At 38.9% G+C, this 60,948-nt stretch overlaps 1 non-coding gene and 3 pseudogenes across 1 annotated transcript; 1 reads left to right on the forward strand and 3 right to left on the reverse strand.

Annotated features, from left to right (window-relative positions):
- Window positions 1-11,533: 11,533 nt before the first annotated feature.
- Window positions 11,534-11,640, reverse strand: LOC120363710 (U6 spliceosomal RNA). Its single transcript, XR_005579164.1, has one exon. It is a non-coding gene; the product is annotated as a U6 spliceosomal RNA (small nuclear RNA).
- An 8,061-nt stretch (window positions 11,641-19,701) lies between these two features.
- LOC101053439 (X-ray repair cross-complementing protein 5 pseudogene) lies at window positions 19,702-23,314 on the reverse strand (annotated as a pseudogene).
- Window positions 23,281-47,482, reverse strand: LOC101049487 (WD repeat-containing protein 1 pseudogene; annotated as a pseudogene).
- LOC101053752 (small ribosomal subunit protein eS24 pseudogene) lies at window positions 42,428-42,852 on the forward strand (annotated as a pseudogene).
- Window positions 47,483-60,948: the final 13,466 nt, after the last annotated feature.

Below are 60,948 nucleotides of genomic sequence, written 5' to 3' on the forward strand. Positions count from 1 at the left end.
AGAACAATAAATCAGAGAGGGAAAGTGAGTTGCTAGAATCGGCAACTCCAGAAAAGAGAGAGTGGCTTCCTTCGTTGCTGGCATGTTTCAAAGTCTTGGTTCTAGTCCCACGTGAGATCCCACTGTACTATCTGCCTGTTTGGCCAGAGATAGCCATGCACCTATTCCATAATTTTCCTCCTTTGGCTTAAGCCAGGGTGGATGATTTGCAATAAATAAACCCTGACTGTAATACACCCTTTCAGCAAGATTGATCTGCTCACTGACCCCAGAGGTCCCAATACCCTAGCCCACCTTACCCCCAACTCAAGTCCTTTGCACTTAATAACATTTTCTCCAATCCCTGTAGCCAACATGCTTCAGTAACAGTTAGATGAACTCCTGGGAAGAGACTGAGGCTGGTTTTAAGTCTTTAAGTTAGAGTCACCACTGCATCTCCCAAATGCACTACAGCATGAAAAGTCTGAAATCCAGTATGTATTTTATACTTACAGCACATTGTAATTTAGACTAACCGCATTTTATACTAGCCACATGCTCAATCTTGACATCTAGCTAGAAATTACCAAACTGGCCAATGTAGCTCTAGGGTTTGAATCCAAGTACTGTTATGAACATCCTCATTTTCTGACGCTGAATAGACTATTTAACTTCTTATCCTCATAAAGTAGTTTTGAGGATTGCATTATATATTACCCGCAAATCCTTTAGCATAGTGCCTGGCACATAGAAATCCCTCAGTAAATATTAACCACTAATTTCATCACAGAATACTGGAGTAAGCAGAAGGGAGAGTCAGGGAAAGCTCATGCTTCAGTGGCACTCAATAAAATAAGAATAAAGGAACAAATGAATAAAAATCCCATTATGACTGCTAGAATTTCTAAGTTTTTTGTGCTGGTTGAGAGCTGGTTTGAGATTTAAATCTTGATTCTGCCACTACTTAGCTATAAGAAATTGGAAAATTTATTTACCCACTTCACAGTTAAGTGCCTTCATCTACCTATAAAATAAAAATAGTAATGGTATCTGCTTTGTATGATTGTGGTGAGGAGCAAGTGTGTTTGTAAGTGCAAAGCACTTAGAACAGGGGTTAACAATAAAGATAAGCAATCGCTATCATTATCACACCATTATTATTATTATCATGGTCATTGCTACTGTTATTGTTATTCTGCTGTCCCATATAGTTAATGGCATTGTAATCACTGGGTCTTGGGTTCTCAGCTTTCACTAAATACATGCTGACTTCTAGTTGACTCAAAATCAAACAATCTGATGGATGCAGCAAACCACCATGGCATGTGTGTACCTACGTCACCACCCTGCACATGCTGCACACGTATATCAGAACTTAAAGTATAATAGTAACTTTTTAAAAACTCAATCTATTTTAAATATCATCATGAATTTCTCTATTCAATATGTACAGCCACACAGTGCAAAATGATAATAACACACTAGTTAGAAACACTCACCTGAGAAACATCACAATTCAATTTACAATTTTCAGTACTGAGAAATAAAACTAAGGTTCTGGGGACTAGGCACATAAAATGAATAACCAGATAGATAATAATCTATTGGCCCTCTACACTCTTCCATTCCCGTCTCTGTTCTCCCTCAGGGCTGGAATCTTGGGAACTTAAGGTCACATACTCAAATGCCAGCCAGGCACTGAATGTGGTTCAGTTTGCAACAATGAAATATGCATGCTCAGACAAGACTTAGAAGGCAGAAAAGGGGTAGAATTACCCTTCTTCCTCTGATAGCTTTAACAGATATGTGGACTTCAGATACTTGGAGGGGAAGGGAGTCACATACAGCTTCCATGTTCCCCTGAAATTCACTCTGCTAGGACCACAGAGAAGCTATGAGGCCAGCAACGGTCTCCTATCAGTCCCTAACCTCCCAGTGGTATTAGTAGTGGCATCAGTATCTGGCTCCTTAGATGAATCCTACCTGTGGTTGTTCTCCTGACTTTTGCTCCTTCACCCTCTCAGTGATATCTGTAGGCACCTTGTGCCCCTATTAAATCTTGTTCTGTTTGAAATGCCTAGAATGATTTCTGTTTTTCTGATTGCACCCTGATTAATAATCTTGCTTGTCTCTGAAAATTGGCCTTAATCCCTTAATCTGATGCCTCTGAGAGATGCAGGGAGTAAAACATAAGGAATTGGCTTTAGAAATTTTAATTCATTGGCAAAGTTTAATTTCAACAACAATAACAACAATGAAAAAGCAGAAGTCACTGCTGTTTATAAGTGGCAAAGTAAATAACTCTTTATAGTAAGAGACCCTTTTTCCATGGCTCTCCCCTTGTCTGCAGAGTCAACCTAAAAACTATCTAACACAAAAATCCATTCCCTTAACTATCAGATTGTATCTACCACACTATAGTGCCATTGAGAAACTCTGATCCACTGGGGAGCTAGCCTTGGGCCATATCAATACCTGGGCTCAGACTCCAGCCTCGGTGCCATTACTGTGGAGGAATACCTCAGCCCATAAACACCCTATCTAAAATCTTGCATCCTTGACCAAAGAAGACATTAGTCATGAGGTAATATGATCATTCGCCATTTCTGGGAACAGAGAGGCTAGTGCTGAAGAATCTATGGGCTGAAAACAAGGCAGAAAGGCTGATTCTAAGGTGAATCGACTTGGTCCTAGAGTCAAATGAACATGCAGTAAGTGTAATTCCCAGAAGTCATTTTGAAAAATGATGCAGCTTGGGAAGATTTTGTTTCTATCCAATTTAGCAAAACTCACCTTAAAATAGTCAAAGATTCCCACTCACCCAGGAAAAAGTCCAGGGGTAGGGCCCTTCTCTAGAGACCTGGGATGAGCAGAGATCCATCTCCTATCTCACTAGGCTCTTCTGCTAATGAGACACAACACAGATGGATAGCTGGGACTAGAACAGAGTGTTCTTTGAGGATTCGGGCTCTGTGTTTCCACAGCAACATCATACCTGAAGAAAAACAGTCTTGTGATGAAGCCCAGCATGTCTGTCTCCATAACGACAAGATCATGGCAACTTGGCTGTGAATTCTCCCTCTACCTCCTCAGCAGTGACCACAGCAACAATGCCTCACGCCTTTACTCCAGGCCGATATGGTTTCACTGGATAATTCTAAAAAATGTTTAAAGAAAAATTAACACTGGTTGTACATAATTTCTTAGAGTATAGAGAAGAGGAATATAACTTCTCAATTCATTTTAGGAAGCATATACTATCCTCATACCAAAACCAGACAAAGACAGCACACACACCAAAAAAAACTAGACACCAATATTCCTCATAAATATAGACATAATAATATAGACATAATAACAAAATATTAGCAAATTAGGCAATATATAAAAATAATTATAAACTATGCTAAGTGGATTTTCTTTCAGATATGCAAGAATTATCCAATATTCAAAACTCAACCGATGTAATTCAGTATATTAATAAGCTAAAGAAGAAAATCATATGATCATATCAATTCATGCATAAAAATTTGATAAAATTAAATGCCTATTCATGATTTTTTTAAACTCTCCCAAAAAATAGAAATAGAGGGGAAATTCCCCTAACTTGGTGAAGACCATCTACCTACAAAGGACCTACACTAACATTATCCTTAACGGTGACAGAATAAATGCTTTTACTGAAGATCTCAGAAGCAAAAATGTCACTCATGTAGAAAATTAGAAAAATGGCAGATAGGTGGTTGCACTAACTTGAAGCTCTCACTCAAATGGACAGAGCAGTGTGTGGAGACTCACATTGTGAAGCTTTGTTCCAATAACTACTGCAAAAACATATAAGGAAAGCTAACAGAATCCATAGACCCTTTGAAGGAAGCAGCTTGCTGCTGCAGGCTCTGTGAGACAGCCAAAAAACTGTGAGTGCCCAAAGTGTGAAAGGAAGAAAGTTCACCCTCGAAGACACATCCTCACTGGGGAACCTGGAGGTTCAGATCACAGATGAAGGATTTGACCTTACCTGGAGCTGAGATGAATTTAGAGAGCCAAACAAAATGTAGGGGTATAGGAAGTCATGGAAAGAGCCCTGTGGGCACTCTTGGTCCCCAAGAAAGCCATTTCTGACTTTGTCTCACCGAGAGGATTAAGGAGGGCTGCCAGTGGAATTACAGAAAGATCATAGAAAGAAGGAAACTTTCAGATGAATTTTGTAACTATTTTAACTGAACGTGAAGTTTCCTGGACTGAACTTGGGGAAAGGGGCAAACAGGGAGTGCAGATACAAGCACAGAAGCTGCAGCAAGCAGGGAGGCATGAAACCTGAAAGCCCCGATTGCTTTCTCATCAGGAAGGCTTGTAGCCTAGGGCAAGTTCTCAGCCCTGCTCACCAGCTGCCTGAAAATAAGTTCTGTGCTGTTGGAGGAGCACAGTAGGAGTAAGACGTGCCTTTCTGGTGGCAAGAAAGCTGGTCGAGGCCTGTAACTGCCCACTTCCCTGATGACCCATATGACACAGCAGAGGCAACCATAATCCCCCTGGGAGCATAATACTATTGCCAGGATAATCACACCCCAATCCCCACCAGCAACCACAGCAAGCCCTACCCAAGGAGAGTCTGAACTCAGACACACCAAACCTTGCCCTCATCTGATGGTCTTTCTCTACCCACACTGGTAGAAAAAGGCAAAAGACATAAACTCTTGGGAGCTCTAGGGCCCACCCACCACCTAAGAAACCCAAATACTTATCCAGCTGACCTTAGGGTAAGCTTGTATCCTCCCTATGCTACTATAGCTGATGCTCTCTTGAAAGCACCACCTCCTGGTTGGAGGCCAACCAATATAAAACGAGCACACTAAAGAAAACTACAACCAAGAACCCTCACAGAGTCCTCTTCACTCCCCTGGTACCTCCAACCAGAACAGGTGCTGGTATCCATGGCTGAGAGACCTACAGATGGATCACATCACCAGACTCTGTGCAGACACTTTCCAGTACTAGCCTGGAGCCCAATAGCTCAACTGGGTAGATAAACCCAGAAGAAAAATAACAATCACTGCAATTCAGATCTCAGGAAGCCTCATCCCTAGAGGAAAGGGGAGGATACCACATCCCTAGAGGGAAGGGGAGAGCACCACATAAAGGGAGCACATAAAGGATTAAAAAAATATGAACAGCAGCCAAGTCCCAGATCTTCCCTCTGATGTAGTCCACCCAAATGAGAAATAACCAGAAAAACTGTTCTGGTAATATGACCAAACAAGGTATTTTTTTATTGCATTTTAGGTTTTGGGGTACATGTGAAGAACATACAAGATTGTTGCATAGGTACACACATGGCAGCACGATTTCCTGCCTTCCTCCCCTTCACCTATATCTGGCATCTCTCCCCATGCTATCTCTCCTCAACTCCCTACCCCCAACTGCCCCTCCCCTATTTCCCCCTAACAGACCCCAGTGTGTGATGCCCCCCTCCCTGTGTGCATGTGTTCTCATTGTTCAACACCCGCCTATGAGTGAGAACATGTAGTGTTTGATTTTGTTCTTGTGTCAGTTTGCTGAAAATGATGGTTTCCCAGTTCATCCATGTCCCTATAAAGAACACGAACTCATCGTTTTTGATGGCTGCATAATATTCCATGGTATATATGTGCCATATTTTCCCTGTCCAGTTTATCATCAATGGGTATTTGGATTGATTCCACGTCTTTGCTATTGTAAACAGTGCTGCAATGAACATTCGTGTGCCTATGTCCTTATAGTAGAACGATTTATAATCCTTTGGGTATATACCCAGTAATGGGATTGCTGGGTCAAATGGAATTTCTATGTCTAGGTCCTTGAGGAATCGCCACACTGTCTTCCACAATGGTTGAACTAATTTACACTCCCACCAACAGTGTAAAAGTGTTCCTATTTCTCCACATCCTCTCCAGCATCTGTTGTCTCCAGATTTTTTAATGATCGCCATTCTAATGGGCATGAGATGGTATCTCAATGTAGTTTTGATTTGCATTTCTCTGATGACCAGTGATGATGAGCATTTTTTCATATGTTTGTTGGCCTCATGTATGTCTTCTTTTGTAAAGTGTCTGTTCATATCCTTAGCCCACTTTTGAATTAGGTTGTTTTTTTCTTGTAAATCTATTTTAGTTCTTTGTAGGTTTTGGATATAACTCCTTTATCAGATGGGCAGATTGAAAAAATTATTTCCTATTCTGTTGGTTGTCAGTTTACTCTAATGATTGTTTCTCTTCCTGTGCAGAAGCTGTGGAGTTTGATAAGGTCTCATTTGTCTATTTTGCTTTTTGTTGCCAATGCTTTTGGTGTTTTGGTCATGAGGTCCTTGCCTACGCCTATGTCCTGTATGGTTGTGCCTAGATTTTCCTCCAGGGTTTTTATGGTGTTAGGTCTCATGTTTAAGTCTTTAATCCACCTGGAGTTAATTTTAGTGTAAGGTGTCAGGAAGGGGTCCAGTTTCTGCTTTCTGCACATGGCTAGCCAGTTTTCCCAACAACATTTATTAAACAGTGAATCCTTTCCCCATTGCTTGTTTTTGTCAGGTTTGTCAAAGATCGGATGGTTGTAGATATGTTGTGTTGCCTCCGAGGCCTCTATTCTGTTCCATTGGTCTATATCTCTGTTTTCATACCAGTACCATGCTGCTTTGATTACTGTAGCCTTGTGGTATAGTTTGAAGTCCGATAGTGTGATGCTTCCCGCTTTGTTCTTTTTGCTTAGAATTGACTTTGCTATGCGGGCTTTCTTTGGTTTCTATATGAAGTTTAAGGTGTTTTTTTCCAGTTCTGTGAAGAAGGTCATTGGTAGCTTGATGGGGATAGCGTTGAATCTGTAAATTGCTTTGGGCAGTATGACCATTTTCACAATATTGAGTCTTCCTAACCATGAACATGGAATGTTTCTCCATCTGTCTGTGTCCTCTCTTATTTCATTGAGCACTGGCTTGTACTTCACCTTGAAGAGATCCTTTACATTCCTTGTTAGTTGTATTCCTAGGTATTTTATTCTCTTTGTAGCAACTGTGAATGGCAGTTTGTTCTTGATTTGGCTCTCTTTAAGTCTGTTATTGGTATATAGTAATGCTTGTGATTTTTGCACATTGATTTTGTATCCTGACACTTTGCTGAAGTGGCTTATCAGTTTCAAGAGATTTAGGGCTGAGATGATAGGGTCTTACAGATATACAATCATGTCATCTGCAAATAGAGACAATTTGACTTCCTCCTTTTCTATTGAATACCCTTTATTTCTTTTTCTTGCCTGATTGCTCTGGCTAGAACTTCCAGTACTATATTGAATAGGACTGGTAAGACAGGGCATCCTTGTCTAGTGCCAGATTTCAAAAGGGAATGCTTCCAGTTTTTGCCCATTCAGTATGATATTGGCTGTAGGTTTGTCGTAAATAGCTTTTATTATTTTGAGATACGTTCTGTCAATACCTAGTTTATTGAGGGTTTTATCATAAAGGGCTATTGAATTTTGTCAAAGGCCTTCTCTGCATCAATTGAGATAATCATGTGGTTTTTGTCTTTGGTTCTGTTTATGTGGTGAACTACGTTTACAGACTTGCATATGTTGAACCAGCCTTGCATCCCCGGGATGAATCCTACTTGATCATGGTGAATAAGCTTTTTGATGTGCTATTGCAATCGGCTTGCCAGTATTTTACTGAAGATTTTCGTATCTATGTTCATCATGGATATTGGCCTGAAGTTTTCTTTTCTTGCTGAGTCTCTGCTGGGTTTTGGTATCAGGATGATGTTGGTATCATAAAATAATTTGGGAAGGATTCCCTCTTTTTGGATTATTTGGAATAGTTTCAGAAGGAATGGTACCAGCTCCTTCCTCTTTGTATGTCTGGTAGAATTCGGCTGTGAACCTATCTGGACCTGGGCTTTTTTTTTTTGGGGGGGGGGGGGTAGGATCTTAATTGCTGCCTCAACTTCAGACCTTGTTATTGGTCTATCCAGGGTTTCTACTTCTTTCTGCTTTAAGCTTAGGAGGATGCAAGTGTCTAGGAATCTATCCATTTCTTCCAGGTTTACTAGTTTATGTGCATAGAGTTTTTTGTAATTATCTCTGAGGATGGTTTGAATTTCTGTGGAATCTGTGGTGATATCCCCTTTATCATTTTTTATTGCATCTATTTGATTATTCTTTTTTTTTTAATTAATCTGGCTAGTGATCTGTCTATTTTGCTGATCTTTTCGAAAAAACAGCTTCTGGATTTATTGATTTTTTGAAGGGTTTTTTGTGTCTCTATCTCCTTCAGTTCTGCTCTGATATTAGTTATTTCTTGTCTTCTGCTAGCTTTTCAGTTTTTTTATCTTGCTCCTCTAGCTCTTTCAATTTTGAAGGTGTCAATTTTATATCTCTCCTTGCTTCTCATGTGGGCATTTATTGCTATATATTTTCCTCTAGAGACTGCTTTAAATGTGTTCCAGAGATTCTGGTATGTTGTGTCTTTGTTCTCATTAGTTTCGAAGAACATCTTTATTTTTGTCTTCATTTCATTGTTTATCCAGTCAACATTCATGAGCAAGTTCTTCAGTTTCCAAGAAGCTGTGCGGTTCTTAGTTAGTTTCTGAATTCTGAGTTCTAACTTGATTGCACTGTGGTCTGAGAGACTTGCAATTTCCATTCTTTTGCATTTGCTGAGGAGTGATTTACTTCCAATTATGTGTCAGTTTTACAGTAGGTGCGATGTGGTGCTGAGAAGAATGTATATTCTGTGGATTTGGCAGTGGAGAGTTCTGTAAATATCTATTAGGTTTGCTTGACCCAGGTCTGAGTTCAAGTCCTGGATATCCTTGTTAATTTTCTGTCTCGTTGATCTAATATTGATAATGGGGTGTTAAAGTCTCCCACTATTATTCTGTGGTAGTCTAAGTCTCTTTGTAAGTCATTAAGACCTTGCCTTATGTATCTGGGTGCTCCTGTATTGGGTGCGTATATATTTAGGATCTTTAGCTCTTCTTGTTGCAGTGATCCTTTTAGTATTACGTAATGTCCTTCTTTGTCTCTTTTGATCTTTGTTGCTTTAAAGTCTATTTTATCAGAGACGAGAATTGCAACTCCTGCTTTTTTTGCTCTCCATTTCCTTGGTAAATCTTCCTCCACCCCTTTATTTTGAGCCTTTGTGTATCCTTGCATGTGTGATGGTTTCCTGGATACAGCACACTGATGGGTTTTGGCTTTTTGTCCAATTTGCCAGTCTGTGTCTTTTGACTGGGGCATTTAGTCCATTTACATTTAAGGTTAATATTGTATGTGTGAATTTGATCCTGCCATTTTGGTGCTAGCTGGCCATTTTGCCCAATAGTTGATGCAGTTTCTTCATTGTGTCGATGCTTTTTTACCATTTGGTATGTTTTTGGAGTGGCTGGTACTGGTTGTTCCTTATTATGTTTAGTGTCTCTTTCAGGAGCTCTTGTAAAGCAGGCCTGGTGGTGATGAAATCTCTGAGTACTTGCTTGTTCACAAAGGATTTTATTTTTCCTTCACTTATGAAGCTTAGTTTGGCTGGATATGAAATTCTGGGTTGAAAGTTCTTTTCCTTAAGGATGTTGAATATTGATCCCCACTCTCTTCTGGATTGTAGGGTTTCTGCTGAGAGATCTGCTGAGTCTGATGTGTTTCCCTTTGTGAGTAACCTGAGCTTTCTCTCTTGCTGCCCTTAGCATTTTCTCCTTCATTTCCACCTTGGTGAATCTGAGGATTATGCGCCTTGGGGTTGCTCTTCTTGAGGAATATCTTTGTGGTGATTGAATATTGGCCTGCCTTGCTAGGTTGGGGAAGTTTTCTTGCATGATATCCTGAAGAGTATTTTCCAGCTTGGATTCATTCTCAGTGTCACATTCAGGTACACCTATCAAATGTAGATTAGGTCTTTTCACATAGTCCCATATTTCTTGGAGTCTTTGTTCATTCCTTTTTACCCTTTTTTCTCTAATCTTGCCTTCTCGTTTTATTTCATTGAGTTGATCTTCGACCTCTGATATCCTTTCTTCTGCTTGGTCAATTCCACTGTTGAAACTTGTGCATGCTTTGCGACGTTCTTGTGTTGTGTTTTTCACCTCCATCAATTCACTTATATTCCTCTCTAAGTTGTCTATTCTCGTTAGCATTTTGTCAAATGTTTTTTCAACGTTTTTAGTTTCTTTGCATTGGGTTAGAACATGTTTTTTTAGCTCACAGAAGTTTATTACCCACCTTCTAAAGCCTAATTCTGTCAATTCTTCACACCCATTCTCCACCCAGCCTTGTTCCCTTGCTGGTGAGGAGTTGTGATTCCTTGTAGGAGAGGTGTTCTGGTTTCAGGTGCTTTCATAATTTTTGCACTGGATTCTTCCCATCTTTGTGGATTTATCCACCTGTCATCTTTGAAATTGTTGACTTTCAGATTGGGTCTGAGTGGGTATCCAGTTTGTTGATGATGAAGTTATTTCCTTCTGTTTCTTAGTTTTCCTTCTAACAATCTGGCCCCTCTGCTGTATGACTGCTGAGGTCCACTCCAGGCCCTGCTTGCCTGGGGATCACCTGCAGCAGCTGCAGAACAGTAAGGGTTGCTGCCAGTTTCTTCTTCTGCTATCTTTGTCCCAGAAGAATATCCACCAAATGTCAGTCTGAGCTCTCCTTTATGTGGTGACTCTTTGGATACACAGGGGTCAGAGAGCTGCTTGAGGAGACAGTCTGTCCTTTATAGGAGCTCAAGTGCTGAGCTGTGATCTCCATTGTTCATTTAGAGCTGATGGGCAGGTACATTTAAGTCTGCTGCAGCAGAATTCATAAACCCTTTTTTCCCCCCTCCAGGTGCTCTGTCCTGGGTAGTTAGGGCTTTATGAGTTTCCATCATGCTGCTGCCTTTTTATCAGGGCTATTCTGCCCAGCAAGGAGGCAGCCTAGTCACTGTCTGCCTGCAGAGGCTTTGCTGAGCTGCTGTGGGCTTCGCCCAGCTGCCATGTGAACTTCCCTGCAGTCCTGTTTATATGGGTGTAGTTAGAACTGCCTCAGCAAAGCTAGCCCACCTCTGTAATGGTGGACTCTCTCTGTAGTGGCGGGTTGCCTCGGCAATGGTGGGATGCCTCAGCAATGGCAGACTACCTCCATAGCGGTGGAGTGCCTCGGTAATGGCAGACACCCCTCTCCCACAGGGCTGGACCTTCCCAGGTTCAGCTGTGCTTGCTGTTAAACTCTCAACCCAGAGTGTTTCCAATTGCTTTTTGTGGGGATGGAACCAGCTGAGCCTGATCACCTGGCTCCCTGCCTCAGAGCCTTTTTTTTTTAGTTGAACGGTCAACTCTCTCCCAGTTGTTCCAGTCACCTGTTGAAAAGGCACCAGGATTGTGTGATTTCCCGTGTGGTGACCCACTACACGGGCTGAAACAGAGGCGCTGAGATTCACAGCAATTTTTTTGCCCAGGAATCTCCTGGCCTGGCTTCCTGTTTCAGTCCCCTTTTTAATCAGATGAATGGGAAACTCTGCCTTCCCGGAGCTCCAATCGCCAGCTAAAATGGTGCCCAGACCCATGTATTTAAAAATATGGAATGCTTCATGAATTTGCATGTCATCCTTGCACAGGGGCCATGCTAATCTTCTCTGTATCATTCCAATTTTAGTATATGTGCTGCCGAAGTGAGCACCAAACAAGGTTTTATAACATCACAAAAGATCTCCCCAGCAATGAATCCAAACCAAGATGAAATATCTGGACTCCCAGAAAAATAATTCAGAAGATCAATTATTAAGCTAATGAAGGAGGTACCAGAGAAAGGTGAAATCCAACTTAATGAAATCAAAAAAATGATACAGGATATGAATGGAAAAATCTCCAGTGAAATAGATAGCATAAATGAAAAACAATCACAACTTCTGGAAATGAAGGACACACTTACAGAATTGCAAAATGCACTGGAAAGTCTCAGTGATAGAACAAAAGAAGTAAAAGAAAGAACTTCAGGTCTCAAAGACAAGGTTTTAGAATTAACCCAATCTGACAAAGACAAAGAAAAATGAATTTTTAAAACAATGAATGCCTCCAAGAAGTTCAGGATTATGTTAAACCAATAGACCTAAGAATAATTGGTATTGCTGAGAAAGATGATAAATCTAAAAATTTTGAAAACATATTTGAGGAAACAATCAAAGAAAACTTCCCCAGCCTTGCTAGAAACCTAGACGTCCAAGTACAAGAAACTCAAAGAATACCCAGGAAATTCATTGCAAAAAGATCATCACCTAGGCACACAGTCATCAAGTTATCTAAAATCAAGACACAGGAAATAATTTTAAGAGCTATGAGGCAAAAGCATAAGGCAAACTATAAAGGAAAACTTGTCAGATTAACAGATTTCTCAGCAGAAATCCCACAAGCTGGAAGAAACTGGGGTCCCATTATTAGCTTCCTTAAACAAAACAATTATCAGCCAAGAATATTGTATTCAGTGAAATTAAGCTTCATAAATGAAGGAGAGATAACAGTCTTTCAGACAAATAAATGTTGAGAGAATTCACCACTACCAAGCCAGCACTACAATAGCTGCTTACAGGAGTTCTAAATCTTGATACAAATCCTTGAGAAACACCAAAATAGAACTTCCTTAAAGCATAAATCTCACAGGACCTATAAAACAATAACATAATGGAAAAAAATTAGGTATTCAGGCAACAACTAGCACAATGATTAAGACAGTACCTCACATCTCAATACTAACATTGAATGCAAATGGCCTAAATGTTCCAGTTAAAACATATAGAATGGCATAATGGATAAGAATTTACCAACCAAGTATCTACTGCCTTCAAGAGACTCACCTGACATATGAGGACTCATATGAAATTAATGTAAAGGCAAGGTAAAAGACAGTCCATGGAAATGGACACCAAAAGCAAGGAGTAGCTATTCTTATAACAGAAAAAATAGACTTTAAAGCAACAACCATTTAAAAAGACAAACAGGGACATTATATAATGATAAAAGGACTAGTCCAACAGGAAAATACCATAATCCAAAATATACATATGCTTAACACTGGAACTCCCAAATATATAAAACTATTATTACTAGACCTAAGAATAAAGATAAACAGCAACACAATAACAGTAGAGGACTTTAGTACTCCACTGACAGCACTAGACAGATCATCAAGACAGAAAGTCAACAAAGAAACAATAGACTTAAACTATACCATAGACAAATAGACTTAGATATTTGCAGAACATTCTACCCAACAACTGCAGAATATACATTTTATTCATCAGCACATGGAACATTCTTCAAGATAGACCATATGATAGGTCACAAAACAACTCTTAATAAATTTTTAAAAATCAAAATTATACCAAGTACTCTGTCAGACCACAGTAGAAAAAAATGAAAAGCAACTCCAAAAGTAACTCTCAAAGCCATGCAAATACATTGAAACTAAGCAACCTGTTCCTAAATAATCATTGGGTCAACAATAAAATCAATGTGGAAATTTAGAAATTCTTTGTACTGAATGGTAACAGTGACATATCCCATCAAAACCTCTGGGATACAGCAAAAGCAGTGTAAGAGTAAAGTTTATAGCATTGAATGCCTACATCGAAAAGTCTGAAAGAGCACAAATAGACAATTTAAGGTCACACCTCAAGGAACTAGAAAAACAAAAACAATTCAAACCCAAACTCAGAAGAAGAAAAGAAATAACAAAGATCAGAGAAAGAGCTAACTGAAGTTGAAACAAAAAATAAAAATAAGAAAAAGTAAATGAAACAAAAAGCTCTTTCTTTGAAAAGATAAACAAAATCGATAGGCCATTAGGAAGTTTAACTAAGAAGAGAGAAAATTCAAATAAACTCAATTAGAAACAAAATGGGAAATACTAAAATGAATACCACAGAAATACAAAAGATTATTCCAGGCTACTATGAACACCTTTACTCACAAAAATTAGAAAACCTATAGAGATGAATAAATTCCGGGAAATATGCAACCCTTCTAGATTAAACCAGGAAAAAATAGAAACTCTGAACAAACAAATAAAAAGCAGTGAGATTAAAATGGTAATTTTAAAACTGCTAACAAACACTGTTCACAATAGCAAAGACTTGGAACCAACCCAAATGTCCATCAATGAGAAATTGGATAAAGAAAATGTGGCACATATACATCATGGAATACCATGGAGCCATAAAAAAGGATGAGTTCATGTCCTTTGCAGGGACATGGATGAAGCTGGAAACCATTGTCAGCAAACTAACACAAGAACAGAAAAAAGAAACACCACATGTTCTCACTCATAAATGGGAGTTGAACAATGAGAAAGGGGTAGGGGGCTAGGGAGAGATAGCACTAGGAGAAATTAGATGATGGGGTGATCGATGCAGCAGACAACCATGGCACATGTATAACTATGCAGCAAACCTGAACATTCTCCACATGTGCCCTAGAACTTAAAGTATAATTTAAAAATAAAAAATAAAATAAAATAAAATAATGGGAAAAAAATGTCAACCAAAAAAAAAGTCCAGGACAAGATAGATTCACAGCTGAATTCTATCATTCAAAGAAGAATTGGCATAAATCCTTCTAACACTATTCCATAAGACAGAGAAAAGAAATCCTCTGTAAATCATTCCATGAAGCTAGTATCACCCTAGTAACAAAACCAGGAAAGGACATAACAAAAAAAGAAAACTATAGGCCAATATCTCTGATGAACATAAATGCAAAAATTCTCAATAAAATACTAGATAACTGAATTCGGCAGCAAATCAAAAAAGATAATGATCAAGTAGATTTCATACAGGGATGCAGAGATGGTTTAAGATATGCAATTCAATAAACGTGACATGTCACACAAACAAAATTAAGAAGAAAAATCACATGATCATCTCAATAAATGCAGAAAAAGCATTTGACAAAATCTAGTATCTCTTTATGATTAAAACACTCAGCAAAATAGTCAAGAGGAACATACCTCAAGGTAATAAAAGTCATCTATGACAAACAGCCAACATTATACTGAGTGGGGAAAACTTAAAAGCCTTTCCCCTGACAACTGGAACAAGACAAGGATGCTCACTCTCATCACTTCTCTTCAACATAGTACTAGAAGTCCTACCCAGAGCAATCAGACAAGAGAAAGAAATAAAGAACATCTAAATTTGTAAAGAGGAAGTCAAACTCTCACTGTTTGCTGATGATATGATTACATACCCTAAAGATCATATATCCTAAAGACTCTTCCAAAAAGCTCTTAGAACTGACAAATGAATTCAGTAAAATTTGTGGATACAAAAATCAATGTACACAAACTAGCAGCACTGCTGTACACCAACAGTGACCAAGCTGAGAAATCAATAAATCAACTCTTTTTATAATAGCTCCAAAAAAACCCTAAAGTATTTAGGAATATACCTAATCAAGGAAGTAAAAGATCTCTACAAGGAAAACTACCAAACACTGCTCAAAGAAATCATAGATAACACAAACAAATGAAAACATTTCCTATGCTCATGGATGGATAGAATCAGTATTGTGAAAATGAACATACTGCCAAAAGCTATCTATAAATTCAATACAATTCCTGTCAAAATACTACAATCATTCTTCACAGAACTAAAAAAAAAATCCTAAAATTCATATGGAACTAAAAGAAGAGCCCACATAGCCAAAGCAAGACTAAGCAAAAAGAACAAATCTGGAGGCATCACATTATTTGACTTCAAACTATACTGTAAGACTATAGTCACTGAAACAGCATGGTACTGGTATAAAAATAGGCATATAAACCAATGGCATAGGATAGAGAACTCAGAAATAAAGGCAAATACTTACAGCCAACTGATCTTTTACAAAGCCAACAAAAACATAAAGTGGAAAAATGATACCCTATTCAACAAATGATGCTGGGATAATTGGCAAGCCAAATGTAGAGAATAAAACTGGATTCTCATCACTCACCTTATACAAAAATCAACTCAAGATGAATCAAAGACTTAAATCTGATACCTGAAACCATAAAAATTCTAGAAGATAACATCAAAAAATCCCTTATAAACATTGACTTAGGCAAAGACTTCATGACCAAGAACCCAAAAGCAAATCCAACAAAAGCAAAGATAAATATATGGACCTTAGACTAAAAAGCTGCACAGCAAAAGAAATAATCGCCAGATAAACAGACAACCCGCAGAGTGGAAGAAAATCTGCAAACTATGCATCTGACAAAGGACTAATATCCAATTTACAAGGAACTCAAACAAGTCAGCAAGAAAAAAAAACAAATAATCCCATCAAAAAGTGGGCAAGGACATGCATAGACAATTCTTAAAAGAAGATATACAAATGGCCAATAAACATATGAAAAAATGCTCAACATCACTAATGATCAAAAAAATGCAAATCAAAACCACTATGCAATACCACCTTACTCCTGCAAGAATAGCCATAATCAAAAAATCAAACAAATAATAGATGTTGGCATGGATGTGGTAAAAAGGGAACACTTTTATACTCCTGGTAGGGATGTAAACTAATACAGTCACTATGGAAAACAGTGTGGATACTCCTTAAAGAACTAAATATAGAACTACCATTTGATCCAGCAATCCCACGACTAGGTATCTACCTAGAGGAAAAGAAGTCATTATATGAAAAAGATGCTTGCACATACATATTTAAAGAAATGAAATTCCCAATTGCAAAAATACGGAAGCAGCCCAAATGCCCATCAATATACATATATATATTCTACTCATTCCTAAAAATGAAATAATGGCATTCACAGCAATCTAGATAAAATTGAAGACCATTATTCTAATGAAGTAACTCTGGAATGGAAAACCAAGTATCACATGATCTCACTCATAAGTGGGAGCTAAGCTATGTGGACCCAAAGGTATAAGAAAGATACAATGTACTTTGGAGGCACAGAGGAAAGGGTGGGGTGGCGGTGAGGGATAAATACTACGCATTGGGCACAGTGTACACTGCTTGGGTGATGGGTGCACCAAAACCTCAGAAATCCCCACTGAAGAACATATTCATGTAACCAAACATCACCTGTTCCCAAAAAAAAACTATTGACATTTAAAAATTGATATATAAAAGGAAAAAAAATTGAAAAAAATAAAAAGAACTGCACACACTCAAGGACTCAATGAGTAACAATGAAACATGAGCACAATTTCCTTTCCTAAAGAATGGCTGTAACAATGATTCACTGTAGTTATTTCTTCAACTCAGGGGTGGTGGCTTATATAACAAAAAATAATAAACTGTTGATGCTTGGGCCCCACTCCAGAATCAGCATCTCTGGGGGAAAAAACACTCATATTCAACATAGTGATAGAAGTTCGAATCAATGCAAGGAGACAAGAAAAGGAACTCAAAGGCATATACATTAGAAAGGAGAAAATAAAACTTTCTGTTTGCAGATGATACAATTTGTTTATGTGAAAAGTTTTAAGGAATCTAAAACAAACAAAAACAAAACCTAGCCAAAAGCAGCATCTCATGCCTGTAATCTCAGCACTTTGAGAGGCCGAAGCAGGCAGATCTTTAGAGTCTGGGAGTTTAAGACCAGGCAACACAGCAAAACCCTGACTCTACAAAAAAACAGAAAAATTAGCTAGGCATAGTGGTGCACACCTGTAGTCCCAGCTACTTGGGGACTGAGATAAGAGGATGGCTTGAGCCTTGGAGGCTGAGGCTGCAGTGAACTGTGATTGCACCACAGCACTCCAGCCTGGGCTAGTGATATGCAACACTTCATTATAAAATTAAAGGCTTTCCTTACAGGCTTGGCGTAAGATAATTATGCCCAACTGTTGGGTAATATAGTGTTCTGAGCAAATGTAAGGTAAGCTAGGCTAAGGTATGATGTTTCGTAAGTTAAGTGTATTAACTACATTTTCAACTTATATTTTCAATTTATCATGGTTTTATCAGGATATAACCCCATCATAAGTTAAGGAGCAGTTGCACAGTAAAAAAGACCTAAACAAATGTGGAGACGTGCCATGTTATTGAACTGGAAGATTCAACATAGTAAATTCTCCTCAAATAAATATACAGAGTTAATATAATTTGTATAAAAATCCCAGCAAAATTTTTTGTAAATAGACAAGATTATTATAAAATTTTATGGAGAGGCAAAGGAAGTAGAGTAGCTAAAAAAAACAATTTTGAAAAAGAAAATGAGAGGAATCAGTCTACCTGATATTGAGACCTATTATATAGCTATAGTGATCAAGAGCTTATCGCATTGGCAGAGGGATCAACATAGACCAATGCAACAGAACAGAGATCCCAGTAAATAATGACTACCGACTTTTTACAAAGGTGCAAAAGCAATTCAATAAAGGAAAGACAGCATTGTCAACAAATGGTGCTGGAGCAATTTGCTCATTCATAAGCAAAAAGTAAATCACAACATAAGTCTTATACCTTTTTTTGGTGGAGAGGGATGGAGTCTCACTCTGTCGCCCAGGCTAGAGTGCAGTCACGCAATCCCAGCTTACTACAGCCTCTGCCTTCAGGGCTCAAGCGATTCTCCCACTTCAGCCTCCTGAGTAAATGAGACTACAGGAACATGCTACCACTCCCAGCTAATTTTTGTTTGTTTGTTTGTTTGTTTGTAGAGAGGGAATTTTGCCATGTTGCCCAAGCTGATCTTGAACTCCTAGACTCAAGCAATCAGCTCACGTTGGCCTCTCAAAGCACTGAGATTAAGGCATAAGCAACCACTCATGTTAAGTCTTATATCTTACACAAAAAATAAACCCTGACTTAAATGTAAGACATAAAACTAAAACTATAAAACTTTTAGAAAACAAAAAGAGAAAATCCTTGAAAATCTAGGGCTAGGCAACAAGTTCCTCAACTTGAAACTAAAAGAATAATTCATAAAAGAACAAATTAGTGAATTGTACCTCACTAAAATTTAAAACTTTTGCTCTTAGGAAGACCTAATTAAGAAGAAAAGGTAAGCTACAGACTGGTAAAAAAAAAAAAAAAAAAATACCTGCAAACAACATATCTGATGAATGGCTAATTTATAGAATACATAAAGAACACTCAAAACTCAACATTTTAAAAAATCTAATTAAAACGTGCAAAAGACATGAAGAGACATTTTACCAAAGAACATATAAAGAAAGCAAATAAAAAGATGCAAAGATATTCAACATCATTAGTCATTAGGAAAATACAAATTAAAACCACAATGAGTTATCACTATACATGTCAGAATGGCTAAAATAAAAAATAGTGAAAACATGAAATAAAATGAGAAGAATGAGTTCTAAATAATCATAGGTATAACAAATGTAAATTATACTCTTTGAGTGATAAGAAGAAAAAATAAAATCCAACAATGTGTTGTTTACAAGAACCACAGAGGATCATTAAACTGGTTGATGTGAGGAAAAAGTCCACATATTTGGAGTTAGAAGTGTTATTAGTAAAAACAGCTCAGTAATTATAACTTTATTTTTAATTTCTGCAATTTATTTTCAGTTTTAATTTTATTTGCAGTGTGGTTCAGTCCACAAGACTACCCTTACTTCAGAGGCCAATGATGAGTATGGTAACCCATATTTCTGTTCAACTTAACTTCAAATTGGGAGTCTCACATTTCCCTCCCCCACAGGTTTAGTAATTTGTAGAAGAGCTCACAAAACTCAGGACAGCAGTTTACACATGTTTACTGGTTTATTATAAAGGATACAAAGCAAGAGCAGCCAAATGGAAGAGACTCATAAAGTATGAGTAAGCAGGGGGACAGAGGTCACATGACTTCTCAAGAGCATCCTCCCACAGCACCTTGATGTGTTCACCAACCCAAAGGTCTCCAAACTCCATTGTTTGGGATTTTATGGAAGTTTCGTTACTTAAACATGGTTAATTAAATCACTGGCTGTTGATACTTAATTCAATCTTCACCTTCATTTCCCTCCCAAAAGATTGAGGGTAGGGCTTAAAGTTCCAACAATCCAAACATGCCATGGGCTTTCTGGCAATCAGTCCTCAATCTGAAGCTATCCAGGGGCCTCTAGCCACCAGTCATTTTATTCAAAGACAAAAGATACTCTTATCATTCCTGAGATTCTAAGGTTTTAGAAACTGTGTGCCAGAACTGTGGACAAAAATCAAATCCTTTTTGTCTACCTTCAATTGCATATAGACTTTTGTATGCAATAAAAACAGATAGATAGATGATAGACAGATAGATAGATAGATAGATAGATAGATAGATAGATAGATAGATAGATAATTGATAGATAGATAATAGACAATGAAGGGCAAAACAAAATTTACTCAATTTGAACATTTGCATAACATATGACTTAGCATTCTATAACTAAGTGTACCTGCAAAAGCAACTCTTGCCCATGAACACTAAGAGATGTGTGCTGGAATGTTCATAGCAGCACTGTTTGTAACAGCAAAAAACTCCTTTTGGTAAGATATTCAAATGGTTAAATACTTTATAGCAGTAAAAAGTGAAAGAACTGCAGCTATTACAGTATGGATAAATCTGAATAACAAATGCTAAATGATAAAAGCAAGTCTACATGACTCTTTGAAGTTTAAAGACAGTTAATAATAATGCATTGTTTAAGCATACATATATACACATAGATGTATGTATGGGTGTGTATATGTGTGTGCATATGTGTGTGTATGAACTATTTTTCAAAGCAAGGCAAACATAAAATTTAGGACAGCTATTATTTCCAAAGGCAGCCAGGGGAATAGGGTGAAGATAGTTCTTAGGTAGATGTAATTGTTATTGTTTTAGTTCTTGAGTCAGATGGTGAGTTAAAATTTAAAAGAAAAGCTGTGAAAGAAAGGAATGAAAAAACGTAAACAGGTAAACTAGCTAGATATGAAACAGAAGAAATCAAGTATAGCAATTTTTTAACAATGACTCTTTATAAACTTGTATGGGGTCTAAATTATCCCTTATAATATATATGTGTGTATTCATTCCACAGAGAATTAGGTGATCCACCTCCGGGTAACCTACTGGGAATTCTCCAGAGCTTCTGGCTCCCCTTAAATGGCTGCCTCCAACTTGTTTTGTTTGAACTCCCAGCATCACAGAGATGGCAGCTCTCTTAGATTCCCCACATATCCACGACCTATATCATGTCCAGTAAATCGTCCACATCACCACCTTCTTCAAATATGGCTGCTGTGTCTTCATTTGGTTTTTCTTTAGGAGCCAGAAAGTTTTTGGCTTCCTCAGCTGTGACAGATCTTCCAGAGGCTTCCTCTTTGGTGATCAGAGTAATTCCATCCTGAACAACAATTTCCCAGAAATGATTTAATTGTTTAATTTCCACTTTCTTTCAAAGGGCTTTCAGAAAGTTGTTAAAGCACTGATCTGAAAACTTAACAGCTTCTTCCTGGAAGGCTCTGATGCGGTCCACACTCTTCGTAAAAGACGGTATTTCATTAGTAACCAAAAACTGTTTAATGTGATTTATGAGCTGGTCACTCGCTTCCTCAAAGTTGGCGTTCTTCTGTTTCACTAGAACATGGAAATTTTCAGCAGGATTCACACTTCCAGCAGAGGTGACACTGCCTTCAGCCAGGCTGGAGACGCGAAAGTGGGCTCCCCCGCCTTTCTCAGTCTTTTAGTGGTGAGTCCATCTTCATGGTTGTCTTGGAAAATGTCCTGAGCATTTACTTGATCCTTTTTCTTGGCTTCAATCAGAAGAAAAAGGATCTTTATTTTAGAGAAAGGAATCTGACATTTCACTGTCACTTCAGTAGGAGGATTCAGCATATTCCAAATACGCTGCTGAATTGGGGGTAGAGGCTCCCAGAAATGTAAAGCTCTATGCAGCAGACACTGAAATAATTTCTGAAATAGAGAATATGGGATTTGGGTGGTTGGAAACAAGTCTTCAAGGATGTCTGTCTTCTCATCTTTCTTTACTAAGCTCATGGAGTCAATCAAAGCATCAACAGCATTCAACTATGCCTCAGTGAGAGCATAGTTCTTACTGTTTTTCAGAGATAAAAACATGTATTGCTGCAAGTCTTCCATGAAAGGCAGCTGCACATACACTAAACACTCATGGTTATGCTTGATATGAGGAAAAGCCACCCTGACTTGAGGATTAGCTCTTTTGTCATAAGCATAGTGAACTATGGCCACCATGTCTAACTCATCCAAAACATGAATCAGGGAGGAAAATGCAACTGCTGCTGCCTCATCGTCTCTTGCTGCAAAAACCTTTAGAACTTGATTTCCCATGAAGAATTTTCTCTGAACCTGAGAAGATTTACAAAATCCCAAAACAGAAGCACTTCCCTCCGATTTATATTTCACTTGTTCCTCATCCACTTTAAAGAAAGGTGTATCACGTTCATAGTGGAACCCTTAAATAATACCCTTTTTTAAAACTTTGGTTTCATCATCATCATTTAAGCAATAAACTGTTTTATTTTATGTATCTTCTTTTTTTAGGGTTTTTGCATCCACAACTGTCCAAGTCCTTTTAACTCTCTCCTGTAGAATCAATTTATAGGTTGCAATCCTTATAGAAAAATTGGAGCCAATGGTCAGTAGGTAGGGCCAGTGAATGGAATGCCTCTCAATTTTCTTGAAGACACACAGTTTTCTCAGACTCTCACTGCAGGAATAAATTTCATCCAACCCATCCTCACCTTCTAAAAATATCATCACCATTCTCACTATCTCAAGACCTTTTTGCTGTTCAGCAATTCCTTTTAGTGGAAAGGAGGGCCCATGGCCACCCAAGTGAAAGTTTCCACCTCCTCTGTCCCCACTTCCATCTTCCTTGCCAACTGAGAAAGGCAAGAATTGCAGGGAGATGTCACATTTCTTCAAGCTATGCATTATAATATCCAGCTGACTTTTGCTGAATTGGCTGCTGAAGTCAGTGAATATTTCGATATGCCTCTTTTCAAACTTCTTTCCTATAGTTTCATGTTGAATCACATCTATGCTCATGATTAGTGTATCCAGGAAGTGAGCCTGTTGAGAAACTGGTTCGATTTTGCTTTCAATGTCCTCCAGCAAATCAAACTTCCGTAGCATCAGATGTCTGTGCACTGTGATGTGCTGATACTGATCGTCACCAGAATGGGGATTGTCAGTGCCATCAGTACCAAACAGGACTAAAGCAATCTCATTCTTATTCTCAGCAAACACCTGTCGCTGGACAAACATGGTTATTACCTTCTTTGATTGTTAAAATTGGGGATTCTTCACCAGCAAAGGAGTTATTCATGGTAAGGCTCACATCCATACACAGCACAACAGCTGCCTTATTCCCCAGCTACACCATGTTGTTCGTCCTCAGGCGCTTTGATCGGTGCTTCCAGGTGGGAACCTGCCAAGTCGTCAGCAATTTTAAGAATAGATTAAAAAAGAACAATTAAGAAATGAAACATCAAATGACATGAATAGGGTACTATATGCTAATATTAGAAACAATGGACCAAGAAGACTTAATGGTCATGAACCAATATGCAGCGAACCATGCAGGCTTAAATATATTTGGAACAATAACTGATAGAACAATAGGGAGAAATAAAAATTAGTCATTCTACTGGGAGATTTGTGATTGTTAATTTGTTGGCTTAATGGTAATTTCTTTTTACAATAATGACTAGAGAATTCTAGAGAATTTTTTAATTGAGGTACAATTTTCATGCAAAAAAATCCACAGATTTTTTTAAGTCTTAATAGTTAGGTGGGTATTGACAGATGACTATATATCCACATGATCTCCATAACTGAAATATAAACTTTGTTGTCTCAGAAAGTTTCTTTGTGTCTTTTTTCTGCCAATTCTCATTTCCTTTCCCCTCCAGAGGCAAGCATTGCTCTGATTTCTTCTTTTTTGAAGATTTTTTTAAACTTTATTTACTTTTGATTGACAAATAATAATTGTACATATTCATGGGGTACTGGATGATATTTTAATACATACATTTCTGCTATAACTACCTCTGAAAATCTACTTGGAGAGTTCTTAACTCACATTTTATCTTAGCCCATTCAGGCACTCTAACAAAAGTACTATAAACTGGGTGGCTTTTGCAACATTTATTCCTCACAGTTCTGGAGGCCAGGAAGTCCAAGATCAAGATAACTCAATAGATTTGGTGTCTGGTGAAGACTCATTCCTCACAGACTGCACTTTCTCACTTCATATTCACATGCTAGAAGAGGCATGGCAGCTTTCTGTGGCTTTTTTTCTTAGGGCACTAATCTCACTCATGAGGACTCTACCCTCATGACTTAATAACTTCCCAAAAGCCTCACCTCTTAATACTATCACACTCAGGATTAGGTTTCAACATACAAATTTTAAGGGGACACAAACATTCAGATCACAGCACCATTCTCAGAAACCAATAGCCCAAGTACAGGAGGGGAAAAAAACATAGACTATTTTAATCTCAAATTACTGAACATATAAACTCAAGCTAAGAAATCTGCAGAATGTTATCCCACACTCAGAATATATACACCAAAATTGCCTATAGCACAGCCTATCTAGTAAACCCATACATAAACAAAAAATAAGCATTTAGAAATTCTAATACTATTATATGATCACACTGATTATACAAGGATAGTAATCAAAATACCTAATGTCTGAAACTAAAAAATATTATTAAGCATAGGTGTGCAAATTATACAACCCATTCCAAACTGCAGTTTAGGCTTTCTCAGAGCTGCCTCTTTCTTTTCATACATTTTAACGTTTAGTTCTGAAAAACTAGATGCTCTTCTAACTCTGGTATAAAGCCTTTGCAAGGTAAGGAGCAAATATTCCTACTTCCTGCTGAAGCTGCTAGAAGCAAAGAATATTCTGCATCATAAAACTAGCCTAACATTAATCAAGCAAAGATTTTTAAGACACTCAGACTTCAGAGACTGTTGTTATATCCTGGGGAAATAGTTTCTCATCTCTAAGAAGCTTATAATTCTGATTGGTTGTCTAATTATGTGTTGCCCTGGTGATAATATTTAAATTGGCATCTTAAAGATATAAATACTTGTTGACTTTCTTTGTTAAACCAGAAAGAGATCACTGGCACATAACATGCCTAGCAAAGACAAGTAAGATGACTTTTAGATTTCTACTTTTCACAGAGCCTGATTGAAAATATTTTCTTATTTAAATAAATGAATAACACATGGGTTAAACAAAATATCATGTGGAAAATATCAGCTACTTAGAACTGAGTAACAATGATATATATTATATATCAAAGCCTGTAAGATTTATCTAAGTAGTACTTAGAGGGAAATTTAGATCTTTGAATATATTCAAGGATGATTAAAATCAAATTATTTCTTTCCCTCTCTTCGAATCTGTTTTCTTTCTTCTCTTCTCAAATAATTCAGCCCTTAATGTATTAGATGACCCCAACAGAAGTAGGCATCCACATCATAGGAATGGGGAGACAGTGAGCCATGGTGGCCCAGAGCATAGAGTTGGAGTCAGAAGGATAAGAAGGGCAACCATGTGGAGGAGGGGCCCAACTTAGCCAAGTAGGATAAGGAAGTGGAGGTTTCCTCCATCCCCATGGTTCAGTATGTCAAAGCCTGAGTGAAGAGAGTAGTCTATGCAAACCTAACTCTAAACACTGAGGGAGTTGAGAGGCCAAAGAAGTAGGTTGACAAATCCAGTTTCTCAGAAAAAAAATGTTTAATAGGGACTTATGAACAGAAGTGAGGTCTCAAGTGACCATCAAGTGGTGAATTCCCCCATCTGCCCTCCAGAAAATATCCTTTATATAGCAAGCTTTCAGAATAAAGACATGCATGTGCAGCTGACTATGTCTGACTTTCTTGTAAAACTTGTGACTGCTAAGGAGATTAGATAAGCATCTTACAAGGGGTTATCTACTGTTTAAAGTTCTTGCTGCAGAATATGTTGACATAGAGGGGTCAAACATCAGTCACCATGGCAGTTTCTATTCAATATAGTGTCATTCTTGCCGTGCAACAGGCTTTTTTCCTACACTTCACCCCTTAACACTGGCCCTTACAATCTCACATACCTGTCTCTTTCACAACAGTTTCTGCACCAAGAGGGAGGGTGCTTCGTGTTGTATAGTAGTGGTGCATTGGCAATGGAAAACAGATCAGGCTCAGCAGGACTCCAAACAAGGGAGATTCACATGCTTTGTAGAATCATCTCTAGTCTTTGGAATACCATGGTCCTGGTTTCCTTGGAAGAAGAAAAACAATGAGAGATACATAACATTAGTAATGTGGATAGTAGAAATAAAATGCACACAAGGATTACAATCAGAGAGAGAAATTATATGTCAGAATAGAAAGAAAGAAAACTTTATTCCATTAGGGAGCCAACTGAAAACATCATGAAGAAAATTAAAACTCAGTTATCTTCTATAGAGACTTGCAGCCAGGAAATAATACAAGATTTAATCCAAATTGTAGACAAATAATAAAAACTTAAAAATAATGCTCAGGGATAGAATCTAATAAGCAGGTGTGCTATAGTTTTGTTCTGAAACATAATTTTCCTCTCTTCAGTCCCCCTTCTCTACCAAAAAGAAATAGCAAGACCAATTTATTTGCAAAATAAGTTTAGACTTATTATACTTGACCTGATTATTTGCATAAAGTGCAGCAAAAAAAGCAATTGGCCATATAGGCTCCTTTAAATTTGCCTTTGCTGGAACTGTTTAATAAGGATTTTGAGATTAAACTTTTAAAAGCCTCTAGTTAGAAGCCAAGCCAAGGATTTGCCATCCTGTAATGCCTGTATAAATTGTCTGAATTCCTTTCTTCTCAAGGCCCCAAAGTATCTTGAGTTTCAAGCGCCTGTCAGAAAGTTAACATTCTTTACTTACCACAAGGTCAGAAATCTTGTCAGTGAAGTATATCGACAAGTATCAGGCCAGTCTTTCCAAGGGGCTTTTTATTGACTGGAAAATCAACCTCAATTCCTCAAAATAGTTTGGTCATATCTGAAAATTATTAGTGTTTCCAATGTGTCCTGTTATGCAAGAAAACATTCTATTGAGGTTATGCAAATAACTATATTGCTATAAAAATAATAATACTCTTGAATAGTTCACAAATTTTGGAGGAATTTGGTACAGAGAAAGGTAAATGCTTCTGTTTTGCTCACAAAAGTATAATTTACCCAATTTCTGTAAGTATTTTTTTAACTGTAAGCAAATTTTATTTTCTTATTATTGTTTTTTGTTTGTTTGTTTTGTTTTGTTTTGTTTTGTTTTGAGATGGGGTTTCACTTTTGTTGCCCAGTCTGGAGTGCAATGGCTAATCTTGGCTCACTGCAACCTCTACCTCCTGGGTTCAAGCAATTCTCCTGCCTTAGTCTCCTGAGTTGCTAGGATTACAGGTTCATGCCACCACACCCAGCTAATTTTTGTATTTTTTGTAGTGATGGGTTTTTGCCATGTTGCCCAGGCTGGCCTCCAATTTCTGAGTTTAAGCAATCCACCTACCTCAGCATTCCAAAGTGCTGGGATTACAGGTGTTAGCCACCATGCCCAGCCATAAAGTTTTCTTGACTCTGGAAAACAATATATAAAAAGAATCAACAATGTTTCAAACAAAAAGTCATTTTTTAAAAATCATTTTAGGCCAGGCATGGTGACTCACACCTGTAAGCCCAGCACTTGGGAGGCCGAGGCAGGCAGATCACAAGGTCAAGAGATCGAGACCATCCTGGCCAACATGGTGAAACCCGGTCTCTACTAAAAATACAAAAATTAGCCAGGCATAGTAGCACGCACCTGTAGTCCCAGCTACTCGGGAGGCTGAGGCAGAAGAATAGCTTGAACCCGGGAGGCGGAGGTTGCAGTGAGCAACTGGTTGCACCACTGCACTCCAGCCTGGTGACAAAACAAGATTCCATCTAAAAAAAAAAAAAAATCATTTTAGTCTTTCATCACTTCAGTCCCAAGTAATTTTTGTTCTGCATGATGCCGAGTTAGCAATTTCATGAACACATCGATTTTTTATTAGAATTCTGGAAGTTTTTACTTAGTCCAATGGTATAATCTCTGATATCCCCAAAACCTATATTCATGATTAGTTGTCAGAGTCCTTTCCACCAATTTTTTTGAAGACCAAACACTCTAGAATTTGCAAAAAGCGTTTAGAAAAAAGCATCGGAATAAAACAATTTACTGCATATACCAAGACATATAAGACTTTAGGACTTTCATAATTTTAGAATCTATATTAATAACAGTCTTACAAATATAACTCAAGGAAGTTAAATATTATTTCATATATGACCATAAAATTTTAACATACTAAAGAAGCCAAATATGTCTCTTTTGGCCTTTCAGGGGCCGTGTTTGTATGTACAAGTCAGTTTGGGTTAAAAAATTTAATTTTAGAATTTGAAATTTGATTTGAGGAAGTATCTCAAATATCAAGGGATTAAAACAATTAAAATAGGATCACAGGCCACTGTAAAAATAATAGTCATTCATTTAGCCAAAGTGATAATTCAAAGATTTCAAAAAGCAAAAACCTTTACTCTTCAATAGGGAAGAGACTCCATTTTTCAAACAATCAAAAGACTTAGTAAAAACCGCATGACATTATCTCTCCCTCTCTCCCACTCCTTTATAAAATTGCATTTTAATCAAAAGGTGAATAAAAAGCTTTTACTATCCCTTATTAAAACTACATGAAATTCTTACTCAAAGAAGAAAACCAAATTTTACTTTTATATATATAAATTATCATACTAATAAAACCTTATAAATAGATCTATCTAATCTCAATCAATTTTGACCACACAAGATAAGATTTATATAAACCTTTTATAACTTACTACAATCTTTTCTATGTTTTTTCTCTCTCTAACTTTTTAGGTTCATTTAGTCTTATCAATATCACTTTTCCTTCATTTTGAAACAACCTTTAATAATATCTGAATTAGGCAAAATTACTTTTTCTTCAGCAAAAACCACATCCTCCTGTCTTTCTTACCTTATTCACCAAAAACATATCCTTTCTTTATGCACTCTGTATATACAATTGTATCTCTTATATCTAGTAATTTTATTACATATATTAACTACACTTTTAACTCCTAGTATCTCTAATTTCCAATGAAAAGCCTAGAAAGTAAGTAATTATGCGCTGTTTTCTGTCAGTATTTGTAGATTAAAATTATTTCATAATGTTTTAGAAAGATATTTCCTCAACATGTTTGTTTACTAACAGATCTAAATATATTTAGCTTGTATATAACATATAAAGATAAGATGATAGAGTATTTTAATTTAAATTTATATTTAATATTTTATGTTTCAGTATCTTTAACTTCCCTAGAGGTGACTCAGACATTATTTTAGAGAAGTTTACTTAGATTTGCCTTTTTTAAATTTCTATACATTTACAAGGTACAAGTGCAATTGTGTTACATTGCAGAGACTGTACAGTGGTCAGTCAGTCTGGGTTTTTAGGGTAACCATCCCCTAAATAATGTACATTGTACCCATTAAGAAATTTCTCGTCATCCACCTCACTCTCACCCACCTCCTCACCCTTCCAAGTCTCTGTTGTCTATCTTTCCCTTCGCTGCAATCGTCTGCACACATTTGTTAGCTTCCACTTGTGAGTGACAACATGTGCTATTTGTCTTTCTGTTTCTGGATTGACCACTTAAGATAATAACCCTCAGTTCCAACCACCTCATTGCAAAAGAAATTATTTCTGGACCTAGGGAGGGAAACGACACACACTGGGGTCTGTCACAGGGGTGGGAGGAGGGAGAGCATCAGGATAAATAACTAGTGACTGTGGGGCTTAATACCTAGGTGATGGGTTGATAGGTGCAGCAAACCACCATGGCACACATTTACCTATGTAACAAACCTGCACGTCTTGCCATCCTGTATCCCAAAACTTAAATAAAATAGAATTAATAAAGCAGTAAGTAAAAATTAAAAATAAAGAAATTATTTCATTCTTTCTTGTGGCTAGATAGTATTCCATTTTGTATATATAGCACTTTTTCTTTGTTGAATCATTCATTGATGGACACTTAGCTGAGTCCATATATTTGCAACTGAAATAGTGCTGCAATAAACATAGAAGTACAAGTATCTTTTTGATATATTGCTTTCTTTTCCTTCAGATAGATATCTAGTAGTGGGACTGTGGGATCAAATGCTGCTTTTGTTTTTAATTCTTTGAAAAACCTTTATACCACTTTCCATAAAAATTGTAGTAATTTACGTTCCCACAAATGGTTTAAGAGTTCCCTTTTCTGTGTATCCTCACAAATATCTGTTATTTTTCACTTTTTAATAATAGCCATTCTGACTACAGTAAGATGTTATCTCTTGGCAGTTTTAATTTGCATTTCTCTGATGATTAGTGATGTCCAGCATTTTTTTATGTACTTGGTGGCCATTTATATGTCTTCTTTTGAAAAATGACTACTCATGTCCTTTGCCCTCTTTTTAATGGAGTTTTCGGGGATTTTTAGGTTGAGTTGTTTGAGTTCCTTGTACAGTCCAGATATTAGTCATATGTCAGATGAATAGTTTGCAAATATTTTCTCCCATTCTGCAGGTTGTCTGTTCACACTGTTGATTATTTCCTTGTTGTGCAGAAGCTTGTTAGTTTAGTTAAGTTCCATTTTTCTACTTTTCTTTTGTTGCCTGCACTTTTAAGGTCTTAGTAATTATTTATTTGTCTAGACCAACGTCCAGAAGCGTTTTCCTCAGGTTTTCTTCTAGTATCTTACAGTTTGGGTTCCCACATTTCCATCTTTAATCCATATAAAGTTGATTTTTTTAATATGGTGAGAGGTAGGGGTCCAGTATCATTCTTCTATGGGAATTCAATTTTCCCAGCACCATTTATTGAAAAAGATGTCCTTTCGCCAATGTATGTTTTGTTGGCTTTGTCAAAGATCAGTTGGCTGTAAATATATGGATTTATTTCTGGGTTCTCTATTCTGTTCCAACAACCTATATGTCCATTTCTATCCCAGTACCACTGGTTTGGGTTACCATAGCCTTGTAATATAATTTGAAGTCAGGCAATGTGATGTCTCCAGCTTTGTTCTTTTTGATTAGCATTGCTATGGTTATTCTGGCTTTTTTAATTTTTAATTTTTGTGGTTACATAGTAGGAATATATATCTATGGGGTAACGAGATATTTTGATACAGGCATACAGTAAGTAATAACTATATCAGTGTAAATACAGTATCCATCACCCTAAGCATTTATCCTTTCTTTGAGTTATAAACAATCTGATTATACTCTTGTGGTTATTTTTAAACGTACAATAAATTATTATTGACTGTAGTCACCTGTTATGCTATCAAATGCTAGATCTTATTCATTCTCTCTAAGCATATTTTTGTAACCATTAACCATCCACACTTCCCCTCTTCCCCATTCCTCCCAGTATCTGGTAACTGTCATTCTACTCTCTATCTCCAAAAGTTCAATTGTTTTCATTTTTAGCTCCCACAAGTAAGTGAAAACATATGAAGTTTGTCTTTCTGTTCCTGGCTTATTTCAGTTAACATAATGACCTCTAGTTCCATACATGTTTTTGCTAATGACAGGACCTCATTCTTTTTACAACTGAATAGTATTCCATTGTGTATAAGTACCAAATTTTTATCCTCTCATCTGTTAGTGGACAGACACATAGGTTACTTCCAAATCATGGGTATTGTGAATAGTACTGTAATAAATATGGGAGTGCAAATATCTCTTTGATATATTTATTTTCTCTCTTTTGATGTATACCTAGCAGTGAGATCGCTGGATGATATAGTAGCTCTGTTCTTAGCTTTTTGAAGAGCCTCTAACCTGATCTCCATAGTGGTTGTACTAATTTATATTCCCAATAGTGTACAAGGGCTCCCTTTTTCCACATCCTCAATAGGTTTGTTTTTTGTTTATTTGTTTTGTTCCACATGAATGTTAGGATTATTTTATCTAATTCTCTGAAAAATGATGTTGGTATTTTCATAGGAATTTCATTCAATCTGTAGGTTGCTATGGGCAGTATGGTCATTTTGATAATATTAATTCTTCTGATCCATGAGCATTGGATGTCTTTCCATAGGTTTGTGCCATCATCAATTTCCTTCATCTGTGTTTTGAAGTTTTCTCTAAAGTTTAGAGAACTTTCACATTCTTGGTTAAATTTATTCCTAGGTATTTTATTTTTTGTGTAGCTACTGGAAATGAAATTGCCTTTTTTATTTATTGCTCAGCTGAAGCTGGTGTATAGAAATGCTATTGATTTTTGAATGTTGATTTTGTATCCCATCACTTTACTAAATTCATATTATTAAATGTAAGAGCTTTTTGGTGAAGTCTTTTGGTTTTTCTAACTATAAAATTATATCCTCAGCAAACAGGGATAATTTGACTTCTTTTCAAATTCAGATGCCTTTTATTTCTTTCTCTTGCCTGATTGTTCTGGCTAGGACTTTCAGTACTATGTTGAATAGGAATGATGGAAGTGAGTATTCTTGCCTTGTTCCAGAGGAAAGGCTTTCAACTTTTCCTCACTCCTTATGATATTGGTTGTTGGTTTGTTGTATATGGCCCTTACTATTTTGAGGTACGTTCTTCTATGCCTAGTTTGTTGAAGATTTTTATCATGAAGGAGTGCTAAATTTTACCAAATGCTTTTTTTGCACCTACTAAGATTACATGGTTTTTGACTTTCATTCTCTTGACATAATGTATTATATTTATTGATTTGTGTTTGTGAAACCATCCTTGCATTCCTCACATAAATCCCATTTAATCATGATGTATTATCTTTTTGGTATGTTGTTGAATTTGGTTTGCTAGTATTTTGTTGAGTATTTTTGCATCTATCTTCATCAGGGATATCGGTCACTAGTTTTCTTTTTTGTTGTGTCCTCATCTGGTTTCAGTAACAGGGTGATTCTGATCTTGTATAATGATTTAGAGACAATTTCCTCCTCCTCAATTTTTTGGATTAGTTTCAGGAGGGTTGGTATTTGTTCTTTGTACATCTGGTAAAATTTGGCTGTGAATCCATCTGGTTCTGGGCTTTTCTTTGTTTAAAGATTTTTTTATTACCGATTAAATCTTGCTACTCATTACTGATTTGCTCAAGTTTTCTATTTCTTTCTGGTTCAATCACAGAAGGTTGTATGTTTCCAGGAATTTATCCATTTCCTCCAAGTTTTTAGCTTGTTAATGCAAAAATGTTCATAACAGTCTCTGGTTATCTATCCTTTTTTAATTTCTGTGGTTTCAGTTCTAATGTCTCCATTTTCATTTCTTATTTTGTTTATTTGGGTCTTCACTCCTTTTGTTGGTTAGTCTAGCTATCAGTTTATCAATTTTTTTAACTTTTTGAAGAACCAACTTTTGATGTTGTTGATCCTTTGTATCAATTTTTATGACTACTATTTCATTTAGTTCTGCTTTAATCTTTATTATTTCTTTTCTTCTGATAAGGTTGAATTTAGTTTATTCTTACTTTTCTAATTCCTTGAAGTATGTCATTAGATTGTTAATTTGTAATCTTGTTACATCTTTGATGTAGGCATTTAATGCTATGAACTTCCCTTTTAGCACTGCTTTTGCTTTATTCCACAGGTTTTGGTGTGTTGTGCTTCCATTTTCATTTGTTGCAAAAAAAATTTTAGCTGCTATTTTAATGTCTTTATTTGTCCAATAGTTATTCAGAAGCATATTGTTTAATTTCCATGTATTCATATATTAATAGTTTCCAAAGTTACTCTTCATATTGATTTCTAGTTTTATTCCCCTGTGGTCTAATATAATTCTGATTTTTTTTTAATTTGTTGATAATTGTTTTGCATCCAAGCACTGTATATTTGTGTTGACAGTAGTTAAAATGGGCTGTGTGGGCTGGCCTCTAGACCAGTAGGAGCACTTGCAGGTAGAAGCTAGCTGAGATGGTAGCAATAGGATGTTTATGCCTAACCCTCTGCCGTCTGGGAGAAGTGCTTCTGTGACCTAAGTGGTTGACTGAGTTTTGGAACTCCCCCCCACACACACACACACTCAGGACTCTGTATTCTGTACTCTTTCTCAGAAGCAGCAAGGGAGGTTGCAAAGCCAGGTGGTGCCAGATCAGTCAAGTTTATGCCCCAATGAAAAGTTTATGCCCAGCCATGATAGGAGGGGTAAAGTGGGTGATATTAAGGCAGCTGGAAAAGTGCTTGTATGAGGGACAACACTGCTGTGCTAAGGTCTTGCCACAGGGACTTCAGTCCCAGTAGCCACAGCCTTGACCAGCAGGTGGGGATCTTGCATCCCTCCCACAACCCAGTCTTTGAAGGGCTCCCTCCTCTCATCCCAGATATCACAGGTAACCCAGCTGTTTGGTCAGAATTTTCAGTCTGTGCCTAGCCCACGACCTAGTTCTTAACTGTAGGAACTTTTGTTCAGCTGAAGACCAAGCCTCTGCAGCAACTCTCATCCTGCTCAGGTCCTGAGAAAAAGTGCCCACTTCCATCACTGGTAGATGCGGCCTACACCATGCTTACCTCCCAGTCCTGGTTGAATTGAACTGGAGCACTGGGAGGTAAGCATAGTGTAGGCTGCATCTACCAGTGTTGGAAGTGATCATCCACTTCCCACTGCTCATGGCCCTGTTCCACAAGCAGCAGCCCAAGTGTCCCCAATGCCTAGGATGAGCACCAACGATTTTGAGGACCACGCACAGTCTATTAAGAGCTAGGATTGAGAATGACATCTTGCCACAGCTGCTTAGGGCTCAGGAAGGATGCGAAACTAAGAGGTGTTCCCTTCCTTCCTTCTCACAGTCTTCTGGTCATTCCCTGGGAGGATCAGGCTGCTCTCCCATGGCCAAGATTGTCTGATTCTCCAGTGGAGAAGTGGATCACAGAAAGACATTCACACCTTCTTCCATATTGTATAGTCATGCTCACAGTGTACACTTCCTAGCCATGCACACTGCCTGTTTTTCTTCTCATTAGAAAGGAGTAATCTAGAAATTCTGGTGTTTCTTTTTCCTTTTCTGTTGAACTCTTGTGTTCCCTCTTAGATAATATATTCAAGGATTACTTTCTACATACTATTTTGGTTCTTCTAAGTGGATAAGATATGCTTGAGAAACTTCTATTCAGCCATGTTAGAAACAAACAACTAAGATATTTTATTATTATCTATTACTTAAAGTAACACAATAAGACTTTTAATTTCAAATTACTGAAAATAATTTTGAAACTATGATGTATCCTCTAGTTGTCCTCAGTTCAAAGTATACATGTGGCCCCCAAGAACAGCTATGAAGGACAGGACCCATCTGGATTCAGAACTTAAACACACAGTGTAGAGCTCAGGAGAGATATGGAGCTGTGAAGATAATGTCTAACCCTCCCAACATTGCCAGAAGGCACAGCTGGACCAGGGAGAATTTTGCATATGTTCCCAAGCTTCACCATGACCATTTGTTTAGAGCTCAGCACCTAATGACTCTAAAACATAAGTTCACAGACAAGCCAAGTATCAAAAATATCACAGAAGCAACTATTTTATGACCTTAAAACATCTAGCAAAGATAAATGTGTCTAACAGGTAGATCTAGGTGAAAATATCTGAATTCTATTTAATACTTACAATTCTGAAGATATTTCTATTTTACTTTACTAACAATTTTAAAACTAGTTTTATTTAACAAAGATTAATTAAGAACTTGGAAAATATTTACACTTCTTAATTTATGAGTGCTGATTTATTTATAAGTCAATTTTGTAGCACGTAGACAACATATAAACAGACATTACACAAGTGTGCATAAAAACAGAGACAAAGATTTTGTAGCTTTGATTTTTAAAGTTTAGCCATAAAGACAGGTAAAATTCACTAGTTTAAAATGACATTTGGATTCAAACTTTGTAAATGGAACAAGTTAAAGTTTATCTGTCCCACGTGACCAAAGCCCTTACCAAATTTTAGAGAAAACAGGGCAGCAAATTGGCATCTCAAAGCAGAGTGAGAATTTAATCTTTTTAAAGTTTAGGTATGTTGGAGGAAAAGTAAAAATGAATGCCAAGGTCACAAGATTAAAGACATTTATGACAGGATTTTAGATGGAAACAAATTTCATTTACATAGGTAGCTTCTAATTTAGTCACCATTTTTCAACTGGACCACTGAGCTCAGGGTAGAGGCCATTAACAAACAAAGCCAAAGATCTCTGAATAGGAACAGCTCAAGTCTGCAGCTCCCAATGAGACCAATGCAGAAGACAGCTGATTTCTGCATTTCCAACTGAGGTACCTGGTTCATCTCATTGCGACTGGTGAGAGAGTGGGTGCACCCCACAGAGGGTGAGCAGAAGCAGGGTGGTGTGTTGCCTCACCCAGAAAGTGCAAGGGTCTGGCAAACTCCCTCCCCTAGCCAAGGGAAACCCTGAGGGACTGTGCCATGAGAAACTGTACTATCCGGCCCAGACACTATGCTTTCCCATGGTTTTTTGCAACCCAGGAGATTCCCTCATGTGCCTACACCACCAGGGACCTGGGTTTCAAGCAGAAAACTGGGTGGCTATTTGGGCAGACACCGAGCTAGCTGTAGGAGTTTTCTTTTCATACGCCAGTGGCACCTGGAACCCCAGCAAGACAACTGTTTCGTTCCCTGGAAAGGGGACTGAAGCCAGGGAGCCAAGTCATCTCACTCAGTGGGTTCCACTCCCACAGAACCCAGCAAGCTAAGAACCATGGGCTTGAAATTCTCACTGCTAGCACAGCAGTCTGAAGTTAACCTGGGATGATTGCGCTTGGTAGGGGGAAGGGTGTCTGCCATTACTGAGGCTTGAGTAGGCAGTTTTCCCCTCAGAGTGTTAACTTTGACTGTGCAGAACTCACCACAGTGCAGCAAAGCTCTTGGGGCCAGACTGTCTCTCTAGATTCCTCCTCTCTGGTCAGGGCATTTCTGAAAGAAAGGCAGCAGCCCCAGTCAAGGGCTTATATATAAAACTCATCTCCTTGGGACATAGCACCTGGGGAACGCGCAGCTGTGGGCGCAGCTTCAGCAGATTTAAACGTTCCTGCCTGCTGGCTCTAAAGAGAGCAGCGGATCTCCCAGCACACCACTTCAGCTCTGCTAAGTAACAGACTGCCTCCTCAAGTTGGTCCCTGACCTCCATACCTCCTGACTGGGAGACACCTCCCAGCAGAAGTTGACAGACACCTCATACAAGAGAGCTCTGACTGGCATCAGGCAGCCTTCCAGAGGAAAGAACAGGCAGCAGTCTTTGCTGTTCTGCAGCCTCTGCTCGTGATACCCAGGCAAACAAGGTCTGGAGTGGACCTCCAGCAAACTCCAGCAGATTGAAGAAGAGGGGCCTGACATTTAGAAGGAAACTAACAAACAGAAAGCAATAACATCAACATCAATAAGAAGGACACCCACAGAAAAGCCCCATCCAAAGGCCATCAGCATCAAAGATCAAAGGTAGATAAATCCACAAAGAAGAGGGAAAAACAGTGCAAAAATGCTGAAAATTCTAAAAACCAGGGTACCTCTTCTACAAATGATCGCAACTTCTCTCCAGCAAGTGCACAAAACTGGATGGAGAATGAGAATGACAAAAGGACAGAAGTAGGCTTCAGAAGATGAGTAATAACAAACTCCTCTGAGCTAAAGGAACATGTTCTAACCCAATGCAAAGAATGTAAGGACCCTGATAAAATGTTACAGGAACTTCTAACTACAATAACTAGTTAAAGAAGAACATAAATGACCTAATGGAGCTGAAAAACACAGCATGAGAACTTTGTAAGGGAAACACAAGTATCAATAGCTAAATCAATCAAGCAGAAGAAAGGATATCAGAAATTGAAGATCAAAATAATGAAATAAAGTATGAAGACAAGATTAGAGAAAAAAGAAAACTAAATTCCAAATAACGATAGAAAGGAAAAGAAACTTGATTATACCCATAATGTTAAACTGAAAGTTACATCAGTACAAAATCATGGTTTTCAACTTGTAAGTAAAAAATAAATAGAGGCAGGGTCGGGGAGAGAGAAAGAAATATTCCCTAACACTATCCACTAACTGGGACAGGAAGCAGTGTCACCCCAAAATAAATAGGCATACATAACACTCAGATAATATCATTCTCCATTACAAGAACCAGGACTTCTTGGAGAAATGGCTGATTCCAAACTGAAACAAGGTAAATACAAAGATGACCCTAGCATGTATTGTTGTGCCAGAAAGCAAGGATACACTCAAACAACAATGGGTCATGTTAAAAGAATATGTACACTATCTACAGAGTCTATACTAACAAATTGGCTGTATTTTGACCATCAACATAAATAATTATAGAGACAAATTACAGCTCATTGAATAAAATAGGCAACATAAGTCCATACTAATATAAACAATATAAACAATATAGAAAGAAATAAATTGAAAGTTTGATGAGAAATGAACGGTTTACATATTTCAAAGTGCCTCCCATAAAATACTTATCAAATACAACAGGAAAAAAAAAACTTCACAGTGGAGAATATTGCCAGATACCATGTAAGTCAAGCAATCAATGTTTACATCATTAGTAATGGTACAAGTATCATGCATGTATCACCTGGTAGGACACAGTAAGAACACAGACCACTCTAGTGGTGTTACTGCCTAAGATGAATTACCTGGATCTAATTGTGAAGAAACATCATCGGATAAATCAAAATGTAAAGGCATTCTACAAAGAGACTAGCCTGTAATCTTTAAAAGTACAAAGCATGGGAAAGTCAAGGAAAAACTAAGAAACTCTTCTAGACTGAAAAGACATGATAATCAAATGCAGCACATGATTGTGAACTGGAGCTTTTTGTTATGAAGGACATTATTGGGACAATTTAGAAAACTTAAATGAAGTCTTTAGATTGAATTGTAGTAATATATCAGTTATTTTCATGAATTAGATGGCTGTATTGTGGTTATGTAGGAGAATATGCTTATTTATTAGAAATACACAATATATAATACTACTTCTTTCCCTGGATCCCTGTCAGCAATAGGTGTTATGGACTTTAATTCTTTTCCAGTCACTGTTACTTTCATTTGCATCTCTTGAATGCTAGTTAGTTCAACTATCTTTCATATGATCACTGTCATTTGGGAAATAAATTTACACATACACATACATATACAATACAATTTCTGGGAGTTCAGTCCTGCTTGAGGTGTTTTCTATCCACAGAGTATAGATTTTTTTCCAAAATTTTCTTGCAGAACTTTCATTATGGTTTGTTTTCTTTATTTACATTATTAATCTTGAAATTATATTTATATATGATACAAGGGTGAAATTTTATTTACTTATAGATTGTCTTCTAGATTTAGTGTTTATTAAATAACCCTACCCTTCTCCAAACATGTTGTTTTGTTTTGTTTTGTGGGGGGTTTTTTGAGACAAAATCTCACTCTATCACCCAGTCTGGAGTGCAGTGGCACAATCATGGCTCACTGCAGCCTCAGTATCCCTAGTAGCTGGGACTACAGGCATGCACCACCACACCCAGATAATTTTTTATTTCTTGTAGAGACAGGGTTTTGCCATGTTGCCCAGGTTTGTCTCAAACTCCTGGGCTCAAGCAATCCATCTGCCTCAGCCTCCCAAAGTGCTGAGATTACAGGCATGAGCATCATGCCCCAACTCAACATATTAAAGTACCAGTTTCTTGCCTCTTTAACTCTATTGCATGCTAAGACATATTTCTGTATTTTCTATTTTGATCTATTTGTCTGTTTATCTATTCCTATGGCCACTGCCATATCGAATTGATTTGAATGGCTTTATCTAATAGTATGTTCTAATATCTGACAAGAAAGTCCCTCCTTTGCTAGTCTATGTATTCAGATTTTTCTTGGCTATTATTAGGCATCTATTCTCACTCCTAAACTTTAAGATAATTTTACCCAGTCCCAAAGAGACTTTTTAAATGTCTTCCTATTGGTATTCTAATCTCAATTTCATCAAGTTTATGTTAATTCAGGGGTAACTGACACTTATTATACTGTCTTCTCACTTAAATACATTATCTTATTTGTTCAAGTCTTGTTTGATGTCATATAAGGTTTAAAAGAAAAACAGTTTCTGTGCTTTTCTTTTAAAACTTACTTCTAAGTATTTTATAGTTTCTGTCATTTATATAAATGCTATTTTCCATTTATTTTACTCAGTACTTGTTATTAAAATAATGACTAATTCTTGTTTGAGTCTTGTATTAGTCACCTAACCAATGTTTCTCATTAATAATTGTGTGCTTTTATTTACTTGTGCCTTTGGTTTTCTAAGTATAAAATTGTATCATCAGCAAAAAGTGATTGTTGGCCAGGCACAGTGGCTCACACCTATAATCCCAGCACTTTGGGAGGCTGAGGCGGGTGGATCACAAGGTCAAGAGATTGAAACGATCCTGGTCAACACGGTGAAACTCCATCTTTACTAAAAACACAAAAATTAGCTGAGCATGGTGGTGCGCACCTGTAGTCCCAGCTACTCGGGAGGCTGAGGCAGGAGAATTGCTTGAACCCAGGAGGCGGAGGTTGCAGTGAGCCGAGATTGAGCCATTGCACTCCAGCCTGGGTAACAAGAGGGAAACTCCGTCTCAAAAAAAAAAAAAGTGATTGTTTTCTCTCTTCTTTTCCAATGTTTATATTAATTATATTATTTTACTGTCTCATTACATCCCTAGGACCTCCCAATCAGTAGTAAATAACAGTGGTGATAATAAACCTGATGGGTTTTCTATTTTAATAGAAATCATTTTTATGATTTGATTTTAGGATAATATTCACTATCAGATTTTGACACATAGCCTATATGTTATTTAATTGTCTAATGGAACTGGAAATAACCGGCCACTGGTAATTAGTGTGTAAACACAGATATAAGACTACGTGAGTGAGTCAATCATCAGGTTAAACTGCATGCATGCCTCGTTCAGTTTGAACAAGGCACAGTTTTCTGCTGTCAGACAAATAACTGAGGTCATAATATCTCATATCACAAGAATCAGGAAATTTTCATGAGCATTTTGTAACATAAAGAAGTTTGGTGGCTAACTTTAAAAAGCAAAACTTGTTTGACTAGTACTCTGAAAATGTATGTGATTATTTGTCTAGCTATTTGCAGTCAGATGATTAGCAAGTTCAAAATAATCTATTTTATCATAAAGGTAAATGTTTTAGTCCATTCAGGCTACTATAACAAAATACCATAAACCAGGTGACTTACAAACAATAGAAGTTTGTGTAAAATAAATTATTATAAATAAATATAGGAAAGGCGGGAAAATCCAAGATCAAGGCACTGGTAGATTCTGTGTCTGGTGAAGGCAAGCTTCTTGGTCCACAGACAACATTATTTGTTGCATCCTCACATGATGGAAAGGATGAGGAATCTCGGGAGTTTCTTTTATAAGGGCAGTTAGCTCATTCATGAAGGCTCCACCCTCACGACCTAATCGTCTCCCAAAAGCCCCTCTTCTAATACATCACCTTGGGGATGAATATTTTAATGTGAATATGGGGGTAAGAGACATAAACAGTCCATTGCAGTAAGAATTTTTAAAATAATAGGACAAATAATGGTTGTTAGCTAAAATGAACTACCACAAAGAATTTCCTTCTTTTCCTATCTTAATTATAGTTTAATTAGGAACGGATGTTAACTTTATCAAATGCTCTTCCTTATTTATTGAAATAACATATGATTTGCTAATATAATAAAGTATATTGCTAGATTTCCTGCTATTCATCTATGCTTACAATTTTTTTCAATTTTTTTTTCCAATTTTTTTTTTTTTTTTAGATGGAGTCTCATTTAGATATTTGCCCAGACTGGAGTGCAGTGGCAGGATCTCAGCTCACTGCAACCTCTGCCTCCCAGGTTCAAGCAATTCTCCTGCTTCAGCATCCTGAGTAGCTGGGATTACAGGCATCTGCCACCTCGCCCAGCTAATTTTTGTATTTTTAGTAGATAAGAGGTTTCACCATCTTGGTCAGGCTGATCTTGAACTCCTGATCTCATGATCCACATGCCTCGGTCTCCCAAAGTGCTGAGATTACAGGCTTGAGCCACAGTACCCAACCTATGTTTACATTTCTAAAAATGTATTATTCTTAGATTTATTACCAGATTAATTTTGCTAATTGATAATTTTTGCATCTATATTCATAAGTGAATATTCATATTTTTTCCTTATCTTTTATTGCACCTATATTCATAAGTGAATATTCATATTTTTTTCAGTATTAAAGTTATGATGACTTTATAAAATCATTTAGAGAGAGATCTATCTTTTTACATGGTTTGGAATCATTTGAAAAACAATGAATTTATTCATTCTTTAAAGATTAGGTAATGGGCTTTTTCCTTCCCAGCTTTGTAAGGATAGGCCGCCATCATGAACGACACAGTAACTATTCACACTAGAAAGTTCATGACCAACCGACTGCTTCAGAGGAAACAAATGGTCATTGATGTCCTTCACCCCGGGAAGGCAACAGTGCCTAAGACAGAAATTCGGGAAAAACTAGCCCAAATGTACAAGACCACACCGATGTCTTCTTTGTATTTGGATTCAGAACTCATTTTGGTGGTGGCAAGACAACTGGCTTTGGCATGATTTATGATTCCCTGGATTATGCAAAGAAAAATGAACCCAAACGTAGACTTGCAAGACATGGCCTGTATGAGAAGAAAAAGCCCTCAAGACAGCAACGAAAGGAACGCAAGAACAGACTGAAGAAAATCAGGGGGACTGCAAAGGCCAATGTTGGTGCTGGCAAAAAGTGAGCTGGAGATTGGATCACAGCTGAAGGAGTAAAGATGCTGCAGTGATGTTATCTATGGCCGTTGTGGATTTTTCACGAGAAGCTTAATAAACTAAAAACTTTGAAAAAAAAAAAAAAAGATTAGGTAATTGTTGTAAATCCATCTATTCCTGTTTTTTTTTTTTTAATGGATCTTTACCTTTTCATTCTTGTCATTAGTAGTTTTCCATTTCTATTTTGTTCATTTTTAATTACTTATATTTTTCTTTGAAATAAAACATTCCCTCTAGTTTTTCAAATTGGCTATAAAGAAATTGCATGCAATACCTCTGAGAACTCTTAATTTCCTCAATACCTGTTTCTTTCTCCTTTCTTTTTCCTAATCTTCATATACTTTTTCTTCTTTTCTCCTTAGACTCAATAAGCGGCTTATTGGTCATTTTAAGAAGGAGGGCCCAGCATGATGGCTCACACCTATGATCCCAATGCTTTAGGAGGCTAAGGTGAGAGAACAACTTGAGGCTAGGAGTTCGAGACTAGCCTGAGCAACATAGCAAGACCCTATCTCTAAAACAATTTTTTAATTTAAAAAAGCAGCTTTTAAATTATAAACTGTTTGTAATCCCACTCATTATAGATTTTATCTCTATTAATTTTTTTCTATAAGTAGTTGTTTTTCTAATTTTTTTTTTTTTTTTTTTTTTTTTTTTGAGACGGAGTTTCGCTCTTGTCACCCAGGCTGGAGTGCAATGGCACGATCTCGGCTCACTGCAACCTCCGCCTCCTGGGTTCAGGCAATTCTCCTGCCTCAGCCTCCTGAGTAGCTGGGATTACAGGCACGCGCCACCATGCCCTGCTGATTTTTTGTATTTTTAGTAGAGACGGGGTTTCACCATATTGACCAGGATGGTCTCGATCTCTTGACCTCGTGATCCACCCGCCTCCACCTCCCAAAGTGCTGGGATTACAGGATTGAGCCACCGTGCCCGGCCTCTAATTTCTTAATATGAATACTAAGTTCTTTTTTGTAAACTTTCTTTTCCTTAGAGAGAGAGAGAAAAGATATTTAATTATTTCTTAGGCTAATCTCTTATTAAATTGCTCAGTGTTTTCACAGTGCAAGGGGAGGGATTTTTCTCAGTCAACATAAACCAGTGGTTCTGACACATGCGAAAACACTACCAATCATGGTGTTTTATACTTACTTTTAATTTCTGCACTGAAAAAGTAAAGGAAGATTAAAACGATGGCAACAGTGACTTTATCGTTGCCCTTAAATTAACCTTTGCTCCTGGGAGCAGAAGAGGAAGAGAAAGACAGGAGAACGTCAAAGCATAATGGTGAAACCATGACCAGTTCTGGCTAACAGGTTCTAAAAAAAACCTGGACACGGTGCTGACAGCACACTAGTTTGTAAACACTTGACAGGCAACCGTTAAGATAAAATATTAAAATCAAGCACAAAATCTGACAATAAAACATACCCAAGGGTTTGTGTGTCCCCACCTGATCTGGAAGGCAGCCACACGGTGTGAGTCACATGCTAGGAAGAGACAGACATCTCAACAGAGGATTCCCGCTTTGCTGAACTGCATCGCGTACTCCCTCTTCTCACTAGTACAGAAATGTTCTGCAGGTAAGAACGTGAGAGCCCCGGTTCATTCACCTATACAACGCTCGCTGACAGTGAGAGCCACGGCGGGGCCCGGGTCTCTGTGTGCTTTGGAGGCTACTGCCTCTGGAATGTTCCACATTCTCAAGGTTTGGTTGGGCTTTCGGTTTAGCAACGCTCCATACATTGTTTAAGGGCTCGCTTTATTTTTCATGTGCGATTCGTTTCTGTCTAAAGCTTTCAGAAGAACGTGTACAGACACCCTGCAGAGACAAGGATCATGACGGGGCCCTCCTGCCTCTTGGTGTGCGGGGGCAAAGAGGCACGTCACAGAAATAGAGAAATGACATGTTCGGCTGCAGTTCAACTCTCGTCCCTGATTCGGCCCGTCCAGAGGCAGGGGTGGGGCTCCTCAGGAGGTGATTGTCCACTCCTTAACAGAGGCGTCGTGGGAGGTCGCGCCCAGCCTGCGCTCATCCAGCCAGGCCAGGCCAGGCTGCTGATACGGTGCAGCCGATGTGTGCCTTGGATCTTGACTCTGGTTTCCGGGTCACTCAGGGTCCAGATGTACACCATCCTGTCCATGCCACTGGAGCCAAAGTGTTCACCGTCTGGGGACCAGTTCAGGCAGACGATTTTTGCATGGTGTCCATCAAAAACACTGTTCTCAAGTAGCCGCCGGCAACGTTGAACACCGTGACCAGCTTGCTGGCGTCGCACACCGCGAGGAAGGCGCCGTCGTGGGAGGAGGACACCTCGGTCACCGGGCCCTTGACCACTCGTAGCTCGCCCTCGTCCTTCAGCCTGGTGCCCAAGATGGAGTACCGGCGGAAGTGCGTGCGCGCCCCCACTGCCGGGGGGCGGGGCCACAGCGGAAGTGCGTGCGCGCCCCCACCGCCGGCGGGCGGGGCCGCAGCTCCGGGGATACCCGGGGTTGTGAATGCTGAAGCACTTCCTCTGATTCTCCGGCAGTACGCTCCGCGGGATGCACCCGACCACGGCGTATGCCCCGGGGCCTACGGCTGCGCACTTTGGCTGAACCTCCAGTTTCACCACTCTTCGCCGGCTGTAGTCCCGCGGCGTGAGGCTGGTGTACCGCACGGCGTAGTCTATGCAGCAGCTGATGAGCCGCCCCAACTCCGCCATGGTCCATCTGGACAACTGGTTCGTGTGGCCCTTCCCAGCGAAAGAGTCCTTCTCCCCTGTCTCCGAATCCCAGGAATTAATGTGTCCGTCGTGGCTCCGGTAGTAAATGTAGGACTTGCCTCCGTTTTTATGCACCGTCAGACACTGGATCGATTTACTGTGGTCCTTGATGATGCGCAGGGGCTTGCTGGGGTTGTTTCTGTCCAAATAGTTGATGTACCCGAACGGGGAGACGCTGAGCAGATGGCCCTTCTTCCACAGGCAGCCCAGCTGCTGGTCCCGACCGTGGAGCCCGTGGGAAATGTGCTGACCACCAAGTTCACGTTGGCATCCCAAATCTTGGAAGTTTTGTCCCCACAAGCAGAAAGCAATGGGTGCTGTCCGGACTCCAAACTAATGACGTAAATCCCGCTGTCGTGGGCCTTGCTTCCGCCCAGCATTCATACCTTCTCCCCAGCCTTCCCGTCATACATGTATATCTGGCCGTCAGCACTGGCTGTGGCAAATCTGTTCCCATCAGGAAAGAATTGCACACAGTTAAAGCTGCTGTGGTCGCCAATTGTGAACTTGAATTTGAATGGGGGGGGGGGCCTCAAAGAATGCCTTTCTTAAATAATGAACATATTTAAAGCTATAAATTTGTCTTTGGGCACATATTTTGCAGCGTCCAGTGATTTTCGTATACGCTACTCTCCTTTTAAAATTTTTATTTAAAGGCAAGGTCTTTGACGTTCTGCCCAAGCTTGACTTAACTCCTGGGTTCAAGCAATCCTGCCTCAGCTTCTGAAGTAGCTGGAACTACAGGCGCAGGCCACCGTACTTGACTTAAAGTGCTCTCTTTTTTTATGGCTTCCTAGAAAGTTTGAAACTTTCCTTTTGATTCTTTTATCTAGAGATTATCTATGCATGTAGTGCTTATTATAATCCTGGTTTAAAAAAACATTTTGGGTCACATTCTGTTTCTATTTTTACTGAAATATAATCCTAGAATGTGACCTGTAAAATCGCTATCCTTTAAAATTTAAGGTTTTCTTTGAGGTCAAGTGCATTATCAATTTTTATAAATTAGGCAACTGCAAATGGAAAAATGAATGTTCTCCATTCAGAGACTATAAGCTTCTATAAATGCCAACTACATTAAATGTATTGAAAGTATCGTTCAGCCCCTCTTTGTTCTTGCTTCATTTGCGCACTAAATCTGTCCAATTTAAAAGGATGACTGAAGTCTTTCTGTATCATTATGTTCTCCTTGGTAGAAGGGGAGGTGTTTACAATTTTAGAGAGAGGGATTGGTGAAAATTAAACCAAGACGAGAGAACCTGGAAAATCAAGTCATGCAGCCGACTGCAAAGAAGAGCATGAGTGCCAAAGAAACAGCAAATACCAACACTGCCAAGCATGTTCTAGAAGCCATGAAGAGGCCAATGTGGCTGGGAGAAATAACAAGGGGGAAAGTAGGAGCCAGGTAATGGGGCCAGATCACATAGGGCCTTGTAAGGAAGGAGGGAGGCAGAGAGAGAAGATGGGGTGAAGGAAGTTTGGCCAACATTTGGGAGGAATAAGTATGATAAAAACAGAATATTGGCAATTTTCTCCTCTGTCCACATATCAAATACTCTCAAAGAGCCTGATGGCTTCACTTGACATCTCAGAAAACATTTACAGTAGCACACTTAGCAAAGCCTCCTATTACCCTAGTTTTGTTTCTTCCATTTTGTGGCGTGCTTAACAGCAGTGTGAGACACAAAATCCTGCGTAATGATGAATTAATAAGTAAATACAGTGAAATAAGATGAGAATCAGCCTCAGAAACTCAGCAGCTTCTCTCTTAGTTGTAAATACTGTTCTTCTTCATTAGTCTGTGTTCCTGCATGGCATTAGGTTGCTGCTCCAGACTAGTCAGGGGCATGGGTAAGACACAGTGAGTTTCTGTCTACCACTTCCTAGCCACGTGACTGTCTGCTACAACCCCAGATAGAGTCACTCTAATCTTGTCCCTGGACTGCAACAGCATCTTAACTGGTTCTCCTAATTTCTTGTTGTTGTTTTCTTTTGTTTTGTTTGAGTTAGAGTCTCACTCCGTCGCCCAGGTTGGAGTGCAATGCTGCGATCCCGGCTCACTGCAACCTCCACCTCCTGGTTCAAGTGATTCTCCTGCCTCAGTTTCCTCAGTAGCTGGGATTACAGGTGCCCACCACCACCCCTGGATAATTTTTGTATTTTAAGTAGGAACAGGGTTTCACTATGTTGACCAGGCTGCTCTGGAACTCTTGACCTCAAGTGATCCGCCAGCCTCGGCCTCCCAAAATGCTGGATTACAGACGTGAGCTACTACTCCTGCCCTGGTTCTTCTGTTTTTTGCCTCACTATAGGCTCTTCTCCAGGTGTGAAATTAGAAATATATATTTTGGTCTCCACCTCCAGTTCCTGATGTAGAGCTCCTAAAACCATGGTAGATGGGGTGCCACAAGAATCTTTTGTTCTAGCATTTGGTGTTTGACCACAGTTACTGACACAGAACTCCTAAGGCCTGTGTAGTTTCCTGAGTGATAAGAGACATAGAGTTCCTAAATCACTTGAAATTTTCTGTGCAATAGCAGCATTTTTTGCACTAACAAGGTGACTCCTGGATAGCTTCAGGATGGGGCTGGTTTCCAAGGGAACCAATCGTGTGATAAGAGAGTTGGAACCTCCATCTCCTATCCCCTACACACCCCACCCTAGAAGGAAAGAGAGGCTGAAGGTTGAGTTGATCGTCAATTGCCAGTGAAATTAGTCATGCCTAGGTAATGAAGCCGCCATAAAAACCACAGAGGAGAGCTCAGAGAGCTTCCAGGTTGCTGAACATGTGGTGGTACATGCAAGGTAGTGTACTCAGACGGACGTGGACACTCCACACCATTCCTCACCCTATGCACCTCTTCAGCTGATCATTCATCTGTAGGCTTTATAATATCCTTTATAATAAACTGGTAAATGCTGGTAAATGTGTTTCCTGTGTTCTGTGAGCCATCCTAGCAAATTAATCAAACCCGAAAAGGGGGTAATGAGAAATTAAATGTACAGCCAGTCAGCCAGAATTATAAATGACAATCTACTACTTGCCACTTGGTATGTTTAGTTTGGGGGCAGTCTTGTGGGACTGACTTATGGGATGTGACTGTAACTCCAGGTAGCATCAAAATTGAATTGGAAGACACCCAGCTGGTGTCTGCTGGAGGATTTTGGTGACCAGAGGAGAATAGGGTTGTGTCAACTGTGTAAGAAAACCTGTTGTGGCAACTACCAAAATGATTTTTAAAGGTAAAATCAGATTAACTGTCTTTCTGAGAACTGTCCAGAGCTTCCCAATGACCAGATTAAACATCTACACCTTTTGACACAGCATTCCAAGATCTACATGAATGAAACACCTTTTAAACTCTTCAGCACATTTTGTTCTACTTGCACCCAGCATCATGCTCCAACCACTCTGGCCTCTTTCTTTCTCCCTAAAGAAGCCACGTTTGTTTTCATCTCGGGTGCTCTGGTCTGCTGTTCTTTGTGCTTGGCATGCTGTAGGCTCCCCAGCCTACCCCATCTCCCATGACAGCATGCTTCTCTCCTCCCCATTTTCAGTTCTCACCTCAGAAATTCCTGAAAAACTGCCCTATCTAAAGCAAATGTCCCCAGGCAGGCCTTCTCCTTCACAATACTCTATCTTCTTTATGGAACTTATCACTGCCTTATTTATGTGTTTATTATCTATCTCCTCCTACTAAAATATAAGTCCCTTAATAAAGGTAGGGGACCTCATCTGACCTAATCACTGCTATATCCTCATGCCTTGAACAGTGTTTGTCCATAGTAAATGTTCAATAAACAGATGTGATGCATTAATTACCATTACTTTCTGGATACAATCCAAACCTTCTTATCATGGAAATCAAGTACTACATCATCTGGTGTTGACTTATGTCTTCAGGCTCATCTGCTTCTCCATCCCACTCCAGGAAGCAACTGGAAGCCACTGTGAAGTATTTCTGGTCTGATAAGTCTGAAAAGAGTAACTCTAAGTATATGTATAGTTTCTATAAAGTCTTTACCACAATCCAAATACTAAGAGGAAGGGAGGAAGGTAGAGAGCGAGGGAAGGAGAGAAGAAAGTAGGTGGGGAGGAAGGGAGGGAGGGAAAAAAGGGAAAAAGGAAGAGAAACAGACTTGCATGTGTTGGGCATGAGTTAGGGTGGGGAAAGGGTAAAAAAGCTTCAAAATAAGCTTGCTTCTCATAGAGGGGGATTTGAATAAAGGGAAGAATTAGAATAAAGGATGGGAGATTTCTAAATGGAAAATTACAAAGATAGAATATTTTATAAGTGTTGTAAGTTAATACGGTTTGGCTCTATGTCCCCACCCAAATCTCATCTCTAATTGTAATCCCCATGTGTTGAGGGAAAGAACTGATGGAAGGCGATTGGATCTTGGGAGTGGATTCCTTCATACTGTTCTAGTGATAGTGAGGAAGTTCTCATGAGATCTGATGGTTTAAAAGTGTTTGGCAGTTACCACCTCATTCTTACTCTCTCCTGACACCATGTAAGATGTGCCTTGCTTCCCCTTCGTCTTCTGCCATGATTGTAAATCTCCTGAGGCCTCCCCAGCCACGTAGAACTGTGAGTCAACTAAACCTCTTTTAATTATAAATTACCCAGTCTCAGGTAGTATCTTTATAGCAGTGTAAAATTGACTACATAATTGTAAGCAAGAAAACTGTTTTAAGACATTAGTAATTTGCTACATAATTTTTACTTACACATTTTAATTCTTTAACTAGAGAGAAATTACTTTCTGTCTTCCTTTCTTTCTTTTTGTGGAATCCCCGAAGCCTTGAGTATAGTGTTCCGCATGCAGTGGACAAACAACAAATGCTTACGGAGCAAATAAATGGATGGATGAGAAATGAGGGTTTGTGGGGTAGAAAGGGATGAGAGATGGGTAGTTGACAGCAAGTTCATGCCTCCCTCGACAAAATCAAGAATATCTCCACGGAGGTAGTCCAAGGATCCATCTCAAGGCCAGGGTCAGAACCAAGAATCATGCTTCAGCAATTAAAAAAAAAAAAAAAACGTAGTGGAAAATTATTCCTGACAAGAGCAGATGTGAACCTACAAGTGTACTCATCCACATAGAGAAAAGGAAACCTATACCTGGCCCTCTAACCAGAGCTACTGTATGCTTTCAGAGCAGAGAGAGCATTTTTAAACATTTGAATAGAAAACACTTAACAAAATGATCACTGAGAAGCATAGTATCTTTTCTAACCTCCCACTTCATTGCAAACAGGAAAGTGGCTTCCAAGGTGAGCTGTAAGGGTAAAGTAAGACTGAACAGCAGCCAGAGGGAAAAGAGGGAATCTGATTATTTCAACATATTCTATGAAAATGTACTCCAGAGCATTTGAAGGAAAAAAAAAAACGTGCTAAGTGTCTGGAAACAGCAGGCTGATGAGGACAGGCTGCCCTGAGTTCCTGCTCTGCTTTCACATCTGAGCCACACTTTCCCTTGGGCATGTCAACAGAATTTATGTCCCTGCAGATGAGCAGCTAGCACAGATGTTTAAAAAGCAAAAGCATATCCTCAATTTAAAAGCAAGAAGAGAGAGAAGGTAAAGCTCTTTCTTTAAAAATAAGAAGGAAATCATTCCTGCCCATCTTTATTCCTTTTTTTTTTTAAGTTCTGGGATACAGGTGCAGAACGTGCAGGTTTGTTACATAGGTATACATGTGCCATTGTGGTTTGCTGCACCTATCAACCCATCAGCTAAGTTTTCAGCCCTGCAGGCATTAGGTATTTGTCCTAATGCTCTCCGTCCCCTTGCCCACAACCCTCCAATAGGCATGAGTTGGTCATGTGGAAATGAATATGATGAAATTTACTGTATTAGACTCTCCACTTTTGCCTATGTTTGACATTTTCCATGATAAAAAGTTGGAAGTGGGCGAGGCTACAACTGTGGGCATACTTTTAAGAACTAAGAGCAAGATGATAAATAGTCTGCCACAGCAACAGACACCAGACCTAGTGTGCATCACCGTAAACTCCTTATAGGCTACTCCATCCCTGATTTCAAACCCTTCTTCTGCACTCAACCTCCTTTCTGTTATTTAGCTTTTACTTTAGAAATGCATCCTTGACCTAATTGTCTTACCCCAGACCTTCTGTCTGGCTGATGGACCTTAACTTTCTGTTTATTATTGTTGATAACAAATTTCCCCAAAACTTGGTGAATGAAAACACTAATCATTTTATTATTATGTCTTCTGATTCTGGGGGTTGACTAGGTTGAGCTGGGCATTTCTCACTAGGAGTTTGTCATGTAGTTACAATCAGGAGGTGACTGAGACTAGAGACATCCAAAGGCTTCCTCACTCATTCATCTGTCAGCCAAAGCCAGCTGTTGGTTGGGATTTCAGCTGAGGCTGTCACCCGGAACACCCATACATGGGTTTTCCATGTGACATGGGCCTCCTCACCGTATGGTGGCTAGGTTTCAAGAGTTTGCATCCCAATAGTATCCCAGGTAATAAGTCTATCACCTTTATACCACAGCCTAGAAGATATCACTCCAATTGTAGTCACCAAGCCACCAGCATTCAAGGGTAGAAAACATTGGTCCCACCTCTTGATGGAAGGAGTGCCAATATCACACTGGAAGATGAGTGTGTGCAATAGAAATCTTGTTGCAGCCATCAAGGAAAGTTCCATCTGCCATACTTTGGATCCCCCTTGGTCTGCACATTTTTTTTCTCTGGCTCTGACTAGTTTCCAATTATTAGCAAGCCAAACAGCACTTCTTCTGCTTAGAACTATCATCTATCTGATCCTGCTCAGCTTGCACATCATTCTAGCACTGGAACTGCTTGCCCACAGACTTCTGCCTTTACCTGTTAACCCCCTCTATTCCTCCTCCATTATGTCTTTTCTGCTCCAAAATGTATAAGGACATAACAGTAGAAAACAACATTGGTCGTATACTCTTGGAAATACCCTACCTTTACAAACCTGACCCAAGAAATACAAACAGGCAGGTATGAAATACAGTGATAATAAACATGCTTAATTAAATTTTAAAACTAGTCAATGACTTTGCATTCTTAATACTTGGTTCGTGTCATTATTATATAATGGGCAATAAAACTGCTCAATGTCAGTGGCCTGGAAAAGCTCTTACTTTTAAGTAGCAGGTAGAAAAAAAAAAATCATTCTACATAGAAGATCCCTATCACCAGAAACATTATGGCACCCTCTGCTGTCAGGAAACAAAGTTTAAAGGTACCCTGTGTTCACTTTCCCTGCAGGATTCTTCAGCATCCTGTTCCCATAGGCTGCCAATCATCTTATTCAGATGTTAAAGCATAATTTGGAGAAGAAAAGAAAAGCAAGGCTTAAAGCAGGCAAGATATAAAGGTAAAGGTAAAAAACAAAAACCCATCAGTGTGTGTAGTTCAATGGAAATAAGTCTGAAAGAGGAAAATAAGCTATGTATAGAATCTCAAAAGGTAGCCAATATCAAAAACGTAATATAGCTATCCTTATCTAAGGCCTTTACAAAAGTAATCTTGACAAATTGTCCATGAAACACAGAAAGGTTAAATATAGCCCAAGGTCACACAGCAAGTAAATGGCAGAACCAAGATACAAACCCCAGCAATCTGAACCTAGAGGCTGTAGTATTTTTAACCACTCTACTCTACTGCCTATTAATGGGTTTAAAAAAAAAAAAAAAAAAACAGAAAAACTTCCTTAAGTATATCAAGGACTACTATTAGATATTATTGCCATTACCTAAAAGAATATTGACTGCCAGGAAAATTTCTTGCCCCACATAAAGCAGAGAAAAGGTAATCCAAGTATCCCATTCACAATAAGCTATTCTGAAGTTTAAGATGACAGGCCCAGCCCAGTGGCTTCACGCCTGTAATCCCAGCACTTTGGGAGGCAGAGGCAGGTAGACCATCTGCGGTCTGGAGTTTGAGACTAGCCTTGCTAACATGGTGAGAAAAATCTCTAGTAAAACTACAAAAAATTAGCCCAGTGTGGTGGCACGTTTTTGTAATCCCAGCTGCTTGAGGGCTGAGAGAGGAGAATAGCTTGAACCTGGAAGGAGGAGGTTGCAGTGAGCCGAGATTGTGCCATTGCACCCCAGCTTGGGCAACAAGAGTGAAACTCAGTCTCAAAATAAATAAATAAATAAAAATTTTTAAAGAAAGGATTACTCTCTCTTCTAAATTTAGAAACAATTTGCTCTTTGGAGAAATCAGAATGTATTTCGCTAAACTCAAAAGTAATGTCTCACATCACAAGTTCACTAAAATCTGTCAGCTGCTTTTACAGAGAATGGATCCCTCCTATATCAGGCTCAAAGCTTGCACAGCCTAATTGTTTAGTCCACCAATCAACCTGTCAACTGAGCAGTCACTCAGGATGTTCCAAATCCAATGACTGCTTCACAAAGACTGGTTCACTAACCCAGTGAAACCTATAGTGGAGTAGGAAGCCTTTCCTAATGAAGGACAAAGCAACTAGTTCTCATCTTCTTCCATGGAATAATGAGCCAAACAGGTCTGTGTAAGAATGATAGGAATGCTCAAAAGGTTGGAGAGCTCTGGGTTGCAGACTGAAAGAAGCAGGACAAAATTCCTGGTATGGCGCTAGAAGAACATCATGTTCAGTGAGACCCTGCAGGCAGAGCAAGGAGCAAGGCCAAATCCACTCAAGGCAATCTGTCCCTGGTTGGACCTCTAAGTCCTCCTTGCTCAGAAACCAGGTGATAACAGTAGGGCCTAGACTCTGTTCCAGTTGCTGGAGACATGGTGGAATTGGTACCATGCACTAGAAGAACACGCTGGAAATCACCTCAGTGTTACAAATAGGAAGGGCATGAGCCCTAATATCTATTGACAGTCCAGTACACTGCAGGCACAGTCACTAATGTTTCAGACTTTCCCTAATTTAAACCTCACAGCAAAAACCCCATGAAGCTGTGACCACTATCTCTATTTCGCACAGAGGAAAGTGTCTAAGAAATTAAGAACTGATCCAAAGTCACACAGCAGTATGTGTTAGATGGTCAAAATTTGAACCTCTGTCTTTCTCTGTTTCCATAGTCAAAGCCATTTCTATTATATCGAATTGCCTATGCAACAATTAATGACACTGGGCAACTATGATAGCTGTTTCTGACTCCTCCCCTGAAATTTTAGACTGGCCTAGAAGCCAAATGTTTGGATATACAAATGCACATAGATTGTGATGCTACTGTAACCACTATGAAGTATAGCTTAAGAAGGATACCTGGCCGGGCGCGGTGGCTCACGCCTGTAATCCCAGCACTTTGGGAGGCCGAGGCGGGTGGATCACGACGTCAAGAGATCGAGACCATCCTGGTCAACACGGTGAAACCCCGTCTCTACTAAAAATACAAAAAATTAGCTGGGCATGGTGGCGCGTGCCTGTAATCCCAGCTACTCAGGAGGCTGAGGCAGGAGAATTGCCTGAACCCAGGAGGCGGAGGTTGCGGTGAGCCGAGATCGCGCCATTGCACTCCAGCCTGGGTAACAAGAGCGAAACTCCGTCTCAAAAAAAAAAAAAAAAAAAAAGAAGGATACCTGTCCTTTTCATTCCAAGTGTTCTGTTCTTCTCTCATATTCCATTTTCCTGTTCCAATCCCAGACCATCTGTCTTTAGCTGTATGTTTTGAGTAGGTGTTTCTCAAAGAGGGTCACCCTATTTATACCAGCCTCCAATGTATTCATATACAGAACCTTAAAGGATGATACAAAAAATAATGAGAAACTCTTCCTTTGCAGACCTTCTAAGAAAGCTCAGGTAAGTAAATTGAAGTCTGCCAGGCTTCAGTTTGACCAAGCAAAACCAGAGTGAGTTGGACTACATGACCTCTAATTCCCTTCCACCTTTAGAGTCTGTAATTCTATTATTTTTAATTAAATCCACTAATCTACACAATAAAATAACCTTAATAGATACATCAACTCATAAAGAGGTCAAAAGAGATAGATTAATTTTGACAAATACTGCTCTGTGCCTAGGACATCAGTGTGGTGTTTTTTTTTTAAGTGCTGAGATTTACACTGGTGGGTATTACTTCATTCTTGAGATGACAGAGTGGAAGGCAGGCCTTGCCTGGAGGTCAGGTCAGTTTTAGAATCTATACCAGAAAGAGGTTATTTATCTCATGCTCCACAAGTTACCTTTGGCCCAGCAGCTCTGAGTACCTTCTATAGGGTGCCAGGGCAATACTAGGGCTGTCTCAGGGACTTCTCCATTTTCTTGATTCAGTTAATTGAATGGAAAAGTCTTTCCCCTTTAGAAGTATTGGAAAGAAATCCTCCCTCCTTCATGGCTCCACCATTCATCTCACCCCAGCAGACAAGGGAGTAACTTAGCAAGATTTGGGGAGAAGGCATTGCATATGCATGGTCTAGGCCCCTTTCTAGCATCTAGCCTTTCCCCAGGCAGCTGCAGTGCTTAGACTCACCCCTCCCTTCCCCAGGGTAGATCCTACCCTCTAGAGGAAGGTCTGCAGTCAATGACTATATGCGTATGTTCAATTTCGAGCAAGGAAGAGCAAACTCAATTTGGCCTTGGTTCCAAGCCACAATCTCCTTTCCAGCTTTATCATCAATATGAGTCTCATATCTACTTCATGATTGATTCAGAACTTGCTTCAGAACTCCAGAGGAGAATTATACCCCTTTAAAACTTTAAGAGAAGTTACTGATCATATTGAGTTCAATTATCAGGCACTGTACTAAGTGTGCTAAAGGAATTCACAATTCAACAGAGGAGATTAGTGTGCAAATAATCTAAGCAAGGCAGAAAGTAATACATGCCCATCAGAAATTCAAGCAAATGCTCTTGGGATGCCAAGTGGGAGGTGGGGTGAGGGGATGGGGAACAATAGTCCAGGACAATCAGGTTTCCAAAAGGAATCTTTTGCTGTTGTAACCAGGCCCTGAGAGAAGACCCAGAACTGTACCTTCCTGCCAAGATTCTGCAGGCTCAGGCAGGCTCCGCTCCTCAGTGTCACCACACATTTGTAGGCTATGAAGTCAATGGCCAAGCCCCACCTAAGCCCATTACTGGCAAAGGTTGGAATTAAAGCAGCCTCTAGACAGGCTAAACAGGCTTTGGCTATTCTTATCTCATTCTGAATTCTCTAACTCTAGAAAAATAAAATGTGTAAGATGAGGGAAGCAGATGGGTGATTACAAGAAGTTTTGACTCCTATTTGAACATACGTCGTTTGCCTCAGGAAAAATAAAAGTGCAACCAGCCTGATACTTTGATCCTGATCGGAGGTTTACAAGATTAAATATGTGGCATGCCTAAAAGACAAAATCTGGTCAAGATCAATTCTTAATGAACTGGAAATAGCAGGCATTACACTAGGGATCTTGTGTATCACCCATCACAGACTCGGCCTCTTTGGTAATTGACATCTACAAAAATTTAAGCTTGACTACTTATTCTAAAATAGAGAATATGTAAGTCACAGGTTTACACACCTCCCAAAGACTATACCTTTGTGGTATCTACGTGGTAGAACCAAGGCAAAAAGTTATCCTAAAGAGACTATTTCTAAAAACCCCTTACTTATTGAGCCACTTAACATGGATGTTAGAAATCAGTCAATGCACTCCTATAGCCCTTTCTATAAGACACATTCACCTCTCCTATTGCAGGGAAAAAATCTTGAGGTAACTCATTTTATCTCACTCATATTTGAATAACCCAGCTCTGTACATAATTGGTGCAAAATAAATGTTTGCTACATGAAATAAGGGAACCAATCAACCAGATTCCAGAATGACTTAATTAAACCCAATGTCTCCTAGTTTGAGAAAAGTGCGATACAATCAATATGTTCTAGTATTAAACATTTCTGAATTTTCGCACATGTGTGTACATACACTCACTATTCTAATCACATCCTTACATATGGTGAAAACTTGGAACACGTTATGCTTTATATCTCACTAGCAATTCAACAAATTCTTACCAGTATTAATAAAGCAAGGCACTATAAGAGATAAAGACTCCACCACTGTCCTCGAAAAGTAATAGGCTCTTTTTCTCATCCTCACCCCTACTGGATTAGGGTCCTTCCACAACCCACCTTAGCTCTCATCAGTTACCTTCTGTGTTTGTCCTCCACAAGCCAACTGCCAGAGGGCTTTCAGGGTCACAATTGAAGCTCCACCTTGCAGTTTTATCCAATGGTAAGCTTTATATACATTGTTTTATACGTTGTTTAAATGAGGAGGAGAATGGCAAAAACTGAATCACAGTAAAAAAAGGAAATAGTTAAGTCCTCTAAGACTGGAACAAAGTGCTATAGAGTTTAGAAAAGAGAGACGTTACAAGAGAATGTGGTTATTTATTAACATTCATTAACATTTAACATTCCAAGCCACAATCTCCTTTCACAATCAGGAATATAGGCCTGTAATTTTCTTTTCTTATAGTGCCCTTGCCTGGCTTTGATTATCAGGGTAATGCTGGCCTCATGAGTTTGGAAGTATTTCCTCTTCAATTTTTGGGCAGAGTTTGAGGATTGGTATTAGGTCTTCTTTAAATGTTTGGTAGAATTCCACTATGAAGTCATCTGGCCCTTGGCTTTTCTTTGATGGGAAACTAATTAGATTCTACGTCCTTAATTGTTTGTCTGCTCAGATCTTCTATTTCTTCTTGATTCAGTCTTGAATCAAGACTTGGTAGGTTTTATGTTTCTAGGAATGTATCCATTTCTTCTAAGTTATCCAATTTGTAGGCATATAGCTGTTGTTAGTAGTAGTTGATAGTAAGGAAAGTAAACCTTGAGCTGGACCATGAAGAATAGGCAGGTTTCTGACAACTCCATTTCTTTAAGAAAGGTTGCTCCATGAGGGAAGCATATGTGTCAAGGAAAGGTGCAAAAATTAAGAGGAGGTTTGTTTAAGAAATTCACATAAGAAAACAAAAAATAAAACTGAAAAGATTGGAACAATATTTGTAAAGGCTTCAAAATGAAGAATCTAGGCTTAGTCAAATACACATCAGGGAACTTGTGCATTATTTTGACCAAAACTGTAACACATTTAAGCTTAGGAAAAGTAATTTTGCGGGAAGGATAACAAGGGAGGCAGAAAGTGAAACTGAATGTAAGAAGACTAGGTTAGTATGAGAACAAAAACAGATATGTAAGAACAAACAAAGGACAGAAAGTAGACCTGTCAATGTATTAACTGAACATGAGGAAAAATCCACATGAAAATAACCATAGGAAAAAAGTTTTGTTAGCAAGAAATAAATTCAGATGAACACAATGCAAACAGCAAACATTTTAAATGAATTTAAGCAGAGATGGTTACAGTAGCCCCTCTGTATCCAAGGGTTCCACATCTTTGGATTCAACCAACCATGGATAAAAAAATAACAACAAATCCACAAAGTGTCAAAAAGCAAAACCTGAATTCACCATGTGGTGATACTATGGTAAATCCACAAAAATGAAGTGATACGTAGTACTGTATTAGGTAGTATAAGTAATCTAGAGATTATTTCAAGTATGCAGGAGAATGTCCACAGGTTATAGGCAAACACACCATTTTATATAAGAGACTTGAGCATTCACAGATTCTGGTATCCTCAGAGGGTTCTAGAACTAATCCCCACAGGTACCACAGGTCGACTGCATTTAAAGTGGCATAGGGTACTTTGAAAAATAAACAAAATTGATAAAACTTTATCCAGACTAAGAAAAAAAAGAAAGTTAAAATAAGTAAAATCAGAAATGAAAATGGAGACACAACAACTGATACCACAAAAATACTAATGATCATAAGAGACTATTATTAAAAATTATACATCTACAAGTTGGTTAACTTAGAAGATAAGGGATAAATTCCTAGAAACAAACAACCTACCAAGACTGAATCCAGAAGATACAGAAAACCTAAACAAAGAAGATAGAATGAATAATTTTAAAAATCTCCCATCAAAGAAAAGCCAAAGATCAGATGGCTGCATGGCAGAATTCTCCCAAAACGTAAAGAGGAACTAATACCAATCCTTCTCAAACTCTTTCAAAATTTTGAAGGAGGAATACTTCCAAACTCATTTTATGAGACCAGAATTACCTTGATACAAAAATCAAACAAGCAGGGAGAAGATCCAAGATGATCATGTAGGAACAGCTTAGAATTGCAGCTCCCAGTGAAAGCTCAGAGGGTGAGTGGACACCACATTTCCAGACGAATTTTTATTGCCCACAGTCCAGGAGATTCCCAGGCAGAGGAGCCCAATGGGTTGCCGGTGCAGCTGTCTTGGCCAACGTGGCTGTTTTGGCCGGCATGGCTGCTTTGCCAGTGCCCCAGTGCAGTGGTTCTCCATACAAAACACACTGATACAGGTGCCCTTTTAGCTGGCAATTGGAGCCCCGGGAAGGCAGAGTCGCCCATTCATCTGATTTAAAAAAAGGACGTAAACACGGAGCCAGGCCAGGAGATTCCTGGGCAAAAAAAGTGCCAGGATTCTCAGCGCCACTGTTTCAGGCAAGGCAGTGAGTCATCACACGGGAAATCACACAGATCATGGCAATTTTTCAACAGGCAACTGGAACATCTGGGAGAGAGTCGACTGTTCAACTAAAAAAAAAAGTCCATGAGGCAGGGAGCCAGGTGATCAGGCTCGGCTGATCCCACTAACACACACACACACACACACACACACACACACACACACACACACCAGCAATTGGAAACACTCTGGGTTGAGAGTTTCACAGCAAGCACAGCTGAACCTGGGAGGGTGCAGCTCTGTGGGGGAGGGGCATCCGCCATTATCGAGGCACTCCAACACTATGAAGGTAGTCAACTATTGCTGAGGCAGCCAGCCGTTGCCAAGGCAACCTGCCATTACAAAGAGAGTCCACCATTACATAGGTGGGCCACCATTGCCAAGACAGTTCTAACTACACCCATATAAACAGGACTACAGGGAAATTCACATGGCAGCTGGGCAGAGCCCACAGCAGCTCAGCAAAGCCTCTGCAGGCAGACAGTAACTAGGCTGCTTCCTTGCTGGGCAGGGCAGCCCTGAAAGAAAAGGTAGCAGCACGATGGAAATTCATAAAGCCCTAATTCCCTGGGACAAAGCACCTGGGGTAAAAAAGGGGGTTTATGAGTTCTGCTGCAACAGACTTAAAGGTACCTGCCTGGCAGCTCTGAATCAACAGTGGAGCTCACAGCTCAGCCCTTGAACTCCTATAAAGGACAGACTGTCTCCTCAAGCAGCTCCCTGATCCCCATATATCCAAAGAGTTACCTCATAAAG

This window comes from Saimiri boliviensis, chromosome 3 (genome assembly GCF_048565385.1).
Source record: "Saimiri boliviensis isolate mSaiBol1 chromosome 3, mSaiBol1.pri, whole genome shotgun sequence".
Classification (NCBI taxonomy): domain Eukaryota; kingdom Metazoa; phylum Chordata; class Mammalia; order Primates; family Cebidae; genus Saimiri; species Saimiri boliviensis.